This window comes from Nicotiana tabacum, chromosome 7 (assembly GCF_000715075.1).
Source record: "Nicotiana tabacum cultivar K326 chromosome 7, ASM71507v2, whole genome shotgun sequence".
Classification (NCBI taxonomy): Eukaryota; Viridiplantae; Streptophyta; class Magnoliopsida; order Solanales; family Solanaceae; genus Nicotiana; species Nicotiana tabacum.
This window is the reverse complement of record NC_134086.1, coordinates 143,258,683-143,330,771: the sequence shown is the minus strand read 5'-3', so window position 1 is coordinate 143,330,771 and position 72,089 is coordinate 143,258,683. Positions and strand designations below refer to the sequence as shown.

Genomic DNA, 72,089 nt, shown 5'->3' with positions numbered 1-72,089 from the left:
GTTTGTATACAAGATTTTCTTTACCTTTTGCCTTGAAGCCTTCAGGTTGTTCCATATAAATCTCCTCTTCTAAGTCACCGTGAAGAAAAGTAGTCTTCACATCCATCTGCTCAATCTCCAAATCAAGACTGGCAGTTAAACCAAGAACTGTCCGAATGGAGGACATTTTCACGACAGGAGAAAATATTTCGTCAAAGTCAATACCTTTCCTTTGACCAAATCCCTTGACAACCAATCTAGCTTTGTATCTGGGCTTCAAACTATGTTCTTCAGCTTTAACTTTGAACACCCACTTGTTCTTCAAAGCTCTCATGCCCTTAGGCAATTTCACCAACTCATAAGTATAGTTCTCATGCAGAGATTTCATCTCATCTTGCATGGCTTCAATCCATTGATCCTTGTGCTCATCTTCTATAGCCTCCGCATAACATTCAGGTTCTCCCTCATCAGTGAGTAATACATACTCATTAGGTGAATAACGGGAGGAAGGAGTACGAGGTCTAGAAGACCTCCTGAGTGGAATATCTAACTCGTCAACAGCTTCGTGAGTATGAGCATCTACATCAACATTAGCATTATTATTACCATCACCATCAATATGTTGATCTGGAATATGGTTCTGGGCATCACCATCATTATTGAGCCCACCAGCGTCATCCCCATTTGTATGAGGAACTTGATCAAGATTAACTAAACCTTCAGAACTTGAAGATTTTAACTTCTCCGCTTTATTAATATCTTCAATGGTTTGATCCTCCATGAAGATAAGATCACGGCTTCTCACAACCTTCTTCTCAATTGGATCATATAGCCTGTAACCAAACTCATCAAGGCCATAACCAATGAAGATGCACTGCCTTGTCTTGGCAGTTAATTTTGACCTCTCATCTTTAGGCACATGTACAAAAGCTTTGCAACCAAACACTTTCAAGTGGTCATAGGAAACATCCTTGCCATACCAAACTTTGTTTGGAACATCACTTTGCAAAGCAACCGCAGGGGATAGATTAATAACATGTGCGGCGGTCAACAAAGCCTCACCCCAAAAGGAATTCGACAACTTTGCTTCAGAAAGCAAACATCTGACTCTTTCCATCAATGTCCTGTTCATCCTTTCTGCTAAACCATTAAGCTGGGGAGTCTTAGGAGGAATCTTCTGGTGTCTGATACCCTGTTGTTTGCAGTATTCGTCAAACGGTCCACAATATTCACCACCGTTATCAGTACGAATACACTTCAGCTTCTTTCCAATTTCTCTTTCAACTGAAGCCTGAAACTGCTTAAAGACACCTAACACTTGGTCTTTAGTCTTCAAGATGTAGACCCAAAGTTTCCTTGAACAATCATCAATAAAGGTAGCAAAATAAAGTGCACCACCCAAAGTTCTTGTCTTCATTGGACCACATAAATCTGAATGCACTAACTCAAGCAACTCTGTCTTTCTTGAAGGAGGATGAGACTAGAAAGAAACTCTTTTTTGTTTTCAGCCAAGCAGTGCTCACATTTTTCTAATTTTGCACTTTCAAAATTTGACAACAATTTCTTCTTGGCCAGAACATTTAGTCCTTTCTTGCCAATATGGCTAAGCCTCTTATGCCATAACGTTGAAGAGTTATGGCTCTCAACGGCATTCACCATATCAACACAGGTAGAGGCCATAGTCCAGTATAGACCACGACGCTTTTCCCCACGAGCCACAATCATGGAGCCCTTAGTGAGCTTCCACTTTCCAGCACCATTGGTACTGACATATCCCTCATCATCCAAAACACCAACAGAGATCAAGTGCAAACAAACATCAGGTGCATGCTTTACATTAATTAAAACTAGTTTAGTTCCAATACCAGTTTCCAAACAAATCGTTCCAACACCAGCCACCCTAGATACAGTCTCATTACCCATACTCAGAGTTCCAAAGTCACCCTGAGTATAGGATGAGAAAAATTCCTTCCTTGATGTCACATGAGATGCAGCATCACTGTCCACAACCCAGCTTGACTCATCACAAGCAATATTTATCAGATCCGCATCAAGGACTGTAACAAGATCTTCTGTAGTGACGGTGGCCACACGATTGCCATCTTCTTTATGTTCTTCCTTGTCTCTATTCTCCTTTTTCAAAATCCGGCAGAACTTCTTTGTGTGCCCTTTCTTCACGCAATGATAGCACTCAATATCTTTAAGTCTGCTTCTGGATTTGCTTTTATTATGTTCTCTATTTTGAGAACCCCGATTCTTGTTTCTCCCCCTAGAGTCAGTCACCAAGACATCTGATGAGTAGGAACCCTGAGATTTTCTTCTCATCTCTTCATTTAGAAGGCTGCTCTTGGCAAGATCCATAGAGATGACACCATCTGGAGCAGAATTTGATAATGAAGTTCTAAGAATTTCCCAAGAATCTGGTAGGGAACCAAGTAGAAACAAGCCTTGAATTTCTTCATCAAATTTAATGCCCATAGCAGATAACTGGTTCATGATCCCCTGAAAATTATTCAGATGATCTGTCATCGCGGAACCATCGTGGTATTTTAAACCCAACATCTGCTTTATCAGAAACATCTTGTTGTTTCCAGTTTTCCGAGCATACAAACTTTCAAGGTGCTCCCATAGGGTCCGAGCATGTGTCTCCCCAGAAATATGGTTCAAAACATTATCGTCAACCCACTGTCTAATAAAGCCGCAAACCTGCCTGTGTAACAGATTCCATTCTTCATCTGATTTATTATCAGGCTTTACAGTGGCGAAGACAGGTTGATGAAAATTCTTGACATAGAGCAAATCTTCCATTTTGCCCTTCCAAATGGCATAATTTGTGCCATTCAAGGTAACCATTCTACTAGTGTTGGCTTCCATAGTTTATCACAAATACAAATACTATTTATTAGGAGACCAAAGTAATTCTTTTCTGATGTGGAAGTTCAGACTGTGCTGCAACCACAGAGCATACTCAGATAGAACCTTGACTCTGATACCACTTGTTGGGAATAAACCCCGTAAAAATAGTATTCACGGTATTAGTGATAAACGCAGAACACTAAGTTATGGTTAAATCAGCAAGAATAGAAATGCAGCAATAATGACACCAAGATTTTACGTGGAAACCCTTCTGAATAAGGGAAAAAACCACGGCCAAGAAGAGCAACTGATATCACTATAGCGAGGAATTTTACACTATGTAGTAACGAGTAAAAAATATTCCTAAGACCACTACACCCTCAAAAGAAATAAACACTCTTTTGTTTTTTTCCACCTCACTACAATATCTCTCACACTCTATTTTTCTTCACAAACTATTTTCTTATAGTTTATGGAATACCCTGCTCTCTCTTTTCTCTCTTTGTTGGTGTGTAGAAATGAGAGTTAAAGCTCTTCTTTTATAGCTAAAACCTCACTCTCTAAAGCCTACAATATTTGACAATTTACACACCCTTTTCACAAATTCAACAAAGTTGGCTATCAAACCAAACCAAGTCAACAAAATTGGCTACCAAATCATTTGAATGAGATGAACACCATATCAAATATGACATGTGCAATTTCCTTAGGCCTATAAATCTTAGTAATCCTGATATCCATTATATGGAATTTGGGACTGAAAATTTTTGATGTGAGAAGAGATCAATCAAGTAACCATCATTAATGATTATTAAACAAATTAATGACTGAGGAAAATTTTCAGAATCTGCTGGTCTACGGTGTAAAAGATTTTCGAAGTGCCGTGTCTTCTTTTTATGCGATGAAGTACGATATTGGAAATATTATTATGTAGATAAATGAGAACTCTTGTTTTATTTTATTTCTTAACCTATCAGCTCAAATTAGTTAGAAAAGCTTCCAAAGTAACTTGTAGTAGTTCTTTCACGTAGGACATGAAAACTTTACTTGTACTTCTAATGGATTAATCTAGAGAGACACACGGTGGATCTAAATTCCAACAACGTAGCAGTAAGGTGGATTATTTTTTGTTTTTTTAAAGTGGAAAATTTAACTATGGACAACTGAACAAATAAATAACTAACTCATAATATATAATAGAGTATATCTGTGGAGTGGTCAAAACAATGATTGGTACTATATGCTAAGTCATAAGCACTTAGCAGTAAAATATAGGAACACCCACATGATCGTGCAATACCAAAAAGTAACTGAAATTGACATGTCTAACCCATGTAGTGATAAATTAATATATGCTTCTATGAAATCGAAAGGACAAAGGTAGAATTTGGTGATGAAGCCTATGTTCAATGTTACTTCGTTAGGTTCAGAATAAGATGCATGGGGCTTGATATCGTGTGTCGACAGAATTACGCTATCCTTATTCTAGAGTACTTCAATTCTTTTTCCCTTTAACTTGGGCGAATGCTAAATAAAGAAAATTGAACATGATGAAATAAACTCCAACATATATCGACTAAACACTGTTGCGGAAGCCAAATGTATATAGTGTGAATAAGTCACAACTATTATACCAAAAATTATGACAGCCACCAAATAATAAATAAGACAATAAAGCAACAATAAAGGGAACACCAGAATTTACGAGGTTCGGCTAATTTTGCCTACTCCTCAGACACAACCAATATTTTATTTCACTCCAAAAATACAAGTGAAATAATACTAAAGAGAGAAATACAAATGCCTTAAACAGATGAGAAGGCAAATGAGAGGTGTGTATAAATCCTAAACATTAAGCCTTCTTTTATAGGGGGAAAATCCCCCAACCCTTCTTTTCCCACCGATGTGGGACAAAATGTTTTGCCAAATTCAACAAATCTCCACCTTGGCAAAATTCCACATCTTCAATTTTCTCTCAATAACAAATTTTGATTGTGTCTTCATCTTCAATCTTCAGTTTTCAACAATGTTGATCAAATCCAAACAATGTTGAAACTTGACCGCAGTCACCACCTTTGTCAGCATATCAGCAGGATTCTCCGTAGTATGAATTTTCTTCACTGTGACTCCACCTTCTTCTATGATTTCTCGTACGAAATGATACCGAACATCAATGTGCTTCGTCCTTGCATGATAAACTTGGTTCTTCGCTAATTGAATAGCACTTTGACTATCACAAAAAATTGTGATACCTTTTTGTTCAACACCAAGCTCCTTTAGCAATCCTTGAAGCCAAATTGCCTCTTTCACAACCTCTGTAATAGCCATGTACTCTGCCTCTGTTGTAGACAAAGCAACTGTTGACTGCAAAGTAGACTTCCAACTAACTGGTGCCTTTGCAAAAGTAAACACATAACCAGTAGTTGATCTTCGTTTGTCCAGATCACCCGCAAAATCGGAGTCACAATATCCAACTACAGACTGATTGTCTTCCTGCTCAAAAACTAACCCGACATCTACAGTATTATGAATATACCGTAGAATCCACTTGACAGCTTGCCAATGCTCCTTCCCTGGATTGTGCATATATCTGCTAATAACTCCAACAGCTTGTGAAATGTCAGGCCTTGTTCAAACCATTGCATACATCAAGCTACCAACAGCATTTGCGTATGGTACCTTTGACATATACTCTCGTTCAGCTTCATCCATTGGCGACATAATAGTACTTAGCTTAAAATGGGAAGCAAGTGGAGTACTAACTGGCTTAGTCTTGTCATCTATGCCAAAACGTTGAAGTACTCTCTTCAAATATTCCTTTTGAGATAAACATAGTTTCTTTGAACGTCTATCTCTAATTATCTCCATGCCAAGAATTTTCTTTGCCTCGCCCAGATCCTTCATCTCAAACTCCTTCTTCAGTTGAATCTTCAACTTATCAATTTCTTCCGAATTCTTGGAAGCTATCAACATATCATCAACATATAGGAGAAGATATATAAAGGAACCATCTTTAAGCCTGCGCAAATACACACAATGATCGTATTTGCTTCTCTTGTACCCTTGCTGCAACATAAACTTGTCAAATCGTTTGTACCATTGTCTAGAAGATTGTTTCAAACCGTACAACGATTTTTCAAGTTTGCACACCATATTTTCTTTTCCAACAACTTTGAATCCTTCTGGATGAGTCATGTAGATTTCCTCCTCCAAGTTTCCATGTAAAAACGCAGTTTTTACATCCATCTGAACTAGTTCCAAATCCAATTGTGCTACCAAAGCCAACATAATTCTAATTGAGGAATGTTTTACAACTGGAGAAAACACTTCATTGTAATCAATTCCCTCCTTTTGAGCATATCCTTTGGCCACCAATCTTGCTTTGTAGCGAACATCTACTTGGTTAGGAAATCCTTCTTTCTTTTCAAATACCCATTTGCACCCAATTGCTTTCTTTCCCTTCGGGAGATTGGCCAATCTCCATGTATGATTCTGATGAAGGGACTGTATTTCATCATTCATGGCAATCCTTCACTTATCTTCTTCTGAACTTTGGACAGCGTCTTTATAAGTGGTAGGAACATCATCAGCTGCAATTGAGGTTGCACAAGCAACCGTCTCTATGAGACGAACAGGTTTCGTTATTGTTCTTTTTGGCCTGCTGGTTGCTATTGATTCAAGTTGTTGTTGAGGTTCCTGAGTTGGAATCTCCTCTACTGGCTCTCCTTCCAGAGGGTAATCTTCATTTGTTTCCTCCTCTGCTTCTTGTGTAGGAAAATAAATTTTCCCTCAAACTCCACCTGCTTAGAAGCACCTTTATTTTGTTTGGTATCTTCTGTTACCTTATTTACCATAGATTCATCAAAGGTAACATCCCTGCTGAATATTACTTTCTTTGTCATAGGACACCATAAGCGATATCCTTTGACTCCAGAAGTAATTCCCATAAAAATAGCCTTCTTTGCCCTTGGATCTAATTTTGACTCCGTCACATGATAATATGCAGTTGAGCCAAACACGTGCAAAGAGTTATAATCTACAGCAGGTTTTCCATACCATTTTTCAAATGGTGTCTTGCCATCAATAGCAGCAGATGGTAGACGATTAATGAGGTGGCATGCATATGTAATTGCCTCAGCCCAAAATTCTTTGCCCAAGCCAGTATTGGACAACATACACCGTACCTTCTCCAGCAAGGTCCGGTTCATACGTTCTGCCACTCCATTCTGTTGTGGTGTATGTCTAACAGTGAAGTGTCGGACGATGCCATCATTTTCACAAACCTTATTGAAATGATCATTTTTGTATTCACCTCCATTGTTTGTGCGAATACACTTGATCCTCTTGCCTGTTTGATTCTCCACCATCGTCTTCCATTTGAGAAAAATTCCCAACACTTCATCTTTGCTCTTCATTGTATACACCCATACTCTTCGGGAAAAATCATCAACAAAGGTTACAAAATAGTGCTTCCCACCCAATGAAGGTGTTTTGGAAGGACCCCAAACATCAGAGTGTACATAATCCAAAATGCCTTTAGTATTATGGATCGTTGTACCAAATTTAACCCTTGTTTGTTTCCCTTTAACACAATGCTCACAAAACTCCAAGTTGAAAGCCGTGACTCCTTTTAACAATCCTTGATCTGATAGAGTTTTCAAGGATTTTCCTCCAGCATGTCCCAAGCGCATGTGCCATAGCTTGGTTGCTTCTGCCTCTTTGTCATCACTGGATGTCACTGTCGCTATCCCAATAACTGTACTGCCACGATAACGGTACATATTATTATTCTTCCGATTAGCCTTCATTACCACTAGTGCACCGGAGCATACTTTTATCACTCCATTTTCTGCAATGATTTTGAACCCTTTTGATTCAAGAGCTCCCACAGATATGAGATTCTTCTTCAAATCTGGTACATATCGAACATCTGTTAATGTTCTGATCATTCCATCGTGGTTCCTTAATCGTATTGAACCAATCCCATATGAGGTAAGAGGGTTGTTATCCGCTGTGTGAATAATTCCATATTCTCCTTCTTGAAAATCCACGAACCAGTCCCTGTTGGGACACATATGATAGCTACAAGCCGAGTCCATCAACCATATGTCTGATGATGTTGATGACTTTGTTGTAACTAATGAGAAGTCTGAATCATCACAATCAGCTACATTTGAATCCATAATGGCCTTTCCATTATTATATTTGGCCTTATTCTTCAACTTCGGACAGTCTTTCTTCCAGTGCCCTTTTTCTCGACAAAAGGCACATTCATATTTGCTGGGTCTGGATCTTGACTTGGATCTTCCCTTCTTTGTCCTCGTTTGATTTTGAGGACGACCTCTCACAAATAGTGCTTCTCCTTCTCCGCCCTTCTATTTTTCTCGCTTTCTTTGTTCATAGCTGTACAAAGCCGAACAAACTTCTCTGAGAGAAACTTCGTCATTTCCATGGAGTAGAGTAGTTTCAAGGTGCTCGTACTCATCAGAAAGTGACGCCAACAACATCAAAGCCAAGTCACCATCATCATAAGTTGTATCCATATTTTGCAAATCTGTGACCAACTTATTGAAACTGGTGATATGTTCATTCATCGTGGTACCAGGAACATAGGTGAAGTGAAACAGTCTCTTCTTCATGTACAATTTATTTTGACTGTTTTTCTTCAAAAATTTATCCTCTAGTGCTTTCCATAATTTACTTGCAGAAGTTTCCTTTGTGTATGGATATTTCTGCTCTCTAGCAAGGTAGGATCGAATGGTACCGCAAGCAACACGGTTGATAATTCTCCAATCTTCTTCTCCAATAACATCTGGTTTCTTTTCTTCAATGGCCAGATCTAGCCCTTGTTGAAAAAGGACATCTAGAACCTCGCTTTGCCACATCCCAAAATGTCCGGACCCGTCAAATATTTCTACCGCAAATTTCGCATTTGACACAATTCTTGTCATAAGCGAAGATGTCAATGATGACGTGTTGTTGACACTTGATGTAGATTCTTCTTGTTTATTGTCTCCCATATTTGACACAAATATTATTTAATAGCTGACGACACAAATCAAGATTATTTTCTTTCTGATGTAGAAGATCAGACTAAGCTGCAACCACAGAGCATACTCAGACAGAACCTTGACTCAGTTAACAAGATAAATCTTTTCTGATGTGGAAGATCAGACTATGCTGCAACCACAGAGCATACTTAGACAGTACCTTGGCTCTGATACCAATTATTGCGGAAGCCAAATGTATATAGTGTGAATAAGTCACAACTACTATACCAAAAATTATGACAGCCACCAAATAATAAATAAGACAATAAAGCAACAATAAAGGGAACACCAGAATTTACGATGTTCGGCTAATTTTGCCTACTCCTCGGACACAACCAATATTTTATTTCACTCCAAAAATACAAGTGAAATAATACTAAAGAGAGAAGATACAAATGCCTTAAACAGATGAGAAGGCAAATGAGAGGTGTGTATAAATCCTAAACATTAAGCCTTCTTTTATAGGGGGAAAATCCCCCCAACCCTTCTTTTCCCACCGATGTGGGACAAAATGTTTTGTCAAATTCAACACTATATATATCACATTGTTTCTGGCCGGTGTAGTACATGATCATGCATGTGACCAGCCAGAAGGTCACGGGTTCGAGCCGTGGAAAAAGTCTCTTGCATAAATACAAGGTAAGGTTGCGTACGACCCTTATGGTCCGACCTTTCTCTGAACCTCGTGCATAGCGGAAGCTTAGTGCACCCGATTTTTTTTTTGTTTTTTATTTTGTAGTACATAAACATGCATACTAATATGTTACAATGTATCTTGACAAAGCTTATCTTGGTACCCCTGAATTGTCACCATGCTTTTGAAATTGGATAGGAATAGGCGCTACAAATGGGAAACTACTTATACATTCAACCCCCATGTTACCAAAAAACATTATTCACTACAGTAGTGTTCTTTTAGTCTTTCAAGAGTCATCGAATGTAGTATGTTTTTGTCTGATATTTCTTCCTCATTTTGAATGCTGTTTTTGTCGTCTGCTACAGTTTAGACAATGAAGGACTGAGCATGTGCTTTCTTTTCTTAGCCATGACTAAAGTCCATTGCCTAATGTTATCACCAAATATTGAAGCCCGTTTCTATAAATAGGTGTTGGAGTTGTTTTTTGTTTAATTTCGTGACACCTCGTCCTTGTAATTAGACCACAATCTGGTAGCCCTCGTGCTACTGTTGTTATTTCGGCCTGCCTGTTTAGATACACTGCTGCTACACTTTAGGTTATTTCCCATGATTTAACTATATAGTGACTATTTTCTCTTTATGGGTAAGCCGTAAGATCGTTCGTTTTTCCTGTACCACTATCATCATTGGTAGATTATTGGCAAATCCACTGTTTCACAATGTTTTGAGTTAGTCATCTACGCAAGAGATGTTTCCCTCATTCCAGGCGCATAAGAAAAACCAAAACTGACGTTCTTTCCTTTCATTTATATCGCGCCGTCCACACTTTCCTTTTTTAGTTCGTTTAAAAACCTTGACGCGTCTCAATGTTTGAGTGTTCCTCTCTCTCTCTCTCTCTTTTTTAAAGAATTCCTTAACCTTCACATTTATGTTTTACAACACTCTAGTGAGAATTGACATGAACATGTGCTGATGACCAGTAGATTAATTTTATATTTATTTATTTTTATACTAATATATTTTTACTTTATATATCAAAAATCTTTTTTTTTTCCTTGAAACTCTATATATCAAGTCAAATGTCGACATATAGATTAGTAATAGTTAAGTGATTTGATATACTGTGTTCAAGAAATGAGAAAGATTTTTGACGTATGAAAGAGCACTTTAACTATATATCCCAAGATTAGCCAACGTGTAAAAACCAATATAGGAGTACCAATTTATCTCTCTCTAATTAGCATCTATATATATATATAAAGTTGGGAATAAGAAAGCTGATGTGGCATCTTCCATGGATGAGGATTGCTATTATCTTTTTTCCTATTTTTTGGCTTCTTTTCCTATTTTTTCTATTGGTTTGTGTTAATACAAAACTTTCATTTAATTGCTATTTATGTTCTCAAAAGCCATGCTCTAATTAATAACAATTACCGTTGCAATTGAAAGGATGCCAACAGATGAAAAGTTACAAAAGTGAATATAATTGTAGCATATAAAGCAGTAAACCACTGCAACACTCTTCCACTTCTCTGTCAATCTTTCACCCATTTTACTCTTCATAAAGCTTAAATATTAATACACAAACCATATATACACCCAACAAAGAAATGTTTATCTGACTTGGATTTGGAAAGAAACCAATGTTACGATTTAATGTTAGAGTTCAATCTTCCACACGCAAAAAAATAAAGGAGGAGAGGCCAGGAATTTAGAGCAGGTTTTGGAAAATTTGAGATTCAAGATTTTATTCATCTATTACAGGTATTTGTTTTTTCCTTTGACTTTTTTATTGAAGCATTGGTAATTTTTTTATTTTTTTTATGCATATGTTGTTAGCAGTGAAATTTTTTTAAAACACCGCGATTTCTTCATTGAATTTATAGAAAAAGGATGATAAAATTTCACAATAGTAAAAAGATTTAGATAAATAGAGAAAAGAAGAAACTTTCATATAGAGAATTAGGAAAAATATATAAATATTTGTCTGGTTGATTGAATGGTCTTGATGGGGGAAGAGAAAAAAAATTAAAAAGGAAAAGAAATACTAATAAAAAAGAAGCATATTGTACCACGAGGGAACGCCAATTTACACAAAAACAAAAAAAAGAAAGGAAATAAAGGAAAAGAAAATAAGGGGGGAAAGAATAAGAAGAAAAAGAAAAAAGAAAACATAGAGAAAACAGTGAAGAAGGAGAGAAAGAAAGGTAAGAAAATTAGTTGATAACATGCCAATTGATTTCATAGTTAATGACTTTTGCAAATTTTGGAGTCAAGTTTCTTTCCAATAAAGTAATATGAAAACTTTTGATCGTAAATATCTTTCAATTCTTATATTCATACTTAGCAGTATTACAAAACTTAGCTCAAAGTAATAAAACAAGAAAATAGATAAGAATGTAGAGAGCAAGAGATGAGAGCTTCTTATTTCTTTCAAGTGTGTCAAGTGTGTACAATGTGATGCCCAAACCCTCTATTTATAGGATGATATAAGTAATACAAAGGGTTGCCATGAACATGGTATTAACTATTGAGAACATGGGCAAGATCATGAAGGTGTGGGAGTTACATCCATAATGGTAAGAAGTAGTGGAAGGTTAATGGATAAGAGTAGTGGGTGTTACTCCCTTAGTAGTTATGGATCCAACATAATCAAGTATTTCATAACACTCCCTCTTGGATGTCCAAAGATAATGTTCCTCGTTAAAACCTTATTAAGAAAAAACCTTATGGGAAAAAATCTTAGTGAAGGAAAAAGAGTACACATATCTTGTAATACGCATTACTTGCTGCCTCATTAAAAATCTCGCCAGGAAAACCCAGTGGGATAAAATCTTAGCTAAGGAAAAAAGAGTACAACGCGTATATGCTTCCCCCTGATGAAAATATCACTTTATCTCTCGGAGATGACAAATTCCAAGCTTGTATAACAACTTCTCTAATCTTGAGATCGGCAATGCCTTGATGAATTATTTTGCCAAATTATCACTTGAACGAATTTCTTGAACATCTATTTCATCATTATCTTGAAGATCGTTTCTGCAAAGAAACTTTGGCTAAATGTGCTTTGTCTTCTTCAATATATCGTTCTTTCAACTGAGCTATGCAAGCAGCACTGTCTTCAATATTAGTAGAATCTTCTCTACAAAAAAAATCACATGTCTCATTCGTGTTGAGTCACTTCTTGATATGAAGAACGAACTTCATGTAATGCTTGCATTTACATAACCAACAAAACTTTGACAATATTTGTTAGAATAAACAAATTTATCGATGATTCTCTTGTAATATATTACTAATTGCATTCCAGTGTCTCCATATCGAATTAAAGTTAAATCTTGCTAATCTAACGTTATACTCAAGATTATAGCAAGAAACATAAGTGCACCCAGTGCAATAAGACACAAAAATAAATCATATATGTCATGCATGGATGGCTGAAGCTTTATTTAACAAAATTTTCGGGAACCTTTATATGCTTCAGAACAGTTTAAATCCTTCAAGGATTTTCATTATACGCATATCAAGTTTTTCATGTATTTCCATATTAAAATCTGAAAATAATTTCATCCACCACAGGAGAACTTGTCTCCATATAACTAATGCCAGGATATTTACAACAAATCGTGTGCCACAAATCGTCTTTATGTCTATCGACTTGATTTTTCATTTCATCTTTTGCACCATGGACTATCCGTCTAATTTCATATTTTTTAGGCGAAGTGAATTTTATTGCGTATTTTTCATTTGGCCAATCATTTATCTGTCAAAATTCCATAACAGATTTGAGCTCAAGATCCTCGTCAACATTAATAATATTGAGCGTACATTATATAAACAATATCGTCAATGATCATTTTACATCGGTTCCATCATCATACAATAAAGACATAACTTATCGAGATCTCATTATTTTCAGGTACCTGAGCCTCTCCCATGAGGTCTTATAAAGTGTTATGTCATGGCATTCCTATAAAGCACTTGCCTCCTTATTATGACAATCTTTAACAGTTGCTCCTCTCCCTCTTCAAGGAGTTTTATCTTTGGAACTGATTAGTCTATTACGCTTCATCTGCGCCATAAACTTTGTCCATCATGGACGTTATTCTATTTGGAGCACTAGCAGCTGAAATATGACATTTAGCTTTGGGTCAGCAAATGCGCCTGGCAATATTTTGCAAATGAATTATCACTTGAACTTCAAGTTCACATTTTCTTGTACGAGGATCTAGATGTATTCATAATAATTCATTCTGCATATCACTTTTTCAGTTACCCATTTTCTTCCCCTAATGTTGGGATCACCAACACATATCTCAACCTTCTTTGGGAACTCATCTTTATGCATTGTGGTGGGATAATTAAATCATATAGCACATCTATATTTCCAGATAAAATTTATTTGGTTCCTGACCCAGAACCAATAGTGATTGGGAGAATTTATCATAACTTGGCTAGATGCGTACACGTGCTACTCTATGTTAAATAATACGTCTCATAACCAATGGTTTAGCTTAATTAAGGCATACAGTTTCTGCTAAACCAACTTGGATTTAAACCAGCATTATCAAGATAAATTATCATAATTTTTGTTCTGGAACTATGCTCTAATAATTTGAGCAAGCAACCTTGCAAAAGCCAAAATGCAAGTTGATAACAAACGCATATGTGACCATAGAATTGATGCATCTATTAAAATCATGTAATAGTAAACGGTCCACATGGCAGGTGACTAGGCCCATATATATATCACCTTATATTCGTTCCAGATTTCAAGGGATTCAATCCAAACCATAACGGGTATATCATGAGAATAAGAAGCACAAGAGGATTCTTGAAGAATCTTCTATTTCTTCAATATATGCCAATGTGAATTCTCAATTAATTTTCGCATCATAATTGAATCAGGATGGCCAACCATTTGCCAACTAATATTTATTTCAGTAAACCTCTAGTTTACTTGTGGCATGTGATTCCATCATCATGCTTATACTTGTGTAGTACAGATAGAAGGAAAATCGGGTAATCTTTTATATTTACCCGATATAATTATAGTAATATCAAGATATTCAATCTTCCTTTCATTTATAGTCTCAATATGCCAACCACTTTGGCTAATATATTTGAAACTTAAAAATTTCTTTTGAGACTTACTACAACATCAATGTCATGGATAATTTCATTTATTCGGGTAGTAACAAATTAGCTCTTCCGGAGCTCTTAATTGATTTTGTACTACAATATCTTTTGTCACACCATCCATATGGTGAATATCTCTTTCACGAAGAAAATTATATCATAATAATTGTCATGGTCAAAATCATCATAAGCAAAATCATTTCTTGCTTTAATTTTGTCTTTGGTAACTTTTTATAAGGCATGGCAAAATATGTTTTGGTGTACCAGGTGTACGCGATCAATGACATATTCATGTAATCACATTGTAATATTCATTATCTTTATTTCTCTCAAAACTTCCCGTACAGGTGAGTTATAGCATTTATTCAACCATGTATAAGCACATTCTTATGCATAATCTTTATCACGTATATATTTTCACATTCACTTTTAGGAATACAACAACAACAACAACTCTGTGTAATCCCACAAGTGGGGTCTGGGGAGGGTAATATGTATGCAGACCTTACCTCTACCCCGAGGGGTAGATGGGCTGTTTCCAGGAGACCCTCGGCTCAAAGAGGCAACAAGAGACACTATATTAGTACTATCAATAGACTCATAATAAAACAACATAAAATCCATAACATAACATAAATACCATAAAAATAAAGTAACAGCAATATACGAGATATAGGAAATACGAGAATATGTAAGGTATTAATACATAGAAGATAAAGCCCATCATCAGTAGTTGATCAATAGCATCCTAAGACTAATTCCTAACCGGCTAGTCTCACTCTAGTGCGCTGTAAAAAAGACATCACAATTTCCCCTAACCTACAACCTTAATGCTCGATCTCCACAATTCCCTGTTTAGGGCCATGTCCTTAGTAACCCTAAGTCGCGCCATATCCTGCCTGATCACCTCTCCCCAATACTTCTTAGGTCTCCCTCTACCTCTCCTCGTACCCACCACCGCCAGTCGTTCACACCTTCTCACCGGTGCATCAGTGCTCCTCCTCTGAATGTGCCCGAACCATCTGAGTCTTGCTTCCCGCATCTTGTCCTCCATGGGGGCCACACCCACCTTCTCTCGAATATCTTCATTTCTAATCTTATCCTTCCTTGTATGCCCGCACATCCACCTCAACATCCTCATCTCTGCAACTTTCATCCTCTGGATGTGTGAGATCTTCACCGGCCAACACTCGGTCCCATACAACATAGCAGGCCTAACCACTGCCCTATAAATTTACCTTTCAGTAACAGTGGCACTTTCTTGTCATACAGGACTCCCGTCGCTAACCTCTATTTCATCCACCCCACCCCTATACGGTGTGTGACATCCTCGTCGATCTCCCCGGACCCCTGAATAAACGACCCCAGGTACTTGAAACTACCCCTCTTAGGGATGACTTGAGAATCAAGCCTCACTTCCACTCCCGCTTCGTCGGCTCTACCCCAAATTTGCACTCAAGGTATTCCGTCTTCGTCCTGCTCAACCTGAAACCTTTGGACTCAAGGGTATGTCTCCAAACCTCTAACCTCTCGCTGACGTCGCGTCGTGTCTCGTCGATTAGGACTATGTCATCAGCAAATAGCATGCACCATGGCACCTCATCCTGAATATGATGCGTTATAGCATCCATCACCAGGGCAAATAGGAAAGGGCTGAACGCAGACCCTTGGTGCAACCCCGTAATAACCGAAAAATAATCTGAATCGCCTCCTACTGTCCTAACCCGAGTCTTAGCTCCATCATACATGTCCTTAATCGCCCTAATGTAGGCAACCGGGACCCCTTTAGCCTCTAAGCATCTCCATAAGACCTCCCTAGGAACCCTATCGTACACTTTCTCTAGATCGATAAACACCATGTGGAGATCCTTCTTCTTATCCCTGTATTGTTCCACCATCCTCCTAATAAGGTGGATAGCTTCTGTGGTAGATCGCCCCGGCATGAACCCGAACTGGTTGTCTGAAATAGACACCATCCTTCGCACTCTCATTTCTACCACTCTCTCTCAAACTTTCATGGTATGACTTAGTAATTTAATACCCATATAGTTGTTACAGATCTGGATATCGCCTTTGTTCTTATACAATGGGACCATTGTACTCCACCTCCACTCTTCGGGCATCCTATTAGTCTTGGATATAACATTAAGCAACTTAGTAAGCCATTCCAAGCCTGCTCTACCCACACACCTCCACAGCTCAACCGGAATTTCATCTGGTCCGGTAGCTCTGCCCCTTCTCATCTTACGCATTGCCTCCATGACCTCATCGACCTCAATGTCCCGACAATCACTTAGTTCATGGGGGCTGTCGGCGTTCCTCAATTCACCTAGTACAATATCCTGATCCCCTTCCTCATTTAGAAGTTTATGAAAGTAGGTCTGACATCTCCTCTTTATCTGGTCATCTCCCAACAAAACTTTGTCGTCCTCATCTTTTATGCACCTCACTTGGTCCAAATCCCGAGCCGTCCTCTCTCTCACCTTAGCGAGTCGGAGTAACTTCTTCTCCCCGCCTTTGTTCCCTAGTTCCTCATACAAACGAGCAAAAGCTGTCGTCTTTGCCTCCGTCACTGCCATCTTTGCCTCCTTCCTAGCTACCTTATATCTCGCAATGTTCGCTCTCTTCTCCTCCTCTCCAGTGCTCCCCGCTAACCGCAGGTAAGCCACCTTCTTCGCTTCCACTTTACCTTGTACAACTGCATTCCACCACCAGTCTCCTTTGTGGCCACCGGTACGGCCTGAAGATACCCATAACACCTCTCTCGCCGCCTTCCTTATATAGTCCGCCGTCGTTGACCATATAGTGTTTGCGTCCCCACTACTTCTCCAAGCTCCCATTGCCGACAACCTTCCTTCCAACTCCTGGGCTTTAACCTTAGTCAAGGCGCCCCACCTAATCCTCGGGCGGCCTCGTACTGACCTCTGTTTCCTTCTTATCATAATACTAACGTCCATCACCAAGAGCCTATGTTGCGTTGCAAGGGTCTCACCTGGGATAACTTTGCAATCCTCGCACAACCTTCTGTCGCATCTCCTGAGGAGGAGATAGTCAATTTGAGTCTTCGCCACCGAACTTTGGTAAGTAACCAAATGCTCCTCTCGCTTCGGAAAACTCGAGTTTGCAATCACTAGATCGAATGCCTTGGCAAAATCCAGCAGTGAGATGCCCCCTCCATTCCGTTCCCCGAAACCAAAGCCGCCATGCACCTCAGTATAACCACCTGCAGACGACCCAATATGGCCATTGAAATCCCCTCCTATGAATAACCTCTCGGAAGGCGGAATACTACGAACAATGTCATCCAACCCTTCCCAAAAACACCTTTTAATCTCCTCATCACAACCTACTTGCGGTGCGTATGCGCTAACGACGTTTAAAGTACACTCACCCACCACCAATTTAATAGTCATTAGTCTATCATTCACACGCATGACCTCTACCACCGACTCCCTAAGATGGCTATCTACTAGGATACCCACTCCATTCTTACCCCTCATGACTCCAGAGTACCACAACTTATACCCATCCACGTTTCTCGCCCTCGATCCGACCCACCTAGTCTCCTGGACACACGCTATATTAATCTTCCTCTTCTGAAGGATCTTCGCCAACTCTATAGACTTACTCGTTAGCGAACCTATGTTCCATGACCCGATTCTCAACCTATAGGCTCCCTTGCCCCCTCTACCTCCCCTGCCTCCCGACCCACCCCCTGACCCCGGGCCCACTCTTTGCCCCACACTCTGCCCCACCTGAGGACATGCCTTTAATCTATCATCCCAGACTGCCGCCACTACACCTACGACAGATCTACAAAAGACTCGCTAGTGCACAACGGACAACGAATCAAACTAGAAGGAAACAAGTGACTACATGTACACCTATTGAATGATTTAATTATTGTGAACTAAAGTAACATCAATTTAGCTAACACCAAAAGGAAAACAGTAGAACGGGAGGTACCAATTCCCGAGAACCAAACCTGTGTTGATTTGCAGCCCTCGATATACTTGCAAGCTCACGCACCGCTTCCCACCGCCCTTTGCTGACCAGGTTGCTCTCCTTTGCTAGTGCTCGTGCGCCCAACTTGTCTCCAACCACTTTGAGAATTTCCCTGAAAATACAGAAAATACCACGATCCAAAGACCAAAAAGGGCTATCACCGCTACCACTGGTGTAGCATTTACAATGCTTATCATAAGTCACATTTTCAAGGAATGAACTATAATCATGTGAACGTGTCTCGTATTAACAAACCACTTTGATACATATTTCCCTCACCTTTGAAGGATTATTTTGAGAACCCTTATTGTTCTTCTTTTTGCAATTACCATAAAGGTGACTATTATTATTTTGATCTTTGGCACGCACACGTTCATTGATCAACCACTTGTCTTCATTTAGACTTATTAAGCACCGCTATCACATTCACTTCAAGAATGGAGCAAATCAAGTGGGCCAAGCTTCATGCTTTTTCATGAAAATATATTATTTTTCTTTAATCATCAGTTATCACCAATATGATGCATTGGGACTCAAACCCAATGTCTTACCCATATAAACGCATGTTAAGCCATAATGAGTTGGGACCCAGACCCAACTCTTATCATCATGGTGCACCAGAACTCAAATATGATGTCTTACCCTCATGGTGTGTTGGGACTTGAACCCATCATCTTATCCTCATGGTGCGCCGGGACTTGAACCTACCGTATAATATTTATCACAAGTTATCTCATTCACTTCAGGTAATAGAACATAATTTTACATAGCCATAAATTTAAACTTTGATAAATTCGACATAATAAAATTATCGTTAAAAATAAGTGAATTTAAAATGTTAAGAAATATAAGAAATGAAATTTTCGATCCAGTACATAACTAATATACTGTATGTAAATCTATCAAAACATATAGTTTAGATATAGTATTATATATATCATACATCAACATTTCATTACCCATAAGAAAAATGAGATAAATAATGAATGAGTCTAACACACTTGTTCAAGCCAACAAGTGTAAAAATCAGCGAAATTCAAACGCAAACTAACACAAGACTAGTGGAATCAGACTCCTTTTTCCTCTTAACAACGTGAGTATATCAATCTTAAAATAATCGCATATAAAATACTTATAGCCAAAGCCAATTGTAGTAAAATCAGTAAAGAGATAATTCATACGTTTGGTTCAGTACAAAATCATTGTAATGATATAACTATATCCCATATGCTAAATCAAAGTAAAATAAATTGGTTATATACGTATGCGGAAATTTTTCAAGTTCAATAAATGAAAACTAGTAAAGTGTAAGCTTACATATGGTTCTTGATTCAACCAACTCACTTTCCTGCACATATAATATTGTACTTTTGTGTAATATAAATATATTGGGAAGAAACTGAATTTATATTAAAGATGATGTGACATGACACGTGGATTAGTTAAATGGTCAAAGAGCAGCAATTGACTAAGAGGCGCGGATGGAAACAGCCACGGAAGAAGAATTTAAATAGGCACGAGACGATGTATAGATACGAGTCTCGTACCAATGTAAATTATTTACAGCCAACGGATTAGAAGGCATTGAAAGCAAGGATCAGATGACAGAAAGGAGTCCAAATTCATTATTAAATATTTGATACGTTATAAAGTTGGTATTTAATAGGAATGATTGTATAACGGCTTATTTAATGTCATTTATTACTCATGATTATATCATTAAAGCTGAGGCTTTATTCATTTACCTAGAATCATCTATAAAAGGAAGAAGTATCATCATTTGTAAGGACACGGAATATTATTGAGAATTTATTGAAATACATATCTATTTGCTTTTTACCATCGTTCTCAAAAGTATTTTATTTTTGTCTCCTGATTATCAGTAACCCGAATTTCTTTTTTAGCTTTGACCAAAGACTCAGATTTTTGGTTAAACAAATTGGTTCCGTTACCGGGAATCTGATAATCTTTCCTTTTAAGCTATATCTTATCTATTGTCATCACCATGTCAAACAACAACGCCGACAACAACAGTAATAACACATTGGGAAACCATGAGAATCAAATACATCAAAATCAAGATATCGTGGTTCCCTTTCCTTTAAATTCACCACGTCAATCTCGTGAAGGCACTCCTGTTACTGAATCCCGTGCTGATCAACAAGAGCAATCTGAACATTTTGAAGGAGTTACAACTGAAGCTTTGCAAAAGCTAATTGATGCACAGGTCGGCAAAGCTCTTCAGGCACTTGTTAGTTGATTGCCTGCCGCGCCACCTACACCAACTCCTAATAATAATACATTGGAGAACCCCCGTTCTGGTCTTGATAATTCTGGAAACGGAGCAACCCCCAGTGAACCACAAGAAGGGGGACCAGGTAATTTAAATAATTCATATTTGCAAAATTTAGTACTAACCTTGCAGAAACAGGTGAAGGAACAAAATGAGCGTATTGAACAAATCCCTAGAGTTCCACCTGTAATAAAAGGAGTAGACATGGACAAATACTCACAACAACCATGGAAGCCTAGTGTTGCTCCCCTTCCAATTCCGAAAAAAGTTCAAAATGCCTGACATCCCGAAATATGATGGTACTACAGACCCACGTGATCATGTGACTGCATTTACAACCGGCGTGAAAGGCAACGACTTGACCAAACAAGAAATTGAATCAGTATTGGTCAAGAAATTTGGAGAAACACTCACCAAGAGTGCATTAACCTGGTATTCTCTTTTATCTGAAAATTCTATTAATTCTTTTGCTGAGCTTGCAGATTCTTTTACTAAAGCACATTCGGGAGCACAAAAGGTTGAGAAAAGGATGGAAGATATTTTCAAAATCAAACAAGGGGATTCGGAGTTGCTTAGAAACTTCGTTGATAGATTCCAACGTGAAAGAATGACTCTACCTCGTGTGCCAGACAATTGGGCTGCTATAGCTTTTGCAAGTAATTTAAATGACAAAAGTTCTGAAGCCACGAGACGACTCAAAGAAAGTCTTCGAGAATTTCCTGCAACCACATGGAATGATGTTTACAACAGGTATAGCACGAAGCTGCGAATCGAAGAAGATACTGTACCTAAGCTCCATTATGAAGAAAGGGGCGGTACCCGAAGGTCAGAAACTGAAAAAAGATCAGGTAAAAATAGGTACGATCCATATATGGGACCCGCAGGAAAGGACCCACGGTCGAAATAAGATAGCCAGCAATACAATCAAAAGTCAAGGAACCGGGATTCTGGTTCTTCTTCAAAGTTCAGGAATGATCGGAACAGACAAGAATCACGTGATGATGACAGGAGTTTAAAGGCACGATTCGGTGGATATAATTTTAATGTCTCTACCTCCGAGCTCGTAGCTGTTTTAAGAAGCATGGGAGATAAGGTACGGCGGCCGAAAGAGATGCGGTCAAATCCAAGTAGACGCAATCCAGATCATTGGTGCGAATTTCACAACGATCACGGGCACAAAACTTCAGAATGCAGATTCCTGCAGAGTGAAGTAGATCATTTATTGAAGCAAGGATACCTCACTGAGTTATTTAGTGAGAAAGGAAAACAAGCTTATATGAAAAGCAGACAAGAACCACCACAACCTTCTTCACCCAAGAGGACAGTGAATGTCATAAGCGGGGGAGAAGATATTCATGGCGTAACCTACACAGCTTCCAACAAGGTTTCTAAGGTAACGATTACACACGGGAAATGGGTGCGGCAGGTCCTTGAAAATGAAAGCATTTCGTTCGATGACGCAGATACCGAAGGAGTGATAACTCCACATAATGATGCACTGGTAATATCTTTACTTGTACATGATACTAATGTAAAACGAGTTTTGATTGATCCAGGAAGTTCTGTAAATATTATATTACTAAGGGTACTGCGGGAAATGCAAGCTGAAGACAAAATGTTACCCAAGGCGCACACCTTGTCAGGCTTCGACAATTCAAGTGTAGTAACAAAAGGTGAGGTAATACTAACAACTTTTGCTATGGGTGTTGTGAAGGAAACTAAATTTCAGGTAGTTGATATGGAAATGGCCTACAATATGATCATGGGAAGACCATGGATACACGATATGGATGCTGTCCCATCAACCCTGCATCAGGTAATTAAATTCCCATCACCATGGAGAATTTGTCAAATTCGTGGGGATCAGCAGATGGCTAGAAGTGTCAACGCTGTAACAAGTACGAGCACCGTAAATAAAGCAAAATAGCAATTACAGGAAACAGTTGAAGGTAAAAAGATCAAACTTCAACTGAACAAGAGAAAACAGATTTGGACTCAAGGCCTGACACAATTCAAGAACCTGAAGAGAATGAAAGCATCAAAACGACGATTGAAGAGCTTGATGCAGTGATGTTATTTGATCAATGGCCTGAACGGAAGGTTTATATCGGGGCTAATTTAAACACGAACATGCGAGGTTTGATAATCGAATTTTTAAAAGCTAACTTAGACTGCTTTGCTTGGTCCCACGCTGATATGACAGGGATACCACCAAATGTGATGACTCACAAACTCAACGAGAACCCTTCTTTCACACCAATAAAGCAAAAGAAACGGAAACAAGGTGCTTTCAAGAACCAGGTGATTCAGGATGAAGTCCAAAAATTATTAAAAATTGGATCAATCCGTGAGGTAAAATATCCTACTTGGTTAACTAACACGGTGGTTGTACCCAAGAAAAATGGTAAGTGGCATGTTATGTAGATTATACTGATTTAAATAAAGCCTGTCCAAAAGATTCCTTTCCCTTACCGCATATAGACCAACTAATTGATGCAACCGCAGGTCATGAACTTTTAAGTTTTTTTAGATGCATACTCAGGATATAATCAAATTAAAATGGATCCTGGTGATGAAGAAAAAACTTCTTTCATCACAGACAGGGGGACTTATTGTTATAAAGTAATGCCCTTTGGTCTCAAAAATGCTGGGGCAACCTATCAAAGGTTGGTCACCAAAATGTTCCAAGAACATTTAGGGAAAACAATGGAGGTATATATAGACGATATGCTCGTCAAAACCCAGCAATCTCATGATCATATTTCTCATCTATCTATTACTTTTGAAATTTTGCGAAAATTTAATATGAAACTCAACCCAGAAAAATGTGCATTTGGAGTTGCATCAGGTAAGTTTTTGGGTTTTCTTGTTTCTAACCGTGGTATTGAAGTGAATCCTTCTCAGATCAAAGCAATAGAAGAAATCCCGGATATCCTTACTAATAAAAAGGAAGTATAACGATTAACGGAAGAATTGCAGCTTTGGGGAGATTTATTTCCAAATCATCAGAAAGGTGTTTTAAGTTTTTCTCTGCACTTAAAAAACAAGATCATTTTGAATGGAATGAAGATTGTCAGCAAGCCCTTAGAAATTTGAAAGCTTATTTGTCAAAACCACCGTTGTTGGCAAAACCGAAGGTAGGGGAAAAACTTCTCATTTATCTGGCCGTATCTGAAGTCGCAGTAAGTGCTGTTTTAGTCCGCGAGTACCAAGGTAAACAATCTCCTATTTATTACGTAAGTAAGTCCTTATTGGAAGCTGAGACATGATACCCACAACTAGAAAAATTAGCATTAGCTTTGATCATGACATCTAGAAAGTTAAGACTTTATTTTCAATGTCATCCCATTGTTGTAGTTACTGCTTTTCCGCTTCGAAATATTTTGCATAAACACGAACTTTCAGGAAGATTATCAAAATGGGCTATAGAACTAAGTGAATATGAAGTTATTTATCAACCCAGGACCGCTATAAAGTCTCAAGTACTAGCTGATTTCGTGGCTGATTTTAGCCAGGAGATGCATTTAGAAGCAGAAAAAGAATTATTAGTTTTTAATGGTGCGAACCCGGGGACTTGGGTTTTATACACTGACGGTTCATCTAATGTAAAAGGGGCAGGCTTAGGAATAGTCCTCGTACCACCTGCGGGTGAGACCATTAGACAGGCTATAAAATGTCATTCTATAACTAACAATGAAGCAGAGTATGAAGCTGTAATTGCAGGTTTAGAATTGGCACGAGAACTCGGCATAACATAGATTATAATTAAGAGTGATTCTCAACTCGTGGTTAATCAGATGCTGGGGACTTATACAGCCAGAGAGTCACGAATGCAAGAATACCTCGCAAAGGTATGAGAGTTAATAAAGCAATTCCAAACTTGGAAAGTAGTGTAGATCCCAAGAGATGAGAATGTAGAGGCAGATGCTTTAGCAAACCTTGCATCCGTAGCAGACGTGGCAAACAATACGGATGCTTCAGTCATACATCTATTTCATTCCGTTCTTGAACCTGATAAAAACGAGATAAATTTTAATCATCTAACATGGGATTGGAGAAATGAAATTGTTGCCTTTTTACAGCACGGAACCGTGCCTAATGACAAAGGAAAAGCTTACGCGCTTCGCAAAAAAGCTGCACGATATTGTTTATATCAAGGTAATCTTTATTGAAAGATGTTCGGCGGACCACTAGCAAGGTGTCTCGGTCCCTCTCAAACCGAATATGTCATGAGAGAAGTACATGAAGGACATTGTGGGAATCACGCAGGAGGACGGTCACTGGTAAGAACGTTAATTTGCACAGGATATTATTGGCCTAAGATGGAAGAAGAGGCAACCAGTTTCTTGTCCAAATGTGATAAATGTCAAAGGTACGACAATAATATGCACAGACCAGCTGAGTTACTACATCCTGTTTTAGCCCCTTGGCCCTTTATGAAATGGGGAATGGATATCGTAGGTCCACTTCCACAAGCAAAAGGTCAGGTAAAATTTCTACTTGTACTTACAGATTATTTCACTAAATGGGTAGAAGCAGGGGCATTTAAACAGGTACGAGAAAAAGAAGTTAAAGACTTCATATGGCGAAATATAATATGCCGCTTTGGAGTACCAAAGGAGATCGTGTGTGACAATGGACTACAATTCGTTGGAGCACAAGTTACAGAATTTCTTCGAAGTTGGCAGATCAAAAGAATAACGTCTACGCCATACCATCCAGTGGGGAATGGACAAGCAGAATCAACTAACAAAGTTATTATCAATAACTTGAAAAAGAGGTTATAAGATTCAAAAGGTAATTGGCCTGAGGTGTTACCCGGAGTACTATGGGCTTATCGTACAACGACCAAAACAGGCACTGGAGAAACACCATTTTCGATGGTTTATGGTACGGAAGCCTCAATTCCAGTTGAAATAGGTGAGCCAAGCACTCGGTACGATCAGGCAACGGAGGAATCCAATAATGAAGAGATGCGGGTTAGCCTAGATTTACTGGAAGGAAGAAGAGAAGCTGCTTTGATAAGGATGGCAGCACAAAAGCAAGTAATAGAACGATATTACAATAGGAAAGCACGCCTCAGATTTTTCAAAATTGGGGACTTCGTGCTTAAAAAGGTGTTCCAATCTACAAAAGCTGCTAACTCAGGAAAGCTAAGTCCAACATGGGAAGGACCATACAAAGTCTGTGGCATTGCGGGAAAATGAGCATACCAGTTGGAAACAATGGATGGTAAAGTTTTACCCTCACATTGGAATGCTGTCCACTTAAAAAGATATTACTTTTAAGAAAGTACCTACGGTCAGGTATCATCATGTTAAAATTTCTCTCTTGGTTTATTAATATCTTACTAACGATTTTAGATGCTAGGCAAAATATCCTAACTCGTGCCAAATGATGAGTCACAACCTGCAAGGCAAAATGGAGTATTCTTAAATTCCTAGCCCAGGGTTACAATTAATCTGATGGAAATACACACGAGTTAGGCAGTCTTCATCTATAATCGCACCGTCGAGTCCCGTATATCTTTCTGTTTTAGGAAAAGGGCCAAAGTAAAAGAAATAAACAAGTGCTCGAGGCTTCATACTTCACCGCTCAAACACTTGGGGGACTACATATTATACACAGATATGTGCAGAGAAACAGATACGAGTATCGAACAAAAATCGGCCACAAAGAAGCAAGTGTTGAGAAAAAGTTATGAAGTCTTCAGCGTTCATGAGAACAACAGAGTCATCTCTCAAACTCATAAACAAAGTCACCTCTCAAACCCTTCTTAACATGTAAAGATAGGGTCATGACTATGTACTGAAACAGGTTATGAAGAAAAACCTTGTTTATTTCATGTTATTTACAAATCTGTTACAAGAAAAACAGTTACGAGAAAAGTTGTAGATGTATTATAATACATGTAACAGTCAAACACTTGTTAAAAGTTTATGAATGAAAACTTGCCAAAGTTGTTTCATACAAAACGTGTGTTTTCCTATTACTTTTATCGTATTATAATACCATTATGAAGTTGAGACGTCTTCTTCATTAAGTGTCGATAAAATAAAAGGGCCCTCTTTTATAAGCCTCATGTTAATAAGTCATGAGAAGAATCATAAAGCATTTTCAAAGGATAAAAATGCTAAACTATTCTATAAGTCCTAAATAAGTAAGGAAAAAGCAAGAGTAGAACACATTGAAGTACTAACAAAACTTCTTAATATAATTAAAAAGACTAAGTAGAAACTTAGTCAATAAAAGTTTATACAAGTGCCCCATTATGATAACTGGGGACTTTCACCAAAAAAATCCCTTAAAAACTAAGGGATAAAACCATCATCCAATTGAAGGGGTTAGCACATCAGAAGTTGCAACATGAACGATTTCAGTAGAGCTTGAAATGTTAGGATCAATTGAAGGGGTTGTCACGGAAGCTTCAACTTCCACAGACTGGGTTGTAGAAGTTTCACCCTCTGAAGCTGGAATAGCAACATTTTCAGCTGAAGCAGGAATTGAAATCCCAATTGCTGTAGTATTCACTTCCTCATTTAAAAGTTCTTCTGTTCCAGGAACTTCAAGGGCAGGAGAAGGAGTATCAGTAGACTGTTGGCTTTTCTCGATGGTATCTATGACTTTGGCCAGTTCAGACTGCAAGTCAAAACCTTCTTGAGCAGCTTCCGTCAAAGCATCACGACGAGAATTCAGGAAAGCCCAACTCACTTCTATGTTAAAATTTTCCTCTAGAAGTCCATATTCCTTTTCCCACATAGCAAGATCGTTTTTTAAAATTTGATATTCAGCTAAATGGGAATCAAGGGAAGCTTCAAGAGAAGCATGAGAACTCTTCAAGGCATGAATCTCGTCAGAAGAAGTCTGTAAGTCAGCCTGAGCTTGAGTCAAGCTTTGCACTAACTCTCCTGCATATTCTTCCTTTCTAGCCAAAAGTGCCTTCAGCTCTCTAACTTCTTCACTAGCCCTGGATAATTGTTCTGACAAAGAGCATTCCAAAAGCTCTTTGTCTCTTTTCAATTGGCTTGAAGAGGCTTTGGCAGTTGCCAGCTCAGAAGTTAAACCACGGTTTTGCTGCTCCAGGAGATTTTTATCTTCTTGCAACTCCTCTATGGTCCCTTGAGCATTCTCGAACTGCTCCTTCCAATTGGTTGCTTCAAGCTGGGCTCCCCTAGCTATTTCCTCGGCCTCGTGGACAGTCTTTTCAGACTCACAAGCTTTTCTTTCCAGTAGGGAAATTCTTCTCATTAATTCCGTGACAATAAGGTTAGCCTACAGAAGTAAGTCATGGAAATAAGAGATTGAAGATAATTAAAAAAAAACTTGTTGGTAGAAATACCTTCAAAGTAGAATGAACTACGTCATTCATCAGAGTTAAGCAGCTATGGCTCTCCATCTACTTCTTCTCGATATCTCCAATTAGAGGTTCGAGCCAAACATCGGCTCTGTCGGTCTTCCTCAAGAGGCTATGATTGGCAGGAACCTCCAAAGTAACACTTCTCATTGTCATATTTCCGCTGCTAGAACCTGTCTCTGTATGATGAACAGAGGGAAGAGGAGCAGTGGAAGGAATGGAAGGAAAAGATGTAGAAACCAACACCGGAACGGAAGTAGGTGCGATCGAAGCAGCCAAAGGAACGGATATAGGAGCGGTAGAAATTGGCAAAAGAACGGAAGTTGTCAAAACTGGTAAAGAAGTACTTATGGCTGGCAGAGGAATGGAGGAAATAGGAACAAATGAGGAAAGAGGAGCTTCATCAAAAACAGGTGCGAGCTCGCCACTCCCGAAACCACTGTCAAAAAGGTGTTGAATTGACTCATTATTATCTCTTGGTTCGGCGTCCTCATCAGATTGAATCAAAACAGGCTCGGTGGCGGAGGTACGAGCAGGAGTGTTTTCAATTTCATTATCAATAATTATTCGTCTCCTGGCCCTTGGCCTGGTAATTAGGGAGGTACCCTCCTCTTCTTCTTCAGAACTTTCCTTTGTAGCTTTCCTTTTAGGCAGCAAGGCTCGAGCCTTATCTAGATCCAGAGCAGCATTCGCAGACATGCGAATGGCCATAGCTACTTCAGTCGTCATTCCTCTAATGCCAAATCCTGATTAAAGGATGGATATACATGATTAAAGTTGAGGAAAAAGTGCTTAACATGTAAAACAAAAAATTTTCATAAAAAGGGGGGGATACCATGTGTTTTGACTTTCCAGCCATGTAAAGAAGAAATTGATTTCCAAGTTCTCTGCTCCCTAGTAGCAATCTTCAAAAGTGAGTCTACCCAACCACGAAAGTTGGGAATAGGTTCCACATCACCCATAGTTGCTACAAAAAACCAAGAAGGGACGAGGTTAAAAACAACATTCTTTTGAAATTCTCAAAAGTAGGTACGGTAAATAAAAGGAAACCTACGTTCAAAATTCCACTTCTCAGGGAAGGGAATATTTGTTTCGCCAATCAAGTCCACTGTACGGACAACAACGTAATGGATATACCATACACGATCTTTATCATCCTCAGGATTTACCAAAACTTTTTTGCTCCTTGCGGTTAAGGTGAAAACCCCATGGCGTATTAAGTTAGGATGGTATAGATGAATGAGGTGAGAAAAGGTGAAATTGACATTGGCCTTGGAGGATAAATATCTCAAACAAGCCACTGTTCTCCACACCAATGGACCAATTTGGGCCAAACAAATTGAAAAGAAACGACAAAAATCGAGAATAACTGGGTCAATCGGAGGATTAAAACCTAAAGTGAAGGGGTAAGTGTAAACAGAAGAATACTCATTTCTAAAAGAGGAAATTCTTTGATTTGGGGAAGGAATTGACATTCGGAGACTATCCTTCCAGTTACAATCTCTTCTTATGGTGGGGATTGTAAGCTCGGTTACTAATGTTGGGTAAGTATCGGCTCTTTCTAAATTTTTAATTTGTTTTTGAAGAGACGTTTTGTCACTTTCAAAAGACAAATCGCCGGGAACTATATCATCAACTGAGGGTTCTTAAGAAGGATCAAGAATTTCCCTACTTTTAGAAGAAGGGGCTTTTGGGACAAAACTCCTTGAAGAAGAACCAGAGAAGCCGCCTCGCGTAGATTCTAACCCTGTTCGAAGCCTACTTCCTCCGCCTCTTCTGTGTCTAACAGGGGCGTTGGGAAATTGATCTAGAATTGGAACTTTTTTACGGTTAGGGTTTGAAGAAGACATTGTTAAGAAGGAAGTATGTGCTGAAGATTTGTGAAGAAGACAAAGTTATGTGTAAAATGGGAACCGTCAACTTTTTTAAGTGTAATGATGAAAAGCTTATAATAAAGGCAGCTATCACTTCGTAAATAGTGAGAATGAAGAAGTCTCGAAAAAGGGTATGAATAGCGGAATCAATTAGAAAATGACACATGGACAGAAAATTAAATGGAAAAGACTGCTGAGACGTTAGTACTGTCATGAGCATTAATTGTGGCAAAAATTCCTTTTACATGAAGATCCACTTCCCAATTATTTAATTGATAAAAAAATGGAAAGTGGGGGGACTATCTGTATTGGGAAAAAACTGAATTTATATTAAATATGATGTGGCATGACACGTGGATTAGTTAAATGGTCAAAGAGCAGCAATTGACTAAGAGGCACAGATGGAAACAGCCACGGGAAGAAGAATTTAAATAGGCACGAGACGATGTATAGATACGAGTCTCGTACCAATTTAAATTATTTACAGCCAATGGATTAGAAGGCATTGAAAGCAAGGATCAGATGACAGAAAGGAGTCCAAATTCATTATTAAATATTTGATACGTTATAAAGTTGGTATTTAATAGGAATGATTGTATAACGGCTTATTTAATGTCATTTATTACTCATGATTATATCATTAAAGCTGAGGCTTTATTCCTTTACCTAGAATCATCTATAAAAGGAAGAAATATCATCATTTGTAAGGACACGGAATACTATTGAGAATTTATTGAAATACATATCTATTTGCTTTTTACCATCGTTCTCAAAAGTATTTTATTTTTGTTTCCTGATTATCAGTAACCCGAATTTCTTTTTAGTTTTGACCAAAGACTCAGATTTTTGGTTAAACAATAAACAATACCAAATATTAAAGTGAGAATTTATAGGAAAAATGAAAAAGACACTCCCTGGACAATTGAAGCAAATTGATTCACATATGAAATACTCGAGCTTCCATCGGCAACGTAACTGATTCTATGTTTGCTTATCTCAATTGTTTAGAGACTCGTGTTGATAACGTATTACAAAACTTAGCTCAAAGTAATAAAACAAGAAAATAGATAAGAATGTAGAGAGCAAGAGATGAGAGCTTCTTATTTCTTTCAAGTGTGTCAAGTGTGTACAATGTGATGCCCAAACCCTCTATTTATAGGATGATATAAGTAATACAAAGGGACGCCATGAACATGATATTAACTATTGAGAACATGGGGGAAGATCATGGATGTATGAGGGTTACATCCATAATGGTAAGAAGGAGTGGGAGGTTAATGGATAAGAGTAGTGAGTGTACTTAGGAGTCATGGACATCCACCATAATCAAGTATTTCATAACAAGCAGTTAAATTAAATGTGAAATTTTTCCTTCTTTTTCTCAAAATGAATTGAATAATTGTTAACCTTCTTCCTATTTGTATTCTTTATTAGTAGTTTAACATTGTGCGTTTTTTGAAGATAAAAGAATAATATTTGAGCAATATAACAATTATCGTGAGCGAGCCAATAATATATTCTTTTATGGTCTCATGGGAATACGTCGGGGCTTGGCAATATCAACTTTTACCATTTAATTTTTGAGAAGGCTTGACTACTTCTGGAGAATTATATTTGAGTTCAACTTTTACCATATTTTTTTTTTTTGAAAGTTGTATGGGTTGGGAAGTAAGAAAAAAATGAAAGAAAAAGGGAAAAGGTAAAAGACAAGAGAAAGGTATAATTTCACCTATAGGTTATCCAAAAGAATGAACTATCTTTAGAAGATAATACTACTTCAATGATGAAAACTTAAAAATCTAACATATTTAGATATGACCACTAATAAATATTTTAATTATTTAGATATTAGAATAATATTATTTAAATTTTTTATAATCGCGCGAAGCGCGAAAAAGATCCCTAGTTTACCATAAGGTCGTCCTTAATTTGAAGGTCACTGTTAGCGCCCTGCACTAGTACATAAGAAGAAAGAGCACAAATTACTTTGTAAGCAATTATAGCACAACAGCGTGGTATACTAGGACAAATTAACAGAATCGACAAAATTATTTGAAAGTACCGATGGTGTAGGCTGCGTGAGCAATCTACTATAAAAAGAGTAGTATAAAATATTTAAAGAACAATCTCACAAAGAGGTACACATAAGTGGAGGAAAAATACTTGTTACAAAAAATTTTCCCTAAATAAAACTCTCGAACTCCTTAGGGACTGCATTGTAAATGCTACTAAATAAGAATAAATGATTGTCAATTTATAGAAATCTAATATATTTTCTCAAGAAAAAGGACATGCCAAATATGAAAGAATTATATTTTTTTTAATAAAAGGTAAAATCAATTATAGTAAATACGCTATCCTTTCTTTAAGAGATAGAAAAACCAAATATGATAAGAAAATCAAGACAAATACTTAACAAATTTATCCTAATTGATGTGGTGATGTATCGCCTTTTTTTAGGAGTATTGTCTTATTAAATTTCACGCGATTTATTGTTGAATTTATAGTTAATTGCTAAGGAGGTTGAAAACTCGTGCAACTTAATTACTCCATTTGGGAAAAAGAATGACATGATTATTATTTGGTAATGAAGGATTTTTAACTACAGATTTTTAAATAAATTAATTAAATCTAGAAACTTCTGATCTTTGTTAATTTTTAGATTAGTTTCTGAACATATAAGTTGAATTTAAATTTCTTTAGTATATTCTAAACACTAGTGTACACAAAAATATTCTGATACGCCAAACTTGGCATTCTTTCTGAGACAGAAGACTGCAAGTAAGATTGGGCCATTGTTGTTAAGAGTTGGACTTATAAAGGTCATTTTAGCAATTGGGCTCTTTATGTAAAGCCCTAATTTGAGCCCGATTATATATAAGATAGAAAACGAAGAACCGGGGGGTTTCAATCAGGAAAGACAAAGCGGGTAAGAGAAGAGTGCGCCGCAAAATGCAGATCTTCGTAAAAACCCTAACCGGGAAGACAATCACGCTCGAGGTTGAATCGAGCGACACCATTGACAATGTCAAAGCTAAGATTCAAGACAAAGAAGGTACTTACGATAGATCGTTATTCTCCGTCATCTCTTTGTTCTTTGTATCAGTAATTTGTTTCTGACGCCATTTGATTTTCATTTTTTAGGTATTCCACCGGACCAGCAGCGGTTGATCTTTGCCGGAAAGCAGCTCGAAGATGGACGTACTCTTGCTGATTATAACATCCAGAAAGGTACTATAGTAACGCTAATATGTACATGGACTTAGCAGTGTAATAGTTAGTTATATCTGTTTGATGATTTTAATGATGATTTATCGGGTCAATTTTTTAGAGTCAACTTTGCATTTGGTTTTGAGGCTTCGTGGAGGGATTATTGAGCCTTCTCTGATGGCTTTGGCGAGGAAGTACAACCAGGATAAGATGATTTGCCGCAAGTAAGATTTTTTTCTACATTTACTACTGTAATTTGCTTTTGTATGTGGTAATTGTGGTGTCTTCTACAGTGCATGCATGTATTCCATGTAATAGTGGTCTTCTATGTATGAAAAATTATTTGATGCATTGGAAATTCAAATTGTATATTCCTTTCATATTCAAACGAAATTGTTTCGATCCCTATTTTGGAGGTTAATTCTGATTATGCTATTCAGATACAATATCTATTGAGCTGATCTATGATGTGATTATTAGCTGCCTCTAGTAAGAATATTAAGGATTTCTCTCTTGTAAAGCTCAGAGCTAGCTCGAATTCTGTCTAAGTACTCATAATTTTCATTTTATTCATGCTTTTCTACTCTCGTAGTTTGGTTAATGCCGTTGGAGAACTTTGCTTTTCTGGGAATGTGCTGTTCAAGTGAAAAGAAAACAGCTGACTATTACTTTGTTTGCCTCTTATTTGCCCATTGATTCGACAGTGCATCTCATTGTATTTATCTTTATTTGTAACTGAAAAAGGTCTACCTTCAGCATTTATGTCATCGGGGTCCCCTGAGTACGATACATGTAAGGATTGACATTTTCGACATTCCTTAACTAGCTATATCATCTGTTCTGCACTCGGGTCAACCAATTAGTTGGTTGAGATAGTGTGGACAGTTAGGTTCCCTTAAACAATGTGTCTCAAGATTCATAGGGTTATTACTTTTACTTAATATAGTGCCTTTATAAGTTAATTTTGTGGGTCAGTTGTCATTGTTTGACAATAGTGCAGCTTTCGAAAACTGTTAGCAGGTTAAGATAGAGACCCTTGTTACCTTCCATAATACTGAGACTAAGTTTCTTTTTCCCCTGTTAGACTTTGCGCTTATGGCTTAACTTTTTTTCCTATGGCTTGTGTTATAAACCGTGATGGTGATTACGTAATCCTGGAACCTAACCACTTGTTTTAGGTGCTATGCTCGCCTGCATCCTCGTGCTGTTAACTGCAGGAAGAAAAAATGTGGGCACAGCAACCAGGTTTGTAGATGATAGGTGTATGTTACACTTCCTTTGCCTCCCAATACTGATTATGGCACTCACCAACTTTTCTTGCCTTGCAGCTGAGGCCAAAGAAGAAGATCAAGTAGGCGTGATGTCTTTTCTAAGCTTAAATCAATTTTGTGTGTTGCAGCTATATTGCCAGTCCGTTGTTTTTACAGTTTTCAGTCCTGCTTCAACTTGATGTCATGAATAGACAAGCATTTGTTTTGAACATCTAATTATTGGATAAGATATCTTTGTGCATTCAATATATGTCTGTTTCGATGGAGTTTAGTATGTTCTTCCTGATAAGCAAGCCTACAGGTGCCTGCTTTGTTCTAATATCCATTCCGTAATCATAATGGTTCATTTGAGATGTGATGCCGTAGTCGTGCTCCTGTAAATAATGCTGCTTCTTTATTTTATTTTTCTTGATGCTTTTCTGGATATGCCACATTATGGTCCAAAATCCAAACATTGTTGGAATAGAAAGCCATAAGTTAATAAACATCAGGGTTGGCCCGGTGGCAATTGACTTGAGCCTTGGGGTTTGCTCCCTTTCAAGGTCTCAAGTTTGAAACCCACTGGGTGCAAACAATTTTTGAGGGTCATTGGACTGGGTAAAACCTGAATTAATCGTGGTGCACTTGCGGGAAACTCCTTGCCGAGTGCTTGTGCACCCCGGGATTAGTCGGGGCTCGAAGAGACTCGGACACCCGGTGCAAATCAAAAAAAAAAAGAAAGCCGTAAGTTAATACTAGTACGTTGGCTATGATTTAGGTTTTAGTGTAATGTTGATTCTTGAAAGAGGGAACGGAACCTACTCAAATTTTCTTCAAAATTTACTTCGATATGACATTTTAGATAGAAAACTAGTCTTGTTCAAGTCTAATAAAGCCCACATGTCTCGAAGTTGTGTTTTTGGAAACTTTCAAATCTGAGTCATGTATTACGAATGTTATGTTTATGATACCGATTTAACAATTTTTTATGTTATCGTGTGGGTGTTATGTTATCATTATTTTCTTATTATAGTTCTTTTCAAATAGAAATGCATTTTATATTTGGAAATAATTTTATTTTAAACTTCTCATTTTATAAAATATATTGTTCACAAAAGTTATGGAATGTTTCATATTAAAAATATTTAAAATCTTTTTTGCTTTCTAAACTTCGCGTCGGATTGATCAAACTGTCAAATACGTTGGAAGGAGAGTACAGTATTATTTTTTCTATATTTTACTGAACTATTAGTTTCTTAACTAATTAACCGATGATCAAATAATGAATTGGGTCAACTTTAGTTGAGTGGTTCTCTGGAAACTGGAGTGAAGCTCTAGGCCTGGTCGGGAGGACCAAGCCTGACTCAAGATTACCAGGCGAAGGTGAGCCTGAGTCAGCTTGGCATCCTAATGCATCCGAGCTCCGCTCGTCACGCTTGATGAGATTGTATACAAAACGTCGTTAAATGGGGCTTCGGCTTCTTGAAAGTGCAAAATGGCTCCAAAACTTCCCTTTGATTGTGCCAAGGGAAAAGATGTACATAAACTGTTTGAACACTTGCAATGTAAACCGGGCCAGTTCTAACAAATAATTCACATGTAGTTGGTGAACAATATCTGAAAATGACAGTAGCACTAACTCCTGAATTTCTCAGCCAAACAACAAGCCTTCCTTTAGGCAAGTTGTTGTACATGCGAATGGCAACAACCAAAATGTGATGCAGCATTGTTAGTCTTTGCAAAGGTTTATGCCAATATCTCCGCTATTGCGTGTCTAAAAGTTAGAATTGGTTGCAAAATCGAAGGACTATGGGATTCCAAGGATCAGCCCATCAACATCAACAGGGAGAAGCATTTTTTGCCACAGACAGCCAGTAGAAATGAGCTCCTCTGGCGGAGTAACCACCATGGCATCACTGCTCCTTTGCAAAATCCCAAATACACTAAGCGAGCTACCTTCCTTAATGTATCTACCAAAAATCCAAAGAATTTCAAGCTATTAGTTTCCAGAAACATGTCTAGCAACAAAACGGAGAAAAAACCAAACAGAGAAAAGATAAGGCAAAAGCATATGTTACCCTTCTTCTAGACGTAGCAAACGGGCTTCAGATGAAAGATTCCTGTCCTTCAACCATTTTCTCAAATGAGAAGCCAAAACCTTACAGCTTTTGGTTGTTGTAACCAGTCTGCTCTCTATGATCAGTGGGATAACTCTGGAGTCAGGTCCAGCCTTGACAAAAGCTCTAATACCAGAGTTCTTGTCAGTTATGTAGAAGTCAGTTGAGAACCTCTGCCAGGAGAAACTCGTCCTGTTAATTAACTCTGTAGTGAACTCAAGTGAAGGCACAAAATAACGCAATCCGAATAGGGTGCTTTTTATATTGCTTTGGTTGGTATCTCTGTAGTTCTAGTAACTACAGTAGATAATGTTCGTACAAAGGGGACATTTTTGGCCAAGCTTGAGACATTTGTCATCCATAATAGTATCATTCAAATAGAAACTAGGATTTAGATATGCAATGATGATTCGGCCTATTTCAATCTTCGTCCTACTCTATCCTTCTTGGCAAGGTAAAACTCCTTTAATCTGATTCAACCACACCCTGGAATAGACCCTAATGTACTACATGATGCCAAGTAAATATACTTGCTAAGTGTAAAACAGGCCACTTGGGCCTTTTACTACGAGACTAGTGCATATAAGCACCTCAATTTTGATTACATCACACTCCCTTTTCTATGATTAATCATCATATAACTGGTGTCTGGCGACCTAGGACGGGATATACTTACAGTGGAATGAAAGATGCTCCTGTATGTGTATGCACACGCACGTATGTACCTGTGAGTGTATGCTTGTCTGTACTTACATATATTGGTGCGTGGTGTGGTGCATATATGTGTGCATATTATGTGATATATTTTTGGTGTCTGGACCAGCTTGTATGCAACTAGACTAATCCATCGGGTGCCTGCTAGCTCCCACTAGCACATGCACCGAGTAACTCTAGCCGCCAAGCCTTGACAAATTAAAAGAATTCACCTAGCATTGACTCTACTAAGATTCGAACCTTGGACTTCAAGTTTGTGACTCCAGCTCTTCAGTCAATAGGCCACCCACTTAAACGGAGGGTGCTACAAGTTTCATACAAATTATAAAATACGATCTAGGTTAACCGGATTAACTTACATTTATTCATGTTTTGGCAAAAAAGTGAACAGGGTAAACAGGGTAAGCGCCATACTCTGGACCTAAGTTAATCCAGATTGAGTTTGCTCTAGGTACAATGTTTGGACTATACTTTACCTTATATTAAAAAAAAAAGGTACAATATTTGGAGTAATGTTGATCGGCTTCTCAACTTTTCTTTCCCCACAAGTTTTACCTACATGATCCTGCTCTCTCTTATAAATTCAGACTCTAGATATACTTTGCTAAGAAACAATTTTGTAGGTTTCAGTGTAACCTATAAAACCTTAAACTTCCACTTTCAGACAATGATTCTTTTATCTAATTTTTATTTATTATCCCATCCTTTACAACAGACATAAATCACATCTACCTCTAGAAAAAAACTAGCAGCAAAAACATGATGACACGGTGAAAGAGCTTCCTTGACTTAATAATTTAAAAAAGAGGTATTAACAGGGAAATGCGACAATTTCTAGTTCGGGAGGTATGTTCATTGTAGATGGAGAGCATGCTGCTAGGACAAGGAGACTAACCTTGAAGAGAGTGGGGGACTGAAGATATTAAAAAAAGTGATATAGCAACAACTAATCTGAAGGGGTTAGAGAATCAGATGATGAAGATTCAACATAAAGAGCATTACGGACTATGATGAAAGTGTACTCCATTAGAACACTGATAATGGAAGAAAATGTTACCAGTATACTCTTCAATATGGAATGGAAGATGATTAAGCAATTTGGGTAGTTCTTAGGTGTTATGTGGGTTTGATGAGGAGAAGGTGAGGAGATGGATCAAGTTTTAGACACATATAACGGCAATGAAAAGTTTTACCGGAGGCCTACCATTAAGACCGTTGACATTATTGTTCTAACTTGGACAATGTTGCCTGCTGAAACTTATTACTGTGCTTTTTTACATCTTTGGATTAGGCAGTGTTGGTAGAAGCTTGATCATGCTTCTAAGCTATTAAGTATGTGAATCTCTGTTTCTTTGTTCTTCCTCATAGTTGTTAGTATTTGTTTTAATCTGACGAGATTTTGATGAAACTAGTTTTTCTTTTTTATAACCGTGGTGTCCGGGCCAGTTTGCGTGCTCCTCGACTAACTCCACGGGATACCTGCCACCTATTTTGATGAAACTAGTTATTTAGATACTTCTAAGTTCATGGCTCTAACTAGACTTCTGCTACTGGAATCTTTGTAGTTTAACAAATGGGTGACCTCAATTCACTAAATTTGTTCACGTTGTCTTAACGTAGCTTGTGGCACCTAAACACTGAGGTTTCTGCATGATGTATGATTTATCCAAACACCTTTTGCTGACATTTGATCAAATAGACAGCTGACAATCCTACATTTAAAAGATGGTTCTCTAGAGAGGAAATATAGTGGAAGTGAAGGGTGAAACTATCTTTTATTTACAGTCAAAACATTATATTGAAAGGAGAGAAACATGTTTCCAAATGAGGCCAAGAAGCAAAGTTAAAGCCAAGAAATAAACAGTGAGATCTTGTTCATCAGAATTGTAACAAAACTTGAATTAGAAAATGTTTGTCATGGCTCATGTTGAACTTTCTCTCAGAGAATCACCAAACTGTCAGCATTATCAATAGACAGCTTGCAGCCAAGAAGAAAAGAACGTCACCCAAGAATAGCCAGGATTGTTTTGTGACAAATTGAAGGAGAAAACATGAGACATTGAATTTCATTCTATCAGAGACACCACCGCCAACAGGTAGAAAAGTGGAATACGTTATTACACATGAGCAATGTTTTCATACCTCAGAATAAGCAAGCCTCCATCCGAAACATGATTCTTTTACATCCACAGGCTTCAGGCCAAGTTCTCCACATTCAAACAACAAGGTGGATGTATAAACACATCGTCCAACCTTCTCATAGGAAGACTCCAAAGATACATTTCCGCAGGAGACAAGCTGAAAATCATCAAAGAGGAACCAGGGTATCTACTGATGTCAAAGAAATAATAAAAATGCAGAGAAGGGAAGGGAAAGGAATTATGGGGCAATCAAGCCAAATAAACACAAATAAATACATATAGATTGACTCAACAAGTAATGATTTTTGAGTCAAATATGCTATAATGCACATAGTAAAGCTCTGTAAGATTGTCATCTTAATTTCCAGTAGACTATAACTCTAACTACGCTTATATTAGTCAGTTCATCACCAAAAATCACCCTAACAAGAAAAGAAAATAATTCAAATGTATATGAATTTATTTTTGCTTCAGATATTTTTGGGACCCAACTCTTCAAGTTAGGATATCCATCACAAGGAAGTACAACAACAAACCCGTAAAATACCACTACTGGGTATGGGCCTCGGCTCAAGAAAACAAAAGGAAGTAAATGCATATAAATCTTACTTGATATTTTCAACAAGCAAAACTCCAGTAAAGTCAGGAGTATTGCAAAAATCAAGAAAGACTTCCAAATTTAGCAATCAGCAGCGCACGTGCATAGGCACTGGGCCAGTATTTAGAAAGTTGAAAGCTTTGTTGTTACCATTAGTCATTGCTCAATACAAGAAATAGTTACTTGAAAAAGAAAAAAAAAACACCCTTCAAATAAAAAACACAGATAATGCAGAAAATGCCAAGAAATATTTAAAAATAAAAAGAACCCAGATTGAAATGGGTACAAAAGAAGCTTACCCCAGTAATCTTGACGAGCTGACCGTGGCTTGCGATGCTGAGGTCAGAATCTGGAAAAGAACGAAGGTACTGAAGAATGGTGCGGTTGTTGCGGAAAGAGAAAGAGTTCCAGAGAAGAAAAGCAGCAATGAGAGCAAAAAGGAAGAGGAAAACAAGAAAGAAGAGAGGGTTGTGAACCACAACAAGGATGAAAAGAGAGACGGCAAGCCCAAGCAAGAAAAGGGAGAGCACTACGTATAAAGCAAGTGAGGGAAGAGGAAGATTGAAGTAATGGGAGTTTTGAGCTACATTTGAATTGGAGTGGGAATGGGAGAGGTTGTTTTGGCTCATCCCTCTCCTTTTTGCTATTCAGCTAATTTGGTAATGTGAACGAATTGGAAAGGGTTAAAAAAAGGTGTTGAGCAAAGCTGAGGAGGGGTTCAACTGTCATTTTCCTTTTTGGTTGCCACTTCCCAGTCCTACCCTTGGGGTAAAGAATCTCATAGATTTTTATAGCCTGTTTGCCCGGGTGAGAAGTAATATCTGTGTGACTAATTAATTTGAAAAACATTTCTCAACAATGATTAGTATTTGGCCAATTTTTTTAAAAACTGCTTATAAGTGTATTTTTCTCAAAAGTATTTTTTCAAAACATTGCTTTTGGAAAGAAATTATTTTTTTCTGTTTCTCAAAAATTGTTTCTGTTTTTACTTAAAAATACTTTTCCTTTTTCTAAAAGATTGCACGCCCAACTATGCCTTATAAAAAGGACAATGCAGACATTACAAATATAACCTGAGTATTCTGCCCAGAGTCGAATCCACAGAGAGTTAACCTATCAATCACTATCTTTAGACCTACTAAACTCTTGAGAACCAATTTCCCCAAACGTTTGAATCACAGTTGATGATGTTTTCAACAACTAAAATTGCAAGTAAATAAACAGCTGTAAACTAAGGTTGCTAAGGTTGTAAACAATAATGAGAAAACGCTAAGGTAATGACTTCCCATATTGATGGAATCCCTTCTATTTATGCTTCATACAAATTGACCAACACCTCTCTATCAATCATGAACGCTCATCTTACCGTAAATCTCTTCCGAGTAATCACAGTAATATACTTAATGCACTCTCCCGAGATACACTAGCTAGCTCTAATTAACACGATTCACTTTAGATTGCACTCAAGGCTTCGTTATTCCTAATCCCGCCTTTAAACCCGCAGTTATAGATCTCTCTTATACTTTGGGAGTGGTGTTGTCAACAATAACCTAAATATGCACTATCTCCCGAGTTATGCACACTAAATAGGCACAGCTAATTGAGGATCCTGTCAATTAACTATAACATACACAAAGTTGAACAAATAAAGATTGAGACTAGCAATTTGTATTCACATAAACAAGAAGTTCATCCCCCAATAGGTTCCATCAAAACCTTAGACAAAGGATTTAGCTACTCATAACTATAGGTAAACAAACTAAAACAATATTCGTCATAAAACTTGCAAGAAAAATAAAGAGAAGAAGAAACCAAGATGTTTTGGGTGATCTCTCACACTTCTTCTTCTTGCCAAAGTACTTTCCAAAACAATACATGCCTCTCTTGGGCGGAGTCTAGTGTTTAAAATAGGGTTTTGGGCTAAAAATCCCGTGTTTTGCACTTTAGTCCCTGAAGTTCTCCACCTCCGCCGCGGTTCTGCCGCGGTCGCGGTCAAACCGCGGCCAAACATGCTCTCTGATTCTCACTTTGTCTGCAGGGATCTTCTACCGCGGTTCTGCCGCGGTCGCGGTGGAACCGCGGCAGTACTCTTTCAGTTCTGACTTGAGCTGTTTCGCGTGGTTTACTTGGCGGAATTTTACGATCGGCCTCTTTTTCTCCATATTTGATCTCAAAAGTACTCCATTGCCTTCTTTGGTCATATATAACCTCCAAAACATGAAAAACACTAATAAGAGCATTTTCTTATCAATTTTATCATCCAAACTATACAAAAAATGGTTATTTAGGGCCTAATTATAGTTAAATTCACCTATTATCAACACCCCATACTTAAACCTTTGCTCGTCCTCGAGCAAGTTAAACCACACTTCTAGGCCTAATCGTTCGATGCATTACCCAATTTTTTATGCCACACCCGTCATTATGAAGGAATAACCTAAGCAGTGCAACAGTCACGCATCAGATGAAGACTCTAACACCATGACACACTCATGCTCACTCTAGTTACTCTAACAGTGGTGAAAACTCACTTTTTCTTCCTGAGTCACATGCCCTCACATCATAATTCTGAGAGAAGTTCCACACACATAAAATTCAAGCAACAAGGAACCAAAGATAGGCAGAATTCACTCACTCTCGGCAAAGAACATTCACATGCCACACAGAAACACCATAAGCTTGCCCCTAGTGTAGTACTCTACTAATCGAACTATTCAGTCAAAGATCAAGAGGTCTTTATTTGGTTGTAATGTAGGCTAAGGGACATGTAGGATATATTTGGATATAGTGACTAGCCTCCCTAAGCACTTTTAATACATACTTCCTTTTATTTCAATTTCCATGCTCAGCCCACTCGTTCTTCCACATTTTAGATCATAGGTGACCCCCACTTTTCTTTAGGTGCAACTGTTTTTTTTTCTTTCCTTTACAAATCCATTGCACCATTCAAGTATTTCTTTCCTGATTCCCCTTTTTCCTACTTCCTTACCACCCCACACTTTGACTTTTGTATGTTCTTTAGTAATTCAAGTGCTTCTAGGAGGTACAGGTTCAAACAGTCAAACTATTCAAACACAGGGATATAGGTCATTATAGGGTTATCAAAGAACAGGCTTCAGGCTCAAAGGGGTTAACTATGGAAATATATACAGGTGGATTCACAAATATACAGGCTACATAAAGAAATGCCTCAATCATCTCTAAAACCAAACAACTTCTATTACGCTTTGCAAACACACAGGGCAAGTTCTAAGTATCACATGCAAGCACAGAATACAAGTAATATCTCACACACACTTGGCATGTAACTCATTCCGAATCAGTTTATCAACACACTCATACGAGCGTTCGAGCAAGATAGGATGTGCAAAATTAAGGCATAGATTTACGAGTCTACAAACGAGCCTAGACGTCGCACTCTCGTGTTCGTTTTTTTTGTTATTCTCAGGTCTGTACATCAAGGGTTGCATTCTAGCCTTCACCCATTTTGGTCCTAAAACTACAAACGAAAAATCTACCTAACCCGGTTCAAGAAAAGCCCTTGGAAAAGAACCGTGGTCAAAAGAAAAACAAAGGAAAAATTACTACACTACCTAAAAAAGAAAAAATAAATAAAATAAAGAAACTACATGGACTACTTTCCTCAAGAGTACTGTCCAAGTGGTCCGTCCTCACGAAGAGTCCTCTACATTTTTTTTTAAAATCCGACTTTCGCCCTCAAGAGACCTGTCGACAAGTGTCCATCGTTGGACCAAGTCAGTTACTTCTAATGTGAGTACAGTCAATTATACACAACACCACCAATCAAATACTACAACATACACCATGTCTATATATACTACAATACATTACCCGAGCAAGTCTCCCACCCCACACTTAAAAATTATGGCATGTCCCCATGTCATATCAAAAATAACGAGCAGAAGGGTAAGAAGACTTCTCTGAGCCTCAATCAGAGTCGGAGACGGTGCTGGGGTCCACATGGCAAGCTCTCCCCAAAGCACGGAACCAGGACATAAACCGGCTCTCAGACCTGGCCTGCCGTTGAGACATGGCATCCATACGTGTGTGTAGGCCCTCCACCGAGGTGCGAAGATCCGCAACCTCTTCCTCTATAGTACGCAACATAGGCTGGGTGGACTGTGATCTGGATAAGCCTGCCCCAGCATGGGGGTGCCGAGAGGGTCCGACACTGTCATAGGATCTCCTGGATGGTGCCATGGGAACCGGGTCATCATCCTCATCATCGATCTGAATGGTGGTGCGTGCACCCCTGCCCACTCTGATGCTCGAAGATTTGAAAGCTGCTTTAGGGGGCAAGTCTCCATCAGTAGGATGGGTGGGGACATTCTTCAGCAGGCACAATGTAGTCACCAGGGAGGGGAAGTAGAATCCCTTTGACCTCAGCGGGGACCGTATGATCATTTCATCACCAATAAGTCTTGCCGCATCAAAATCTTTCTTTGTGACGAAGCACCACGTCAAGAGGGCTCTTTGGAAGTTCACGTCAGTCGTGTTGCCTGAGGGCAAGAACCGGCTGCAAATGACAGTGAGCCAACACTTAGCCAAATGGGTGAATGAATTGGAGTGCAGGGTGATATGGTCACGTATCCAGATTGGTTGCCCCCCTGCGCATAGTGCATCAGTCATAATATCCCAAGTGACTCCTGGTGTGTCCTGGTAATAGTCGACGTCACCAGTAAACCGGGGCAGCCGCAACACCTGTCGAATAGTCTCAACTGAGGCAACTACCCATTTGCCCCGCACAGTCACCTCCCGCAACGTATGTGATGGGCAGTTCACGTAGAACTCTCTTACAAGCATCCTGTTCACCGTTTCAGGTTCATCAAATAAGAACTCCATTTTCCTCCGCCGGATTTCCTCATACATCTCCTCCTTTTCTGCACGGAGGGTTGCCCTGTCAATCGGAATCTCAGGGATGAAGCTCTTTGAGGCCTTGGCATGAAAGTCGTCCTCTGCCAATTCTGATTCAAACCTTGAGGCATCATATGTAGGTTGTTGGTACGTGCCTGCCGATCTCTTTTGCTTCTTACGAGTCATATGACCTGCAAAGAATACAAGAGAACCATCAAATATATCCTACATGTGCCAGCCGGATGGTTACTCAGACTTCACCACCCGATGGCACCAAATAATATCCCCCATTTATTCTATTCATACACAATGCCAAACCCCCAACTAGTGAGGTGTTCCAGGTTACAACCTCCACAATGGCCCCACAACTTTCTTACAAATTCTGGCATACAACACCCCACACTTACCCCCTCAAGTGATTCACGTTAAATATAACACCATCATTCACCAAATACAACACCACCACAACCTAGGATAGGTACAAAATGCCTCAAAATAGCACCACAAGCCCCAAATTTTCGGCCAAAAAGGGGCCCTCCACCAAACTACACCGCAAAAATTATTTCTAGGCCTCCAAATTATCTAAACAACCCCCACAATTGAAGTATAAGAAAGACCCAACCATTTTAGCACCAAACAAATCCACAAGAAACAAATACAACAATAAACTTTGAAAAAACAAATACTTTTTTTTTGAAGAAAAAAAACATTTTTTAAAAGAAAAAAACACTTTTTGTGAATAACAAAAATGCTTTTGCTTTGGAGGAACTTGGCCAAACAAGCTAGTCTTACTTAAATACTCTAATATTTGAAAAATTATTCGTTTTTATTTTATTAGTTATAATTAAATGATAAGACTATTTAAAATATTTATACATGTGATGCATTTATTTGTCCAATGCATACACCATATGCTGAGTAATTTTTTCTCCATTTATTGGTGCATGTGGTTAACAAAATTTTATGTATCAGTGACATGGAATTAGGTGAGAAATATTATGTTAAAGAAAAAGTAGTTGAAAATGAAAACTATATATTATGATAACATACGTATATATTCGATGGTAGATCAGTCCTTTGTGTGCATTTGTTCAATAGTAGTACTACCTCATGCAATTATATTGTGATCATCAAGTTATCATACAGGTTATATACATTGCTAACATACTTTACTTACTCCTCCTCGTCATCATATCATCATGTATAACTATTATTTTTTGGGTAATTATCATCTTGTGTAATTATCATCATCATGATATTAAACTAGTTCATCTTTCTTACTCTTCGCATATCACACTCACATTGAGTAATCTACACTTTTTTCCCTATTTAAGAAGAAGTTGCTTTATGACGAAAGTAGATTTTATGTCCCATTCTTATACAAATTTGCAGTTTATTGATACTATACATTTAGTTGATCTAAGAATCTTTATTGGTATGCAATCGGATATTGATTGAATAGGAATAACATACGACTTAAAAATAATCCAGGAAAATTGGTAGGGAAAATAACTTGTGAAAAGCTTGTACAGTACTTGTAACAAAAGAAAATTAAGTTAATTAACCAATGTGAAGCGGTATCCACCCTTTATTTTATTTTTATTATTTTTGGAAATAGCAATATCATTTTGAAATCGGAAACGAGAAAATTACTATGAGTGAATTGAGCGCTATCTTGAAATAAGCATATAGTGTTATCAGCAAATTTTCGTCCTAAAATACAGCAAAAAGATCCCTTATAATAACATTTTATGCACTAATCCCAGTAATAACTATTATTGAATAGGCTAATATTTTAAGGTGGAAATGTTAAAGAGATTATAGGTTCAAATATCGTCACTATTGATGCTCTCACTGGTTTTTAGTCACTACTCATAACTACTAAGTATATGCCAAGGATTATTTATTTATTTTGCAATTAAATTATTCATCATCCTTTCTTACATTTTGTTTATTAAGCTAGAAGGATAATATTCTAACAGATTTTACATGTATATATTTTTTATAAAGGAGAATATAGAAGCTGGTGGTTGTTGCATAAAGAGGACTTTTTATGACAATGATCACCTCGAATCAAACTACTTAGTTCCTGAAAGGAACTTCCCATTGAACGAATGGACAAGTTTGACCACTAACATAATCTTATAATCAAATGATTTTGCTTTATTTTTAAATTAACTAAGTTATAGTCGGTCATTCCCCATCAGCCATAAAAACCTACTCTAGCTTCTTACCTTGCTTTCTCAAAAGCAACACATAAAAAAGGCACTTTACTAAAAGTAAGAAATGAGATTAGGACAAAAAAATATCGAGGATTTGGCTTTGTGGTCAAAGATTTGGCTTCTTAAAGCTGGACTATTTCCACTCCACTTGATAAAATCTGTGAGAACGAAGCTGCTTTCTTTTTTAAAAATAAAAAACTAGTATTACAAAGATTTTGAAAATAAATAGATATAAGCACTGAAAGGTTTTTGGTGTAAAACTTGGGAGAATAAAAGAATGAAAATTGTGCAAAAGAGTAATCTGTGTCCACTTCTTGAGAAATACTGCCAAGATACAGAAAAAGAAGAGGCTAACACAAAAATGACAGCTGTGGGATTTGAACCCACGCCCTTTCGGACCAGAGCCTAAATCTGGCGCCTTAGACCGCTCGGCCAAACTGTCGTATGACTAAGTTCTGAAGAGTTTACTTTATATAATCAACAATTGTCAGTCTTCAGATAAGTAATTGCAAAGCATGTGCTCTATTTTATAAAACTCGCGTCCTAACAGTTACGGGAAGACGTCTATTCAATGCATCTATACACACCCTTCACTTTTACATTTAACAGATTCAGATATTGATTGATCGTTTTAGTTTTGGATCTAAGACTTATGTTTATGTGTCTAGCATGATACTTGAACCGTTAATATATATTCTGTCTAACTTATATTAGTATGTTGTTTAAATTGTAAGTGCATCGCCTTATTCATTATTATAAATCCTTAATTGTCTCTGCATTTAAGATATAGGATTCTTCTGGTGAATTTGCCCACTAGGTGTCTTTTCCGGTCGTTAAGTTTTGGAGTAATGACGCATCGATTTAATTCTATAAAATACTAACATTTCACTTAGCTAACTATTTCTATTTATTTTAGAAATTGTGTTCATCAAAGGTGTTTGACTTAAAAGTTATTAAACACTTTTTAAGCAAATCAATCAAAAGAGATGAAGGAGTAATCGTAATCGGAAATAATAAATCCTACGATGATCTTAATAATTGATTTTGCAACAATAGTAGCAGATGAGAGAACAAGAGAGAGAAAGTCTTAGAGAGTTGAGAGAGCAATAGAACTTGTATATTAAGAAAGATCTGTCTTTTACACAGATCGGATCCCCTTTATATAGTAGGGGATCCTTGTTTAAATATAAAAAGAGAGAAAATAAATACACCACCATTGGGTTGGGGGGGGGGGGGGACGACGAGAATATGGAGTCGTCACTCTTATTGTCCTTAAGTCGTCTCGTTGCCACAACTCACATATAGTCAGCGGTCGATCGTGCTGACTTGGGGACGTCATCGGTCAAATTCGACCCCATACAGTTAGTCCCTCCGCTCGTCGGGGTCGCAGCGAGATGCGTCCTCGATGGGCGGAATCGACGCCTCCATTCAGGGAGAGTTTGACTTGTCAAAGGGAGACGACGTGACCGGTGGGAGACAGTAATTATAACTGTCTGAGCGTCAAAACGAAACGCCTTCCTTTGTATGACATCAGCGTTCGCATGCGTCATCATGGCTCCTATTCTCGAGGCAAGAAAACAGACACTTTGCCGCTTGGTTTCCTGCGTCGATTTGAAGTCTGATGCCTCGATTCCGGTGCCACCCAACACTATAAATAGGGGAAAGGTTTGATTTAGTTCGAACTTTGATCATCTATAAGAGCACTCCAACCCTTCTGTTTACATTTTCACCTTCTTGTGCTTCTTCCTTTAATCGAGAATTTCCTTCTTCTTCATTGAGCTGCGTGCACTTTTTTTCTTAACCGAAATCATGTCAAAACCTCACCGGAAAGATGACAGGATCCCGGTGGCTGCTTCATCGAACGTGCCACCCCCCTCCGATGGTGGAGAGATGGAGGAGGAAGAGGACATCAGTCCTCTTACGGTGGAAGCCTTATTGCCGAAGAATCCTTCGTCTCGAAGCGATTTTAACAAGGATTCGTACGTTCCGGCTCAGGTGATTTCCCAATCGCAGCAGAAGTACTTAAACGATCTCCGCATCAAGTACGTCATACCTGCCCATGTAGAGATGATTCCTAAGGGGGGAGATTATTTGGATGTACATAGGCTGGGGTACTGTGCCTTTTTATGAGTACCCCTTTCTGATTGGCTATGGCCTCCCTCTGTTGCCTTTGGCGGAAGAGCTTTGCCGATTCTACAATATCTGCATGGCTCAACTCACGTTGTATACCCTAAAATGCTTATGCTGTTGACCAGGTATGCGGAGTTGGCCGGGTGTAAGGTCACTGTCCACCATCTCTTACAATTATTCAATGCCAATTATCTGAGAGGGACCATGGTGCACTTGAGGGGGCGTGGTACGAGAGGATTGGTGGTCGGGACTGACGACCGAGCGAGTCACGAATTCTGGCATAAATACTTCTTCATCAAGACCGATCATATGGTCTTGAACCCTACCGGATTCCCAGAAAGGTGGAATTTGTCACGTAAGTGTAGCAATTTGTTAAGTTCCTTGTTGCTTGTGCTATTGTGATTCTAATTCTTGTATTGCAGCCATGGCTCGTCCGCCCCAGCTCGTCTTTGGGCTTAGGAGATGGGTCGCTGGCTTGCTACCCAATGCAAAAGAGACCCGCACGTGGCCCGTCTTCATGCAACGCTATGGCTCCAAAGTCTCTTCAGGTAGATTTCTAATTTTTGCCTTGTGAATTTTGCAATCCTGCTCACATGTATTCTTATGACAATAGGTCGAGGCGCCTCTAGGAGGAGGGCGTCGGTCCCTACTTTCATGCGATCTGATGTCGCCTTGGACGCTCGTGACGTGTTGTGCGAGTCAGTCCAAGAAGGTCCCCCTATATCTTCTCAACAAGGGGCTACGCCTACGACCGCGGCTATGGTGGAGCCAAAATTACCAGTGCCGACCCCACAACCCGTCGATGAACCTTCCGACGGCAAAGAGCCATTGGAGAGAAAACAGAGAAGGCTGGAGACGCGAAAGGCGGTGGCTACCGAAGCCGACGAGACTAGGACGCCCCAAGTAATGCCAAGGCCTGTATTTATGGCCGACGTCATTTGGTCTGAGAGGTTGACTCAGCAGAGGAGTGCCGCTCTCGCTACTAGTTCAGTGTGTGCCGATGAAGGGGGTTCGTCGACTAACGTCCGAGGACCAGACAAGGAGGCGTAGGCGGACTCAGACATTGTCCAGGAGGATGTAGACGAGCTTGTGGGTGGGCACACCCATGTAGAAATGACGACGGATGGGTCCGACCGTCGTATTAAAATTCTGGGGGCTTACAACTTGCTGCAAAACAGTGAGCAGGGTGCATCGGACCTTGCCCTGCTATGTGCTGCCCCCGAGAGTGAGACGCTCAGCACTGTGACCGATGCAGAGCTGTCACGAAGGGTTGCCGGCATGGCTTTACAGGTATTCTCTCATTTTCTTTCTCCCTTTTGTGTATTATAGGATCGACCTTGAAGCGTGCTTATTTCTGCCTTCTTTTCAGACCCTCGTTTTGGAGGTAGAGAGGGGCCGCCGTAAGCAAAAGAGGATGACCCTCTACAAGAAAATGCTAGAGAAGTGTCGAAAATATCGCTCTAAGCATCGAGCGATGGTCGACCTCTACTAGTAGGACCCCGAATTTCGTGTGTTTCGCGAGGGGCTTAAACAGAGGCAGGCCCAGTTGGAGCGTAGGTGGGCCGAGCTGGAAGAGACAGATAGCGAGCTGATGAAAGTCATGGCCCGTAACAGCGAGCTGGAGACGCTCCTTAGGGCAAAAGATAGCGAGCTCGAACTGAGTCAAGGGGTGGCGGTTGAGAACGTTGATCTGCAGTAGAGGGTGGCCGATCTAGCCGCCGAGCTTGACGCCAAGATGGCAGAAATTAACGAACTTAAGGGGAGCTAAGTGTTAGTGCCAGCAGAGTGATAGAATTACAAAGGCAGGTCGCCCCTCCAAGTTCAGAGGAAGTGGTTCAACTTTCTCAGCCCTCCTCGTCTCGTCCCCCGTCCGGTCGAGGTTCGCGCCGTAACGCGTATGAGATGTGGGTCTTTGCAGAGGCCAAACTTGACATAGATAGAGACCTTCATGCTGAGGGTCGGGCCACAAAGGATGAGGTTCAGACCAGGCGAAGCGAGGCACGTGCTGCTCGTGAGTCATGTGGATACTACCCCGACGGGGAGGGTTCCATTTCCGAGGATGTCAATCACCTCGACTCAGATTCCTGGTACAACGACATTTATCCTCCAATGGGTGATGAGTAGTTGTAGATTTGTATACTTATATATTTTTGGCTTGTGGAATGTATTGGAGCTCGTTCATGTGGCGAATGTAAATATATTTTGTTGTAATATAAGTTTTACCTTTGTTGCTTCGTCCACTTGTTGCCTTTCCCTTCTTGTTTTTTTTTATAATGCTTAGCCTCCGTGGAGGTGGTTTTTGTGATTTGTCACGAAGACCTCGTCGTGGTTTGAGTAGGAACGGACCGATGTAGATGGACTTAGCCATTAGTATATTGTTTTGACTGTCGTCGAAGTAGTGTCCGTCGTGGTTCGAACGAGGTCGTATCCAGTGTCGATGTCCTTAGCCATTAGGATATTTCTTCGACTGTCGTCGAAGCAGTATCCATCGTGGTTCGAACGAGGTCGAACCGATGTCGATGGCCTTAGCCATTAGGATGTTACTTCGACTGTCGTCAAAGTTGTATCCGTCGTGGTTCGAACGAGGTCGAACCGATGTCGATGGCCTTAGCCATTATCGATGGCATTAGCCATTAGGATGTTACTTCGACTGTCGTCGAAGTAGTATCCATCGTGGTTCGAACGAGGTCGAACCGATGTCGATGGCCTTAGCCATTAGGATGTTACTTCGACTGTCATCGAAATAGTATCCGTCGTGGTTTGAATGAGGTCGAACCGATATCGATGACCTTATCCATTCTCGATGGCCTTAGCCATCAGGATGTTACTTCGACTGTCGTCGAAGTAGTATCCATCGCGGTTTGAATGAGGTCGAACCGAAGTCGGTGGCCTTAACCATCAGGATGTTACTTCAACTGTCGTCGAAGTAGTATCCGTCGCGGTTCGAACGAGGCCGAACGATGTCGGTGGCCTTAGCCATTATCGATGGCCTTAGCCATTAGGATGTTACTTCGACTGTCATCGAAGTAGTATCTGTCGTGGTTCGAACGGGGTTGAACCGATGTCAATGGCCTTGGACGTTGTCAATTTTCATTCATTGGAGAACTCCGTTTATACAATGGAGATTTCTGTTCATACAATGGATAATCTTGTCTATACAGTGGAGAATCTTATCTATACAATGGAGATTAACTAGTGTAGTCCCTTTATTATATTGGCCCAGAGACCGAGTCGACTGGCCGATGTGATGAACCTACGCTCTAATACCACCCGGTATCCCCTTCGCCGCCTGGTTAAAAACCTCTCCGAGAAAACCTAATTAGGACAAAACTCGAGTGAGGGAAAAAAGTACGACTTGGGAGATACCTTTCAGAAGTAGAAGTATTTGAGGTGGGAGACGTTCCAGTTGTTTTGGAGCGGTTTTCCCTCCATTGTTTCTAGTTGGAACGCTCCTTTAAGTGGGAGACGTTCCAGTTGTTTTGGAGCGGTTTTCCCTCCATTGTTTCTAGTTGGAACACTCCTTTATTAGCAACTGCTATGATTTTATATGGTCCATCCCAATTGGTTCCCAACTTTCCCTCATTCGGGTCCTTTGATGCCATTGTTTTAGCTTTGAGGACGTAGTCACCGACTTTGAGCGGTCTTGCTTTGACTTTTTTGTTGTAGTAACTTTCTGCTTGCTGTTTTGGGCTGTCATTCTTATATGGGCCATGTCTCTTCGTTCTTCAGCTTCGTTTAGGTCTTGCAACCTGCTTTCGTCGTTGTCTGTCCCGCTGTTATGGGAATATCTCAGGCTCGGTTCCCCGACTTCTACGGGTATAACTGCATAGGTCCTGTAGACTAGTGAGTATGGTGTTTCTCCCGTGCTGGATTTGGGCGTAGTCTGGTATGCCCATAATACTTCAGGTAGTAATTTGGGCCATAGCCCCTTAGCTTCTTCGAGCTTCTTTTTCATTATATTCAGTATTGTCTTGTTGGAAGACTCGGCTTGGTCGTTAGCGGCGGGATGATACGGAGTGGAAAGTATCCACTTAATGTGCCATTTTTCGAAAAACTCGGTTGTTTTTCTATCGACGAACTGGGGCCCATTGTCACAGCTGATTTCTTTTGGAATGCCGAAACGACATATAATATTTTTCCATATAAAGGCGATGACCTCTTGTTCGTGTATTTTTGCATAGCGCACCTGCTTCTACCCATTTAGAAAAATAGTCAGTTAAAACTAAGAGAAAGCGTACCTTTCCTCGCCCTACTGGCAGAGGGCCGATTATATCCATTCCCCATTTTATGAAGGGCCATGGCGAATTGACTGAATGGAGGAGCTCCCCCGCTTGGTGTATCAAGGGGGGTACTTTTGGCACTACTCGCATCTCCGGACATAGTCTGCTGCTTCTTTCTTCATGGTGGGCCAGTAATAACCTGCGTAGATGAGGCATCAGACGAGGGCACGGTTTCCCGTGTGAGCACCGTAATGGCCCTCAAGCACCTCTTCTAGTACTTGTCTCGTTTGATGCGGTCCGAGGCACTTAACGAGGGGACCGCCAAACGTTCTTCTGTAGAGGTAATGATTTACCAGGCGGGCAGCTTGAGTTTATTGGCTTCTTTTTTGTCATGTGGGAGTGTTCCATCCTATAGATAGGATACAAGGCGGTTGCGCCAGTCCCAAGTTAAGTTTAAAGAGAGTACCTCGACATGGTCGACGACCGAATGAAGTAGGGTAACCACGTTTTCTTTGTTTATGTTCTTGGTGGCCGCGGCTAGCTTGGCTTGGCCATCTGCCTCGATGTTTTGTGCCCTGGAGATTTGCTCGAAACGGCATTCATCGAACTCGAGCATTAGCTTGTGAATTTCTAATTGGTATTTCTGTAGTCTCTGTTCCTTGATTTGGTAAGTCTTGGTGACTTGATTTACGACGAGTTGAGAGTCGCAGTGGAGGATGAGTCGTCAGGACCCGTATTTGAGCGCTAGTTTCATGCCTGCAATCATAGCCTCATATTCGGCCTCATTGTTAGTCATCTCGGGACATAGTATGGACTGGCAAATTACTTCACCCGTGGGGACTTCGAGGACAAGTCCCAGTCCTGATCCCGAGGCATTAGAGGCGCCATCAGTATAGAGGGTCCAGAGGTCGGTATGGGCGGAGGCGCGAAGGGCCTCTTGTTCTACTTCTGGCAATATCTTCGCACTGAAATCAGCGACAAAGTCGGCAAGTACCTGCGACTTTATGGAGGTTCTTGGATGATATGTTATGGCATGCTCGCTGAGCTCGATGGCCTACTTGGCGAGCCTACCCGAGAGTTCGGGTTTATGTAGGATGCCCCTTAGGGGGAAGGTTGTTATTGCCTTTATGGGATGGCAATGAAAATAGGGTCTAAGCTTTCGTGAAGCTACGACCAGTGCCAAAGCTAGTTTTTCGAGGTGTGGGTACCTCGTCTCGACATCTATTAAAGTTTTGCTGATATAATAAATAGGGGATTGCGTACCTTTATTTTCGCGGACCAAGACAACGCTGACAGCAACTTCGGATACTGCCAGGTACACTAGTAGACACCCGCCTGGGTCTGCTTTGACGAGTAGCGGCGGTGAGGATATGTATGACTTTAGCTTCCTTAGGGCGTCGATGCATTCCTCGTTCCATTGTAGCCCATGATCTTTTCTCAGTACGCTGAAGAACTTGTGGCATTTGTCCGAGGACCGTAAGATGAACCTTGATAGGGCGGCTATTCGCTCTATTAGTTTCTGTACCTGCTTCTTACTATTCAGAACCTCAGGTATTGTGTCTATGGCTTTGATCTGGTCTGGGTTGACTTTGATCCCTCGTTGTGACACAAGAAAGCCTAGAAATTTTCCCGAGGCCACGCCGAAGGCGCATTTCTCTGGGTTCAACTTCATCAGTATCTCCAAGGCTTATTTCAAATGGTCGATATGGTCCTCCTTCTTTGCCGATTTCACTAACATGTCATCGATGTAAACCTCCATTGTCTTACTGAGCTGTTCCTTGAACATCTTAGTGACCAACCTTTGGTATGTGGCTCCTGTGTTTTTGAGTCCTAAGGGCATCACTTTATAGCAATAAGTCCCTTGGTGGGTGATGAAAGTCATTTTTTCCTGATCCTCTTCTACCATTAGGATTTGGTTGTAGCCTGAGTAGGCGTCTAAGAAATTTAGCAGTTCGTGCCCTGTCGTTGCGTCGATCAGTTGGTCGATATGGGGTAAGGGGAAGGAATCTTTTAGACATGCTTTGTTCGGGTCCGTGAAGTCTACGCACATTCTCCATTTCCCATTTTTCTTTTTAACTATGACCACATTGACGACCCACTAGGGGTATTTCGATTCTCTGATGGAACCGTTAGCTAGCAGTTTCTCTACTTATTCACTGACTGCCTCATTGATTGCGGCGTTGAATTTCCTCATCATCTACCGTATGTGCGGATAAAGTGGGTCGACATTCAGCTTATGAATGGCGATGTCTTTTGGGATCCCCGACATATCTGAGTGAGAGAAGGCAAATAGATCTGCATGGTTAGTTAAGAATTCGTGGTACTTACCTGGGTCGGAGAGGTTGTGCCCGATATAGGCCTTCTTGGTGTTGTCGGTATTATCCAGCTGAACCGGGTCGAGGTTTTCGACCGTCGCTTTGCAGGCTTCTACAACGTCTGGGTCCCTAATGACCTCTGACGGCGGGTTAATTTTAGTTCCTGACATGGCTGATTGCTATGCTTTCGCGCTTGCTCCTTTCAATTGTTTGGTATACGTGCAATCTTGGGCGATCCTGTGGCATTCTTGGGCGGTGCGTGGCTCACTTCGAATGCTGAATATTCCCCATGGGATGGGAAATTTGATTACTTGGTAGAAGCTCGAGGGAACGACTCGCATGGCATGTATCCATGGACGTCCTATGATGGCATTATAAGTCGTTTCCTGGTTCATGACGTGGAAAGTTGTTTCCAGCGTGACTCCCCCTGCCAAGACTGGCAGTGATATTTCTCTGGAGGTTCGCTCTACTGCATTATTAAAACCCGTTAGTGTTATACAGTGCGGTATTATTTTATCCTCGAGCCTCATTTGCACGAGAACTCGCGGGTGAACAATACATGCGCCGCTTCCGTCATCTACCATGATTCTTTTTACATCTATATCAGCAATGCGTAAAGTTATAACCAAAGCATCATAATGGGGGAAAGACAAACCGTCGGTATCAGACTTATCGAAGGTGATACTGTCTTCGAAGTCATCATACCGTCATGAGCGATCGTGTGCTTCAGCTTGTGCGTGGTGGTGAACTTTACATGATATTGCCGAGTCGTCGTCGCCGCCGATTGTGAGCACGTGATTTTTGTTTTGCGCGACAGTCGCTCCAAAAGAATAAAATTGGTCCTGTTGTACAATTTTGGATTTCCGTGTGGCACTTTGTTGATTTATTAGTGACTTTGGCCCGTTTTTATTTATTTACTTTATTAAAACAAAATTCAAAAAATGCGTACGTGTCATGCACCGTAACATGGTTTAAATAGAAAAGCATAAACAAGCATCTTCGTCCGTGATTTTATGTTGTTTGATTTTACCTGTTTCGAAATATTTTTAGTGTGTGTGCAAATAATTGTAGTGAGTATGTATTTAATTTTTATTTTTGATTTTTTGCTTAGTTTTGTTTTTAAAATAAATAAGGAAAAGAGATGAAAATAATAATAAAAAATAATAAAAGAAAGAAAAGAAAAGACCCCTTCCGGACTTGGGCCAATTTGTTAAAATTGGCCCAACAAACTCAGCCCAAAATCCAGGCCTGCCCGGTCCAACACCACCTGATGCCCAGAGAATCCAAACGACGTCGTTTTGATACAGGTTGATCTGGGCCGTTGATCTTAAATTGATCAACGGCCAAGATCAATTCCCCATAACCCATCAACAAAACCGACCCGTCTCACCCGGACCGACCCTAACCCTTTACCCTTGAAACGACGTCGTTCCCTGATAGTCAAAGGATCCTGGCCCTTCCTCTCATCTCATCCAACGGCCAGGATCCATTTGCTCACTAACTATATAAACTCCTAACACTACCCTGCCCCCCTATCCAAACCCCAGCCTTCGTCTCCCCAAACAAACAACCCTAAAACCCTAGCCGCCCCTGCGTACTTCCGCCATGAAAGCCGGCGGCATGGATGCCGATGACCTTCCCCTGAATACCATAGAACCCCCATGCCATCCTGAACCCAAATCTACCAACCCCATGGTTCGAATCACCCCCCAGGTCCTCGAATCTTCATTCGAAGATTCGAGTCAAAACTCGATCTAACCCAACCAACCCCAGTTTCATACCAGACACTCCCCAGACCCCCCTCGTGACCAAACCATACTTGGTTTGGTCCGAATCTGATCAGGGAAGCATGAATCCCAGATCTGAGTTTTGGAATTTGTAGGTTCTTCGTCACTGGTCCATATCCGTTCGAACCGAAGAGGTTAAGGTCTAATGGACTTTAATCCAAGTGTTTCTCATCGTTTAAAGTCCGTTCAGCCTTAAGAAAGGCCTGACCAAGTCCGAGTTAAGGTTTTGATCTTTTTGCGGTTTAAGGTGAGTTTTCTTTCTTTTCTTGGTTGTTTTGGTTTATTTGATTGTTGTAAGGGTCTGTTCGTTTGCTGTTTATGTCCTTGACCTCTATCAGCTGTGCTTCAACCACTTCGCCTGAACCTCTGTTTGTTTGTCTAAATTCTCCCCCCCTATTCTGATAAGGCCTTATGTATTTGTTTGTGCAAGTAGCTAATTTTCGAGTTTGGACTGACTAGTTGACTCCTCGAGTGTATTTCTGCTTAGTCAGTATAATGCGAACCATGTATCAATACTGTTTAAATGTCTGATTTTTGGCTACGATTGTGTATGTTAATACTAATATAGTCGAGTCGACATGTGTCGTCAATTAATTTCAATTGTCTGAGCATAGTAAATCGATTTGCTTCTGTTGAACATCTGTTGAAATCAATTCAGAACCAGTTTTGTTTACTTATAGCTGTTGATTTGGATCAGTCAATGTAAAAAGGATTGTTTATGTTTAAATTCTGAATTGGAAGGCATGTGCACTCGTGCACAGCATGTGCATTGGTGCACCTCATGTGCCTTGTGCACAGCCTGTTTTTCTGCATTAAGAAGCTTTTAAGTTTTAAACAATCTGACAGTATATGCTGTCAGATATATTCTACTGCCCATACTTGCTTTTAGATAATAAAATGAAAAGTTAAAGCCTGCCAAAGGAATGTCATGGGATTAATACTTAAATAGCTGAGTGGAAACTGAAAAGAGATGGGCACATGGGAGGGGTATCTGATTAATTTAACAGGCTGTAAAAGGTTTGATGTTGAGGCTTATAAAAGGGAGGCACATTAAGAGATAGAGGACAGCTGATAGGAGGATTTTTTCTGGATAATAACACAAAAGGGGATAATACACAGAGAGACATTGATAGATACACAGACATTTTGGATAATATACACACACACAAACAGAAATAGATAGAGAGAGGCATAACACAGAAAAGAGGAACTGCATTTTCATCTTTGTCTTGATTCTCACTGGTCTGGATTTGCTTGTTCCATATTGATTTCTTCTGAGTCCTGTTTGAGATTACCAGTTGTGTGTAGCATCGGTTCATTTCTGGATCTATTCTGCCTAAATTCTGATTCTATATTACTGGGAATTTGCTTCATTCTGCCATTTCCCAATTGGCTCTAAACTGCATCTTGCACTGGGATTTGTTCTATTGGTTACCTGCTGTTACTGCTGCTGCATTTGCTGCCATCGTTACTCTACTGACTTCTCTTCTTTCTTCAATTGTAAAACACTTCCAGGTACACAACTTCTGAAACCATATGTTGTTGAAAGTTTGAAGTTGGAAGCAGAAATAAAGAAACAAATGGCTGCTTACTCCATAATACTTGTGTTCAAATAGGTCGAAAGTTAGTTTAGCTTGTATTTGTTTAACTTCAAACTGCAAATACTCTGAATGAAATAACATACATTCTGATTTGAGATGAACTATTAGATAGTATTTGCTTGTTAGATCAGATGTGTTTTAATGCATACAACCATTAGGTTTTGTCTTTACATTATAACATAGAATCGTAGCAAGCATCTGTACGTATTTTTGTCTAGATCTCTAAACTGTTAAATCTGTCATATTTGGTTCCATTTAATTTCAAGATAAGTGTACCCCAAACTAGTTCTCATGCAGCGCTACGCTAACAGGGTGATGATGCATGCCAATCCTCTTGTTAGATTACTCGTTCCTATATAGGTTCGATATGGGCTTCAATATAGATTCATTGTTTCGAAATAATGCGTTGACTTTTGAGGAAAACTAATAGGCATTTTTGAATCAATTAGTAGTAGTTTTCTTAGTAAATAGCCGATTTCATTTATCAAGTCTAAATAAGTTAATTTTAAAAGTCAAACTCGAGGGTTGTTTAATATAAATTTAGTATGTGTTATTAGTTTGCTTGCAATCCCTCTTAGCAAATTAACAAAGCTCATTCACTCCTTAAAAACAAGGCATGAGGTAATTCTTATCTCATAAACAACCAATTAGGTAATCAAACAAAATTCGGATTCGTTAAACATAGTAGATATTTAGTAGGTAGTTGTTTCAACAAGTAAGTTTGGTCTTTCCCTTTTATTTAGAGACAAATATAACAGAAATGTAGTCGCTTTAGGATATCCTTTTTTTTATAAAAAATAATGAGACGAGCCTCGCCAAATAAAAAATGCAAATTGCGGGGCCCTCAACAACTAATCATAATATTTAGAATTCAGGCTAGGCCGTTTAGTGAATCTCATGGCCTTCTCAAAAATAATAACTCGTTAGACTCTTGAGGCGCGACTTAATTAAATCATATTCTTAAATTCGGGTGCACATTGATTGTGACCCAAATCCAAATCTCAACGAAGTCAAAATGTGTTGACGATCACGGGCGCATTGATTGTGACGTGGTTCGAGATGCATTTTCACGACGTTGCAATTCTATGAAAATAAATGATAATGATAAAAGCGGTTTAAACTTAATGAAAGCACGCAAGTCATAACATGTATTTAAATCAGATATTTAGCCATTATAACAATTTAAGCGACCGTGCTAGAACCACGGGATTCGAGGGTGCCTAACACCTTCCCTCGGGTCAACAGAATTCCTTACTTAGAATTTCTGGTTCGCAGACTTCATTTGGAAAAGTCGAAATTTCCTCGATTTGGGATTCAAGATAAACCGGTGACTTGGGACACCAAAAGCCAAACCTTTTCCCAAGTGGCGACTCTGAATTAAATAAAATCCCATTTCGAATATTGTCACTTAAATTGGAAAAACTCCACCCGCGCATTTAACCCTTCGGGGCGGGCGCGCAAAAGGGGGTGTGACAGCTCTGGCGACTCTGCTGGGGATTTGCTCCAGAACCACTGGTTCAGGGTTCAAGAATTCGAGCTTAGAATAATTGTTATATCTGGCTTATTATCTGATCTTTATTACATGTTTTGCATAAAAGTGCTAAATGTTGTCTTTTACCGCTTTTGATATTATCTGAACTGTATATAAACTGTGCCGAAACCTTTCTTTTCTTACCTCCGGGGAGAAGCTCGCTGGTCGAGGCTCCCCATTCTGTTAGTGTCAATACCTGAAATAAGAAAGAGGTCGGACAAGTTACAAAGCCGGACGATCTCGCGGGTCCCCGGTACGTAGCCCCCTCCTCGACTCGAGTTGTCCGCTCGGGTACACAGTCTAGAGCAAATACGAAGGTTTAAACCTAGTATAATGAAACTTCATGCCGGATCCCTAGTAGGAACGCTTGTTTGCATCATATTGCATTTGACTTAGGGGACTCAACACTGGGGTTGGGTCCGTCTAGGACAGGCAACCTGAAATGGAAAAGACCATCATGCTGCATTCATATCTGTGTTGTGCATTTATTTGCTTCGATTCCGCATGTCGACCGGTTTTTAAAAAAAAAAAAAGAAGGGAAAATAGCAGCGCAGGGGAGATAATTACTTATTTTGGAAAATAAAACCAATGTCCAAGTAGTGTCAAAACCTCGCCGGAATTTTTCTAAAAAAAAACTGTTTTGTTTATTGAGAGTTATTAAAAAAAATATATACAAAAATTTTTCTTTTATCACTTTCAAAGATCAAAAAAAAAAGAAGAAAAGGTATTTATTTTTTTAAAAAAATCGAAAAATCGAAAATTCATAATTCAAAAAAAAATGAGTTGTTTCTTTCGTAGTACCCCTTTTATGAATTCAGACTAATAGTCCAAATTTTTCTTAAAAAAGAAATATAATATAAAAAAAAAATAGTTTCTTTAATCTTTATCTCTTTTCAAAAAAATTGTATAAAAAAATACGCATTCCTGATTTCTAGGTTTATTCGATTTTTTTTTCCTATTTTTACGATATTCCCGAACTACGCCGGTTTGATTCTCACCGGATGTGAGATACGTAGGCAACCCTCGTCGGGTTTAACCCCATTTTTTCTAAATAGCCAAAAATCAGTAAATAAATAAATAAAAGATGTGTCAAATTTTTTAGAGTCGTAAATAAGTCAGGTGACATTGTTTTATCATAAATAGCTAAATGTTCCCGAAAGGGACGCCGGAAGGCTGACTTTGCATAAACAGCCACCTTTGGGTCTTGTTTAGCATTTTCTTAGACCCGCACAGCCTTATAATCTTTGTCTCTGAAGTGTTTAAAGGCCGTGGGCAAAGCTTGATCCTCTCTAAAAAAATATATATTTTTTGAGTCAGTCAATTTTGTTAAAATCACCTTAATAAATGTGCAGGATGAGCACGATGCAAAATGAACATTTTTCAATAATGACCAAAATCCCTGTCAAGTTACGGCTATGGTGGAATGATCTAGGTGTTGAAGGACAAAATGAGGTTAAGAAATATTTGAAAGGTCTTGTGGGTCTGTTGGAAGTCCAGCCTCGGGGAGATATCATAAGAGCTTTGGTTACCTATTGGGACCCGGCGCACAATGTTTTCCATTTCTCTGATTTTGAGCTCACCCCAACTTTGGAAGAAATGGCCGGATACATCGGGAATACTGAACTCCCGTTGAAGGAAAAATACTTGGTCGCCCCAAGAGTCGTCACGGTACATCGGTTCCTGGATTCATTGAAAATACCTAGAACGGTCCACAACCCGGATCTAGCAGCCGGATTCTGTACTCCATGCTTCATATATGATAGATACGGTCACGAGGGGGGATTCAATAATCCAATCAACAAACTGTGCAGCAAAGGAGTTCGTCAGAAGTGGGACGAGCACAGACGGGTGGCGTTCATGATAACGTTTCTGGGTCTTCTGGTATTTCCGAGAAAAGATGGAAACATTGATTTGAAGATATCTGGGGTCGCCAGCACTTTACTCACGCAAAGTGGCAGCACTCTCGCGCCAATGGTGGTATCTGACATCTTTCGAGCTCTCACAACTTGTAAAGCTGGGGGAAATTTCTTCGAAGGTTGTAACTTGCTCCTACAGATATGGATGACCGAGCACCTCTGCCATCATTCCGGGGTATTGAGCCATGGTTCCCCGGAAAAAACCCGCATAGAAGAATCTTACACGAGAACCAGAGAGATCACTTGGCCTAAAGGAGTCCTGGCATGGACCTCGTTCTTGCAAGCTCTTACTGCCAGCCAAATACAATGGGCGTTGGGATGGTTACCTGTTGATGAGATCTTATATATGTCGGCGGCTAAAACTCATTTCTTACTGATGGGGCTTAAGAGCATTCAACCTTACGCACCCTGCCGAGTTTTGAGACAGTTCGGAAGGTGCCAGACAGTACCTCATGAGGAAGATCTTAGCACTCAAACAGTTAAGATAAGTCCTAACGGACAATTCCCAGAAGCGAAGATTCGCCAAATCTGGAATGAGGGTCAATATTTGAAATCAGATACTTGTGTGCGGGATCGAGCCAAGGGAGAAACGGCGCCAGGTTACCTTGCATGGTATATAAGGGAACTCGAGCATGAAAGGACAGCGAAGAGACCCCACATCCGGGATTTCACCGAGTCATCAAAAAGGCATTGGGATTGGTTAGCAAAGGAAAGAGGTTATTGTGCCGAAATCAGCAGATTAAAACAACAAGTAGAAGGCATGAAATACGAGCACAGCGTGCAAATTGCTACCGATCTGGGAGAGCGGAACAGGTTAACTCAAGAAAATGAGATGCTCAGAGCTCAGATCAAACAAATAAGGTTGGACGCAGATAGACAACCAAGGCGTCGATCGGACGAGCAGCTGATAAAAGGGCTAAAAGGTGAAATCAGGGAATGGCGAGATGGTTTGGAGAAATCTGAAAACATCATAGCAGAGTTCAAGGCACAGTGGGATACAAGAGCAGATAAGCATCGCAGGCACCTGAATCAATTGGAAGGCGACCACGAGAAGACTGTTGCTAAAATGAAGAGAGAGATGGCAGCACTTGAAATCAAAGCAGCTAGTCAGGCCAAGGATTTCCAAATGGAAAGCAGATACTGGTATGACACAATAGCCCATATGAAATTGGAAGTACGGCGATTGAAGCATCAACACGTGCAAGATGTTCAAGTCTTCAAGATATGCAGCGATCAGATAAAGCACCTGCTTGTAGATAAGAAGCAAACCAGAGATAGGGTCAAAGCCGTTGCCCACGCCATCACCAGACGATGTCTACGATGTGAGAACATGTCTAGTGTTACCTTCCTCTCGGCAGTAATGGTTTATGTCAAGCAGACTATGCACGAGCTAGAGCAGCTTGAGAGGGATCTCACGCCTAGGACCGCGGCGAGGCCGAACGACGCCCCGCGGAAACCAATTTTTAAAACCATAATGCATTCATAGGTCAAATCTGTATCTTAGCATCTTCTGCCTGTTTTTTTTCATCAGGGTGATTTTTAGTCTATTTTTTGAGTCTAGGTTTATTTTCGAAGTTTGCTTTTTCTTTTGCAAAATGTAGTTTGTAATAGACTGCTTCAATAATAAAGAGTTTGCTTCTTTCACGCTCATTTGTGTTTTCGAACTACGTAATGATCTGATTCACGTGAGTATCGTGATACGTAGGCAATCCTCATCGGATCCGATCGCATTTTCTTTTGCTACAAAAAAAAATATAAAAGAAAAATAAATGTAAATAAAATAAAAAGAAAACAAAAAGAAAAAAAGGGGGGGAAATAAGAGGAAAAATACCGGAATGACGCATGCTCTCGTAGCAGACATATAGCAATCCACTTAACTGTATAGGTGCATCATGCCCAACGTGAGATTAACTATCCGTTATTTGCTGCAAATTAACCGTGCACTTGTCATTGAGCATTTATCCAGGGTTTTTGAAAAGACGGTTGGTCTGGTGAAAGTCTGGCCTCGCATTCATACTTCACGAGATCAAGGAGAGGTGTTCAACTACCTGTTGTTAGGACTAGAAGCAGTACTCACACTTACTTCACCAGGTCAAAAGGAAGTGTGGAAATGTCTTCGGAAATTCCATTGCAAACAGTCCCCGTCTCTGAGGAGAGCTCAATCTCAGCCGTCCTCACGCCTGAATCCGCAACTGCGGAAGAAAATAGAATCCTACGGCTCCGCATGTTGGAAATGCTGGATGACTGGAACAATGGGAAAGAGCCGCCAAGTGTCGTCCCCGGATTCCCTGAATTATTCTCCAGGTCAGGTGGGACTTCTAATGTCCCCATAAATTACCCTGCTACCCCATTCGGGTACCCAGCCAACTCCGCTTTCTCCGCAGGATCACCTTCTGAGCCTCATCCCCGAATGTCGGCCACTGATGCAAGCATGAATATCTTTACTGCATCGCCTTGCCCAGCTACGGCACAACCTGCCACATACAAGCCAAGCTTTGACTCATCCTCTTTTACATTCCAAGCACCATCGTTCTCAATGGAACCAACCAGGTTCGCTACCAACAATAATCCTCTACCACCTCAGTGCGAACTCGCACCGGGACGGGATCAGAACCCCAGGATTGCAGAACAAAATGAGATTGCTAAGAGAATGAGAAGCCTTGAACAAAGTTTGAAGAATATGCAAGGTTTGAGCGGACAAAAGAGCGTCTCTTACGCCGACCTGTGCATATTCCCTCACGTGCACCTGCCGACGGGTTTCAAGACCCCCAAGTTCGAGAAATACGATGGGCACGGTGACCCCATTGCACATCTTAAGAAATACTGCAACCAATTGCGGGGAGCCGGCGGAAAAGAAGAACTGCTAATGGCGTATTTTGGGGAAAGCTTAGTAGGGATAGCTTCGGAATGGTATATGGATCAGGAAATGTCCCGATGGAATATATGGGATGATCTCGCCAGAGATTTTGTAAAGCAATTCCAGTATAACATCGACATTGCGCCAGACCGAAACTCTCTGTCGAATTTGAAGAAGAAGCCTTCGGAAAGCTTTAGAGAGTATGCTATTAAGTGGCGTGAACAGGCGTCGAGAGTGAAGCCTCCCATGGATGAAGTGGAAATGGTCACTACCTTTCTCCAGGCTCAAGAGTCTAACTATTTCCAAAACATGATGTCAGCCATGGGTAAGCCATTCGCGGAAGCAATCAAGATAGGAGAGATGGTAGAGAATGGGCTGAAAACGGGTCGGATTCTGAGTCAAGCAGCCCTAAGGGCAACCTCCCAGGCCGTCCAAAGCGGGTCTGGAGGGACGACAAGGGGGAAGAAGAAGGAAGAAACGGCTATGGAAGCCTCTGAAGAAAGGGAGTATCGTCATCCCAGGCCCCATTTTTCGGAAAGGGCCCCACAACACTACTACCCCCACTCAAATGTGGCATATGCTCATCAACCTTATATGGTCATGAATGCCCAACCTTATAACCATTCACCACAACAAGCCAACCGAGGCCCAGCTCCACCTCCCAGAAATCAGCCTCCTTACCGCAACCACTATAACCCACAACCCCCGCAGAATAACTACCGCCCCCAGGAGCCACCTCGACGGCGGACTTTTACGCCCATCGGTGAACAATACTCCACATTGTTCCCTAAGCTAGTCCAGTTGGGTTTCCTGCAACCAATTCCCCAAACGAGGCAAAACCCGACATCTCCTTCTTATAAAGCCGGAGTCAGATGCGCCTATCATTCAGGGGCCGAAGGACATGATACAAACGACTGCTGGTCATTGAAAAGAGTGGTCGAAAATTTGATAGAGCAGGGAAAAATAGTGCTAAGGGACGAAGAGATCCCAAATGTGACTAACAATCCATTGCCCGCTCACAATAATGGGCCGCTGGTCGGCATGATTTGTGAAGACAAAGAGTTCGACCCTGCCTTGAAAGCCATAATTGCCATTGTCGACACGGGGAGGAGGCCTGAAATAGACCAGAAATCAGGAAGGGGAGAGGAGGTCAAGGCTGCGGAAAGCAAGCCTGAAAAGAAGGTGGAGAAGAAAGTGGTGCCAGCAAAGGGTGGAATTCTTTACATACCGCGGGGTCAAGCCAAGAAGACGCAGAACTTCGGGATCAAAAAGACAAAACCTATGTACGTGCCAAAGGGGGCCTATGTGGTCCGGGGGACGATTCAACCACCTCGGCCGAATGAGCCCGTGGTTATCGGACGCGTGCCACAAAAGCCAATGACCAACCCGTCCACAGTGCCGTGGAATTATCAAAAGACTTTGGTAACATACAAAGGTAAGGAGATCATGGAAGAACTTCCAGAAAATACTTTCGTTGGAGGGTACTCAAATACCCAAGAACTGAACAACGCCACACAAAGGCGCTTCCCTCCAAAGGAGCCCGTGAGTGTTGAAGAGGCGGAAGTGTTCTTCCAACAAATGAAGATGCCGGATTACGAAGTGATAGATCAGTTGCGCAAGCACCCTGAGCAGGTGTCCATGCTATCATTATTGACAAGATCGGCCGAGCATCAAAAGATCTTACTGAAGACCCTGAATGAGGCATATGTGCCGGTTGAAACCTCGGTGGAGCAATTAGAGCGGATGACAGAAAGATTCTTCGCCGTCAACCAAATCTCCTTCAGCAAGAACGATCTACCCCCGGAAGGAGCAGCACACAACAAGGCATTGCATTTAACAGTCAAATGTGAGGACTACTATGTCAAGCGGGTGATGCTGGATGGGGGATCAGGTGTTGACATCTGCCCGCTCTCCACGCTGCAAAGAATGGAAATTGAGACCGGAAGAATCCGACCCAACAACGTCTGCGTAAGAGCTTTCGATGGTATCAAGAGAGACACCATGGGAGAAATAGACCTGCTGCTGGTCATAGGACCAGTCGAATTTCGAGTCACTTTCCAAGTGATCGACATGGACACATCTTACAATTTCCTCCTTGGCAGGCCTTGGATCCATGCGGCAGGAGCCGTGCCTTCTACTCTTCACCAGATGGTGAAGTTCGAGTATGAAGACCAAGAGATCGTGGTCCATGGAGAAGATGAACATGCCATTTATCGGGATCCATCTATCCCGTATATTGAACCAAGAGAAGGGAGCGGGCATACGGTCTATCAAGCTTTCGAGGTGGTATTGGCAGAGCAGCACGAAGAGGGAGTACCTTGCCCCCAGCCTTTCTTGTCTAACGCTTCGGTTATGGTGGCCAAAGAGATGATCCGACACGGATTTAGGCCAGGGAAGGGGCTTGGACGAACCCTTCAGGGAATGACGGAAACCATTACTTTACCAGTCATCAAGAAACCTTTTGGACTAGGTTTCAAACCTACTCCAGCAGACGAAAAATGGGCAAAGAAAAGGAGAAATGAGGGCTGGAAGTTGCCTCAACCACTGCCGGATTTACATGCGACTTTTGTCAGGCCAAGGTACACTGAAGAAGAAGAAGATGAGGTCTTCACAGTTGAGGAAATCGAGGAAATATGTGGGGCAATGAGGGAAATGCTCTACGAGGTCCACATGGTTCAACCAGGCGAAGGCACGAGCACTGCTGAGATGATATACATGGGGCCAAACGCCAAGCTCCAAAACTGGGAGATCACGCCATTCCCAACTAGACGGAAGTCCGGGTAGACCTGTCCTGCCACCTTTCCTGTATCACAAGTTATCTCCGGGACATAACTTGAACGTTTTCTTCTTTTCATTTGTTATTCCGAATTCCTAGTTGTAAACGTTGTTGTCTTCCAATTTTCCAAAGAAAATAAAAAAAAATCATCATTGCTTTCCTATTCTTTCTTTCGTTCTGATTTTATTACTTTTCCTCTTATCTTCCTTTTCAGTCCTAATAATGCGGCTTTAAATATGACATGCTTGCGGACTTCTCGCCCAGATCACAATGAGCTATTTAACTGCGAATTAATGAATCCAGAACCAGAATATGATGCGGAAGAGGCTTTTAGGGAGATAAACCGAGAGTTGGAATATTTCGAGAATAAACCTAAGCCAAATCTGAATGACACTGAACCGGTAAATTTAGGAACCTCGGAAGAAATCCAGGAGACCAAGATAAGCATTCACACGGACAAGAAAACGCGAGAGGCGATAATTCAACTTCTTCTTGAATTTAAAGACGTGTTTGCTTGGTCATATGATGACATGCCGGGACTAGGTGTCGATCTAGTGGTTCACAAATTGCCGATTCATCCTGATTATCCTTCGGTTCAACAAAAGCAACGAAAGTTCAAAACCGAGGTCAGTGACAAAATTAAAGAGGAGATCACCAAGCAACTGAAAACAGGAGTGATCCGGGTAGTCCAATATACAACATGGTTGGCGAACGTGGTTCCAGTACCGAAAAAGGACGGGAAAACTCGGGTATGTGTAGATTACCGAGATCTGAACAGAGCAAGTCCTAAAGATAATTTCCCGCTGCCCAACATCCACATCCTCGTTGATAATTGCGCCAAGCACGAGATACAGTCTTTCGTAGATTGTTACGCTGGGTATCATCAGGTATTGATGGATGAAGAGGATGCCGAGAAAACTGCCTTCACCACGCCTTGGGGCACCTACTGTTATCGGGTCATGCCATTTGGTTTAAAGAATGCTGGGGCTACTTACATGAGGGCCATGACCGCCATTTTTCATGACATGATGCATCAGGAAATAGAGGTGTACGTGGACGATGTAATAGTCAAGTCCAGGACACAGGATAATCACATCCAAGACTTGAGGAAATTCTTCGAGAGGCTAAGGAAGTATGACTTGAAGCTAAATCCAGCCAAATGCGCTTTCGGAGTTCCGTCAGGTAAACTTTTGGGTTTCATCGTAAGCAGGAGAGGTATCGAGCTAGATCCGACTAAGATAAAATCTATCAAAGATCTACCTCCCCCAAGAACGAAGAAAGACGTGATGAGTCTTTTGGGCAGGCTGAACTACATCAGTCGGTTTATTGCCCAGCTGACAAGCACGTGTGAGCCCATATTCAAGTTGTTAAGAAAAGATGCGGCGATTAAGTGGACAACGGAGTGTCAAGAAGCCTTTGATAAAGTCAAAGAGTACCTTTCGAATCCCCTAGTCTTGGTCCCTCCCGAACCAGGGAGGCCACTTTTCTTGTATCTGACAGTCTTGGAGAACTCCTTTGGCTGCGTCCTGGGGCAACACGATGTGACCGGGAAAAGGGAACAGGCGATCTACTACCTGAGCAAGAAATTCACCAGCTACGAGGCCAAATACACTCTGTTGGAGAAGACATGCTGCGCTCTCACATGGGTTGCTCAAAAGCTGAGGCATTATCTCCAAGCCCACACTACATTCCTCATAAGCAGGTTGGATCCCTTGAAATATATATTTCAGAAACCAATGCCTACTGGGAGACTGGCTAAATGGCAAATCTTGCTTACGGAATTCGACATAGTTTATGTCACTCGCACGGCAATGAAAGCCCAGGCGTTAGCAGATCATTTGGCCGAAAACCCGGTCGATGAGGAATACCAGCCATTGGATACCTACTTTCCAGATGAAGAGGTAAACACCGTAGAAGTGATCTCAGAGGAAGCTCATGTTTGGAAGATGTTCTTTGACGAAGCCGTGAACGCCAAGGGTATAGGGATTGGGGCAATTTTGATCTCACCTGCCGGTCAACATTATCCCGCCACAGCTAGACTTCGTTTCTTCTGCACAAATAATACAGCTGAATATGAAGCCTGCATTATGGGCATACATATGGCAATCGATCAGGATGTCAAAGACTTACTGATTATGGGAGATTCTAACCTGATCATCCGGCAAGTTCAAGGCGAATGGGAAACTCGGGATGTCAAACTTATCCCATACCGACAACATGTGGAGGACCTCAGCAAGCGCTTTACCTCAATAGAATTCAGGTATATTCCGAGGTGTCGCAATGAACTGGCAGATGCGCTTGCTACTCTGGCTTCTATGCTACCCTACCCGGGCGACGCCCACGTTGATCCTTTGGAAATCCAAATCAAGGAAAGACACGGTTACTGCAGTGTAATCGAGGCGGGATCAAATACGCAGCCTTGGTACCATGACATCAAGAAATTCCTGAAGACACAAGAATACCCCGAGCATGCAACTGGAGATCAAAAGAGGACCATTAGGCGACATGCAAGTGGTTTCTTTTTGAGCAGTGAATTGTTATATAAGAGGACTCCGGACCTCAATCTCTTAAGATGTGTCGATATCGAGGAAGCGAGAAAGATCATGCACGAAGTACACGCAGGTGTGTGTGGACCTCACATGAACGGGTATGTCTTGGCAAAGAAAATCCTTCGAGCAGGTTATTACTGGATGACCATGGAAAAGGATTGCTTTAGTTTCGTTCGAAAGTGTCATCAGTGTCAGGTGCACGGTAATTTGATTCATGCACCTCCCACGGAACTGCATCCCATGTCCGCACCTTGGCCATTTGTCGCTTGGGGCATGGACGTCATTGGACCAATTGAACCAAAGGCTTCGAATGGACACAAGTTTATACTGGTTGCCATCGATTACTTCACAAAATGGGTAGAGGCTGTCACTCTCAAGTCGGTCACCAAGAAAGCTGTAGTGGATTTTGTACACTCAAATCTTATCTGTCGCTTCGGTATTCCTGCGACTATCATTACAGATAATGCAGCAAACTTGAACAGTCACTTGATGGGAGATGTGTGCGAGCAATTCAAGATAACACACAGGAATTCCACTCCTTATCGGCCAAAAGCCAATGGTGCTGTGGAAGCTGCAAATAAAAACATCAAGAAGATTTTGAGGAAAACAATACAAAGTTCCCGACAGTGGCATGAGCAGTTACCTTTTGCATTATTGGGGTACCGCACTACGGTACGCACATCGGTGGGAGCGACTCCTTATCTTTTGGTTTATGGGACCGAGGCCGTAATACCGGCAGAGGTAGAGATTCCTTCACTTCGAATCATTGTCGAAGCAGAAATCGAGGACAGCGAGTGGGTTAAGACTCGACTGGAGCAATTGACGTTGATTGATGAAAAGCGGATGGCTGCAGTTTGTCACGGACAGTTATACCAACGAAGGATGGCCCGTGCTTACAACAAGAAAGTCCGACCTCGGAATTTCGAAGTAGGACAATTGGTACTGAGGCGTATTCTGCCGCATCATGAAGAAGCAAAAGGAAAGTTTTCCCCAAATTGGAAAGGCCCATACATCGTAAGGAAAATATTGCCAAGAGGAGCATTGTATTTAGGTGATATCGAAGGAAATGACCCTGACACAGCGGTGAATGCAG

General features: G+C 40.2%; 2 protein-coding genes and 1 non-coding gene across 3 annotated transcripts; 1 reads left to right on the top strand and 2 right to left on the bottom strand.

Moving 5' to 3' along the window:
* Window positions 1-33,079: 33,079 nt before the first annotated feature.
* LOC107770051 (ubiquitin-ribosomal protein eL40 fusion protein) lies at window positions 33,080-34,934 on the top strand. Its single transcript, XM_016589313.2, has 5 exons — window positions 33,080-33,242; window positions 33,332-33,418; window positions 33,519-33,621; window positions 34,576-34,642; window positions 34,726-34,934. The coding sequence occupies exons 1-5, from the start codon at window positions 33,140-33,142 to the stop codon at window positions 34,750-34,752; spliced, it is 387 nt and encodes a 128-aa protein (XP_016444799.1). The 5' UTR covers window positions 33,080-33,139; the 3' UTR covers window positions 34,753-34,934.
* Window positions 34,935-36,145: 1,211 nt separating this feature from the next.
* Window positions 36,146-40,893, bottom strand: LOC107770052 (putative membrane protein At1g16860). Its single transcript, XM_016589314.2, has 4 exons — window positions 40,517-40,893; window positions 39,621-39,776; window positions 36,726-36,937; window positions 36,146-36,617 (listed from the first exon to the last, which is right to left on the bottom strand). Exons 1-4 carry the CDS (start codon window positions 40,844-40,846, stop codon window positions 36,455-36,457), a joined length of 861 nt encoding a protein of 286 aa, XP_016444800.1. The 5' UTR covers window positions 40,847-40,893; the 3' UTR covers window positions 36,146-36,454.
* A 6,783-nt stretch (window positions 40,894-47,676) lies between these two features.
* TRNAL-UAG (transfer RNA leucine (anticodon UAG)) lies at window positions 47,677-47,756 on the bottom strand. The gene has a single exon. It is a non-coding gene; the product is annotated as a tRNA-Leu (tRNA).
* Window positions 47,757-72,089: the final 24,333 nt, after the last annotated feature.

Coding starts and splice junctions, on each gene's coding strand:
- LOC107770051 (XM_016589313.2), top strand. CDS start 33,140: ATGCAGATCTTCGTAAAAACCCTAACCGGGAAGACAATCACGCTCGAG. Junction 33,243..33,331: donor TAAGATTCAAGACAAAGAAG/GTACTTACGATA, acceptor TTCATTTTTTAG/GTATTCCACCGGACCAGCAG. Junction 33,419..33,518: donor TGATTATAACATCCAGAAAG/GTACTATAGTAA, acceptor TCAATTTTTTAG/AGTCAACTTTGCATTTGGTT.
- LOC107770052 (XM_016589314.2), bottom strand. CDS start 40,846: ATGAGCCAAAACAACCTCTCCCATTCCCACTCCAATTCAAATGTAGCT. Junction 39,777..40,516: donor AGCTCGTCAAGATTACTGGG/GTAAGCTTCTTT, acceptor GATGATTTTCAG/CTTGTCTCCTGCGGAAATGT. Junction 36,618..36,725: donor TTGCTACGTCTAGAAGAAGG/GTAACATATGCT, acceptor GATTTTTGGTAG/ATACATTAAGGAAGGTAGCT.